Source organism: Cupressus sempervirens, chromosome 9 (assembly GCF_028749045.1).
Source record: "Cupressus sempervirens isolate cs-2001-9-10 chromosome 9, ASM2874904v1, whole genome shotgun sequence".
NCBI lineage: Eukaryota > Viridiplantae > Streptophyta > Pinopsida > Cupressales > Cupressaceae > Cupressus > Cupressus sempervirens.
In genome coordinates, this window is record NC_143126.1 from 445,934,356 (window position 1) to 446,006,444 (window position 72,089).

The 72,089-nt window shown below is 34.8% G+C and overlaps 1 protein-coding gene across 1 annotated transcript; it reads right to left on the minus strand.

The window, feature by feature from the left end:
* Positions 1-12,625: 12,625 nt before the first annotated feature.
* Positions 12,626-49,159, minus strand: ATMAK3 (Acyl-CoA N-acyltransferases (NAT) superfamily protein). The gene is made up of 4 exons (XM_089800557.1): positions 48,829-49,159; positions 37,357-37,477; positions 31,365-31,420; positions 12,626-12,915 (listed from the first exon to the last, which is right to left on the minus strand). The coding sequence occupies exons 1-4, from the start codon at positions 49,042-49,044 to the stop codon at positions 12,649-12,651; spliced, it is 660 nt and encodes a 219-aa protein (XP_089656683.1). The 5' UTR covers positions 49,045-49,159; the 3' UTR covers positions 12,626-12,648.
* Positions 49,160-72,089: the final 22,930 nt, after the last annotated feature.

The following is a 72,089-nucleotide window of genomic DNA, read 5'->3' on the forward strand; positions in this document are numbered from 1 at the left end:
AAATACCAAATCTACAATTACTAGAATACAATATGTAGTTATCTCGAACATCTAGTGTCACATTATCAAAAGAGCAATGTCACTTTTTAGATGCCTTCAAACCTCCACGCCCTATGGTGAGATCTAAACTCTAAATCAGAAGCCATCATATCCACTTATAGACCAAAACACAAACTAACTATAATTGCATCACTAGGTAACATTATTTATGCATCACCAAGAAATAGCACAACCAATACCAATACCTAAATTTAATACAAACCACACTTGTACATATTCAACCTTAATGTTTGAAGCAAAAACCTTCTGAAAATATAACTGAACAATTATTATATTTAATTGTATAACTTTATTACTGAACCGTTGACTTTTAGACCTAAGAATATAATACAAAATCATTCTCATGTGATTTTTAAGTAACATTTTCATGTTGAGGACACAATATTACTTCTTCCAAACCAACACGCTTCATCTAAACATATATGAACCACCATATATACCAAAATATGTCTTCACCACGTATCTTTCGACCACAATGTTTGATATTAATGACAACCAAACATATATTTCCAACAATATATCTATTTGTCATTGATGAAAAACAACCACCAAATATGTTTCATTAAGATAGTAATCATTGTCAACTCTCCCTATCTAAAATAGCCAGTACATTCCTTATTAACCTTCATACATTTCATTCTTTTGTATAAAAACACATTGTCAGATAAAAAATATCATTATCTTTCTCCCCCTTCCTATCAAGGACAAAGGCCAAAAGCATACTTACCATTGCCCCCTTTGAGAACAATCATGTCTACCATCAATCTGGCAACTCTCTCTAGATAGATTCACCATTTTGATCCACTTTCCTAATCATGATAGAGTATTCTGCAACATATCTACAACTTTATTCAATCCTCTAGAGACTCAACATATTAAAGATATTTTTAATTGATAGATTATCTTTATTTAATGAGATAAGAGAAGCAACATGTTCCCCACAAGAAGCTTCTTGCACATTAATACATTTTTTGTTCCTCCTCTTCACTTTCACTTTGAACAATTACCGTAGTGGAGCAGCTCTCTAAACTCATTCTTATGAATTTATTTTCTCTTTTACAAGAGGATAAGGCCTTTGTAGACCTATTTCTCACTCTTTTACCCTTACTTTTGTCTTTCCCTTTAGTAGCAACAACAAACAGTTCTACCACAACCCCAATAATTGAAGCACTAGCATCCTTCAAAATATTGTTTAATTTTTCAATAATGCTAATACATTCTTCTTCATTAGTCTCAAAGAAAAAATTAGTTTTCCAAATAACTCTAGGCTCTAAATATTCTATGCAACAAAAATCCTTATCAATGTAGAAGACAACATCATCCATGTACAAGATATCCTTCAACTCATGAAATAAATGTCTACAATCAACAAAACTATTGCTCAAGCTATCGAAATGCATCTTAATTTTGTGATCTATATATCATTTATCCCATTAACATTTGAACAAAACTTATTATATAAAATCTTTAGCAAAACAAATAACTATACAATATTCATAAAACCAAATCGTCATCTTTTCAAACCACAAAGCACGAATCTTACCTCTAAAGAAAATTTCAAGACTTAATTCCATGTTAAGGAGATACTTAGCATCTAACCTAGAGGGGGAAAGAAGATTTGTATGAAAATTGCATCTCCGACCATGTAGTCTAAGTCATTCAATAAAAGAGGGAAGAATATATGAAATGGATTTCAAATCACCTTTAGAAGTAACTATTTTTTAATCAAATTGTCTTGTTTCTTCCTTTTGAGTCTTTTTCCAACCATTAAGCGGTCATCCTTTTGATCCATATATTTGAAAAAACCTTACACTATGTCATATCATGTTACAGTTATAGAAAATAGGACCAACCTTTTTCATTCTTGTAATTTTGTATTCCTAACTTTGATGTTTATTCTACATTCAAACATTATGTGTCCATATCCATTGCAACCATAGCAATACCCATTTCAAATTTCTTAGCATTTCTATTCATATTCATTCTACTTCTTCACTGAACTAACTTATGTCTAAACTTATTGCAATGATAACATCTTCCATTAAAAACATAACTATTTTTTATTTCTACATTTACTATCTTTGTGCCCTAATTATTGAAAGGAAAAAAAACTCAATTAAAAGATGAATACTTGAAATGAACAAGAAGTATCGAATTCATCAAACCCTTTTTTTTCTCCACTTTCTCTAAATCTACCAAATCCATTTTATATTCCACCTGCTTCCTATCTACCAAATCCTTTTTGTCCTATGATGGTTTTTTCGATTCATTCTTTTTTCCTTCATTGTTCTTCACTTTATCTTGTTTAAGTTTTACTTCAAGCTTCTCAACATCATCTCCCCAATTTCCATTATATTGAGTTATAAAACAAAGATTCTCACATTTGTCTTCAATATAATAGATGTTCTCAATAGTTCTAAAACCTTATGCAACCCTTTTGCCAATATGTTTCTTTTTTATAAAATGATCATCACTTTTGAACATAACTTCATGACTTTTCTTACAATTTTGACTAAGACTTCACAAATTGTGTTTCAAAGCTTCATCATAACAAAAATCATCAATTATATGTTTATCATCAATTGAAATGGTTCCAATGTCTTTGATTTGTGCATTTCCTTCTCTTGCAAATCTAATTGCTCCTCCATCACACTTTTAAAACTTAATAAATATGTTCATGTCACCTATCATATGACTTGAACATCTACAATCTAAAATCCATGCACTTGCCAAATGTTTAATGAGTAATACAATCTCCTCTTTCATTGTCTCTTTGTCTTATGAAAATCCCATAAATGAAGATTCATCAATAGTTTCAACATTATCTTCAACTTCAAATGAGTGTTCCTCCATGGAACATTAACTCATTTTACTATTTCCTTTGAAGTTTGTTCTTCTTGAAATCATCTTTCTTTAGATCACTTTTATCATCATCTTCTAATTCAATATAATATTTTCTATAATTGCAATCATTTGCAAAATGTCATATTCCGCAACAATTAAAGTGCTTAAGAGTTAACTCACTTTTGAACTTATCGTTGTCTCACTTGAATCTTCTTGACATAAATTCTTAAACTTCCTCTATCATTTTGCATGTCTCTAGTTCAACTTCTTCAACATCTTTAAATGTATTCCTCTCGTTTTTCTTTTAACTTCTACAATCTCAAATGCACAAAGTGAACCAATAAGTTGATCAATCGATTAATAACTTAGATCATTGTTTTCCATTATTGAACATGTAATTGGCATGAACTCCTTTGGTAGGGTTATAAGATATTAATTGTAACATTTATGTCTTCTAGATGGTTGCCAATAACTTTGATTCCATCTGCAACATCTATGACCTTGTATATGTATCTTTCAACACTCTTATTACCTTTCTTTCTTAAGAATTCACACTTTTATTTTAGGTCCATTAGTCTTGCATGTTTTATCTTCAATTTTCTTCATAGACCAAAACAAACTTCTCTTATATCTCTTTAACTCCTTTTGTACCTTTTACCTTCCCAAATTTTGTATCACATAAACTATTAAAAGTATTGATCTTTCTTTCATTGACTTACTTTTGTTTTTCTTGATCAATAGTCAAAGGTCTTCTAGGAGGTGGATTGAACCCAACCTGAATAACCTCTCACATACCTTTCTACAAAGTTTCCAACTATGCTTCTATCTTGTCTTTCCAATAAGAAAAATTGTACCATCAAATACTAGAACTTGAAAATGTAAGTTATGCGTCATCCTAGATCTGACTCAAGTGGTTAAGCTTCTTCCAAAGGAATCACCTCTAGCACCCATTTTTTAACACACACTAGATACTAAGAGGCGGGTGAGGCAACATAAACCAAATTATTGCTTAAGTAATAAACTATATTTCATATTAAACTCAAATAAGACATCAACACCAAGATTTGTGTACATGGAAAGCTTAAAGTGGGAAAAACCACAGCGAGCACTTTCTCACAGAGATATATTATTGAATATATGATCTAATTACAAATATAATAGGAACTAAATTCTCTATAATTACAACTATAGGCTCACTACAAAATATAGATAGGAGCTCACTACTCTAGAACTTGCGAATGAGGACACATTGCTAAAGTAATAAGAACAAGAAAGAACTTTTGCACCCAAGACTCATTGTCCTAGGAAAAAATACATTCAACTCTCCACATTAGAAAGAAATAAATTTTCTCAATAATGTCGTCGTCCTACACAACTTTATCAACATCATAAACATATTGTCTTTCCCTTTACTTCTTTGTCACAATCACAAAATTACAACCTCATAAACTACACGTTGCTCTTCTAAAACTCTTCTTATAGATCTTCACTTTCCTACTCACTATACTTGTATTTTTTCCAAAGCACACACTATACCTATATACAGAAATAGGACATTGGAATTACAATAAGGTTCATTAAAAGAAAATTACAAGTCAACCATGTCAACAACAAATTACAATAAAGGTCATGCCCAAGAGAATTCAGACCAAAACATAGGTCATGCATAAAATGAACTCATCTGAATAAGAGATAAAACATTAAATGTAATACCCAAACCAAAAACATGGAGCATGATCCACTCTAGGAGAAAAAAGGATCATGATCATATTGCACATTGTCCAATACCACATCTGTAATTACCAAAACAACATCCATAGTTATCTCAAATGTGTAGCACCACACTATCTAAAGAACCACATCACTTACCAATTGTAGCTTTCCTCTATGCGCTACAATGAGATCCAAACTCCACATTAGAAGTCATAACAACACATTTTTGGGCCAAAACTCAAACTAATCATAACCACATCACTTGGTAAACTTGTTTTTAGATCATTAGGAACTATTTTCAGGTCACCAAAAAACACCTCAACCAAGATCAATACCTAAATATAATACAAATTACATATCTACATCCTCAACCTTAATTTCCAAAGTAGAAACCTTTGGAAAAACACAATTGAACAACTATCATCTTCAATTATATAACTCTTCCTAAACCATTAACTTATGAAACTAAGAATATAACATAAACATCATTCTCACATGATCTCTAAAATAAATGCCTATCTTCTACTGTTATCTAACATTGTCATGTTTAGCACATAACCCTCTTTTGGACCAACATCCCTTATCTAAGCATACATAGACCACCAAATGTACTAGAATATATCTTCACTATATATCTCTATACCACATTGTTTGACATCAATGACAACTAGAAAACTATACATATATTTTTAAAAATTGATTCTAAAGCCTATCCCTAACCATCAAAGAAATGTCCCTAACCAAAAGCTTGAAGATGTCTATATCATCTAGAATAGGAGCAAAAATTAAATGACCCATGTAGGAAAAAGCAGTCGATCTTTTAAAAATAAATGGAGTTTCTTATGAACTTATAGAAAGAATCCCCCCAAAACCAAACAGGAAGATTTCAAAGGAAAACCCAAACTCAAGCATTGATAGGTTTGAACAATAGGTTGAAAAAAGTGGTCTAAGATTTTACCAATGGAAAATCCTCTCCACATCCACAAATTTTCATTATACACCAAATCATTGTCCTTTAAAGAGTCGTAGCACAAGTGAAGATCTCAATCTTTCCTTCAACAAGAGAATTCCATGAATCCGTGAATGAATTATGTATATCAAGAAGACAAGGCGGAAATTATTAAACCTACAAACCAAGCCCCTGCAATCAAAAATTGTCATTCTCAAGCATGTAATGCACACAAACAATCAAAAGGGAAAGCTATAACAAAGGAGAAGATTTAATTTTATTGCAAATGATGAGCATGAGATCCATTAACACAGCAAGCATAGAAACCATATTAACATGGCAACCAAGAGAAACATAATCATCTATTTCAAAATAAGGAGTACCAAATGTTGTCATAGACCCATGAGAGCGACTAGGTGTCAACTTATAAGTAGTCACTAAATACCCACTATCAACAAGGAAGGTCTTATAACTAGACATATTCATATTTCAACTAAGAGAGACTAGAACACATTCGTAGTAACTAAGGGAAACCAAAGCTAGAATGCAAGAAACTATTCCGTCATACCCAAAACAACCAAGCCATAAGAATTTCAATGTACATTACACAACAAGACCAACACAAATTGATAAGGTCAACTTAGAAATACCTAAAACAAACCTTGCAACAACAATCACATGAGAACATGTGCAAAAAGTGAACATCATTTTCAATTTGTATAGTAGTCAAATACCTAGCCAAATTAGTGGTAAAAGACATGCACAAAGCTACATAAGACATTTTCAAATTGTGTAGTGGATGAATATCAATGCTAGTAATGGGTGATAACCACTGGTATTCCTTGCTTTGAGAATTGATTTCTTATGACTATTTGAGAAATTTTCTTCAATAATTTGATAGTTACAAATGGAACTTTTTTTTTCCAAACTACTTGTCCTTCAACTAGTGAAGTAGTCAAAAAGGAATAAAATTAGAGCTTCAAGTTCCCCAAGAGGTTTAGAGGTTTAGTTAGCTTGATAAGTGAGCATATTAGTTGTGAATAGAGAGGTCTTGTAGAGTTTTTGTGTTTGCATTAGAAAATTGGAGCCAAGCATTTGAATTTGATACTATTATGCTCCAAAAATCATTTAATGATAATATACTCCTTATATTAGCTCCAATAAGTGATGAGATACTAAAGGAATGCCACTACTAGGGTTTTTCACTACTCTTGGGTTTCCTTCAAAAAAGACAATGTCATACATTATTTTGAGTGTGCTTTGTTATTTATTATATCCTTGTTATTTGAATTGCATAATTAAAAAAATTGAGTTTCTCTAAAAAAATATTTAGTAAATCAAAAGGGTTTAGACACAATTATTTATGGATTGTGATAAGATTAGGTTTTACTAATCTTTTGCTAAGAAACTTGATCTCCCTATGTATGATCAAGAAATCATGCAATATATAGGAAAATATAAATGCATAGTTATCCATTATCCTAATAGTGGTGCATGTTGACAAGCTAGCATTAAGCCTCTAGCATAGGAAAGCCCTAAAGATTGTGTTATGAACTACAATTTTCCTATAATTATCAATTTTTATTTGAATGATTTACTCATTTCTTTATTCCATTTTGTTGTTACATAAGAAAACCTTGATAATTCATACTTTGAAGAGGTTTCAGATTTATTAACAAAAAATATTTTTAAAAAATATTTTAAAAAAAAAAAAGGTAGATGTTGATGATTCCAAATAAAAAATGAGTAACATATTGGTGTTGCATTATTATAGAGAAAATGATAGCATCAAACAAGTATCGAGTTTATCATTAAAATAGTTCCTAACTCTCTAGTTTAACTTGGATGAGTTTGTGAAATTTCTTATGATCGAAGTTGTAAGAGCAAAAACTTTTAAATATCTCAACTTACATATTTTAATTTTCAATGTTTTCTCAATATAAATATCGTTTCTAGCAAGAAATAACACAAATTTTGGGATGTCACTAAAGTATTCATTCATAGAATACCTACAATAAAGTGCACTCATAACTAAATTGTTTAGTTAAAACATATTTGATTGCATTAAGAAATGAATTGCTCTATACAATGTTGAGACTCGAAATCATTACATTTTTTTAAACTAACTCTATTAATAATTCTGCTAAAAATATTTTATGACTATTGTGTCAACTATTATCACATATCAATGAATCACCCTACACAAAATGAACTAGATGAGGTACTATAACACCATTTGACAAGCAAGATGAATTATGAAAGAATTTGAGTGCAAGTTGTACTAATTGTGCACACAATCCCCCATTAGATTATAATTTTGGATGTTTTTGTCAAAAAATGAATGTAGACACCAAAATTTGTTCAAACTTAAGAACACAATTACCCTTACCCTTATCCTAGCCAATTAAAAAAATATTTTTTAGTAATTTACTAATATTTATCTTTAGCTTGTCCTTTATTAAATAAATTGATATTTATTTAATCAAATTAACTTTTATCCTATCCTCTACTAATTAAGTTTAAATCTATTTATTCACCTTTTTACCTTACCCTAGATTAAATAAATTTACATTTATTTATTCTTTTCCTATCTCATTTCTCAAGAGTTTAATTAACCATAAATAAATTAAACTAACCTAGCCTAAATCCCTCCACCTTTTCCTAAATCGTATCATATTACCAATTTACTCTAATTCAAAATTGTCTCGCACGTGTGAACACAAATTTAAATTTCAAAAATTAAAATAATCCTTGAGCCACTCTCGTATGTGTAGTTGTCTTCAAGACTTTAAAGTCTTACACATCTGCCTCTCCTTTCCTCCATGAGACTTGCTCAAACATTTGTGAGATCTCTTGAGCTTCTCACCTCTTACACTTGTCCCCCGCTTGAAATTTATGAGCCATCACTTTCAAGATTGCTCATGCAAGTATGTGAAACTCATCCCTTTTGAATCATCCCCTTACCTATTTAGTGTCCACCTCATTGCCATGTCATTGATCCAAATGAATCTTAGCCCTTGATTTCTAATTAAATCTCAACCCTTCATTTCCTTCGAACATCTATAAATTGAAAGTCTTCTCCTCACTCCTCACTCTTCACATCATCTCTTTATGCATTGTAAAGTTGCAAGTGTTGTGAGCAACTACATAACTTCATGACAACCTTATGAACACTTTCTCAATTAGAGGTTTGCATTTCTCATTTGGCAGTTTGCATGTTTTTGACTACATTAAGTTTGTTTCTTATTACTAACACATTTGCACATATGTTAACTATATGTTTTGAGGTGTGCATGACTATTAGAATAGGCTTAGTTGCTTGTTGCTTATTCTTATTTTATTTGCATTTTCCTGCATTACAATGAAATGTTGAAAATAGTGGTTCTTTTTACTTGCATTAGAGAAAATGATCTAACTCTTACATCATGTTTTGCAAACAATGTCCACTTGTTGGCATACTTGCACTATCTTAAATATGATTTATGCATTTCACATTAAATTTTATCTTTTGTATATCATTTTTATAAAATGGGTAGTATAGTTAATTAACCTAACAATGACATGTTATATGTAGATAATTAAGGCTACTTATTGTCAAGTAACACTTTTAATATCGTTATTTTTTGCATAAACCAAGTCCTATTTCAAGTATCATCGCAATGATTGGAGCATGCACAACTTCTAGCCCCTCACCTATGATAGGGCTAAAATCTTAAGATCTCAAACAATGTTTAGGCTATAAGGTTTCCAAGAAACTAATGAATAGCAACACAAGAAAAGAAATAATAAGAGAGCAAATCAAGTTATACTATTTCTTTTAAATCAAAGTAGGGAATAAGCTTTTAAATTTTATTATTGATTGACACTTCTAATAAAAAAGATCAACCATCAAAGCAAAGGCACGTGTAAATTAAGCTTATGACTGATCAAACCAAGCAAGATTAGAGTTAATGTGAGTATGGGAAAATAACCTTAGAACAAAGCACTTTTTGGAATACATGCATGTCCCCAAAAGAGAAACATCATGTTCACCTTCACATACTCTAAGATGTTCCATCTATTTCTTGGAAGCTCAACAATGGATCCCATAATGCACGATATTACTAAATGAAAACTAAACAATGTATCCCATAATGCAAGATATTGCTAAGTGAAAGGGTGCCCATGAAAGATAACTCCTATATCAAACAAAAAACTGTTTTATTAAGTACATATCCAAAAGAAATCATGTAACTAGGAGATTTCTTTAGAGTTGAGTTCACCTAGTGCTTGCAATTAGGGGTAACATTCTTTGTGAAGTTCAAGTCGATGATTCCAATATACACTACTTTTACAGTTCTTATGAATACAAAACAAACACAAACAGCTCGTTGAACACCCATTGGAAAATCATGCAAAAAATTGAATTCAAATTATAGCCTTTCATGACTTTTGACTTGCTGGTTAAACCATTCCAAGTTAACAATAACAAGTATTTTGTGATAGCTTGTGGAAACTAAATCATTTAACCAAAACTTGCCCTTCTAATTAATTTTGACTTCATAAATTAAAACTTCTCGTATGTTTTATGTGACTTATATCCCATGCATCATGGCATCACTCTTCATTTAAATGGGTTGGTTTATAGTGCATTTTACAAATGCAATCATCACTTAACAACTTTCCTAGCACACAGAGAGATTGTGAAATAGCTTTAAGTCGAGGTAATTACTAATAATGTTTGCTTTGAACTAGTAACTTCAAGCACAACTCAAAATCTACGAGCATGATTCTTCAATGTAGTTGGATGCGCGATGTGATGAAAGTAATAGATAGAGCACCCAGCTAGTCATGTGGACATGTGGCTTGGAAGATCATTGCTTAGAGGTGTATCATTTTATTTATTTGAAACAAGAACATGTGATGCTACAAGACACAGAACTTACTTTCTTCGCAACTTTTATACTACTCCTAGAGTCTAAGATGGACAAAATAATAAAATCTAATAAAAGCATTCCCTTGATGACCCATTACATTCACAATCACTTAAATGCTAAGGCATACAAGTAACATTAGCCCCTATTTCTATCACACTGGTCCTCCAATAGCAGGCCATAAACTCCTGATTTGATTTGGGACATTTTGAAGTTGCAGCATGCATCATTTAACTGAGACAGCAGCAAATTAATTCGTCATATTGAAGTACTTCAGACACTTAAGCCTTTAGTGACCCTTTGGACTCTACCATTATGATCTCTAGCATTAACGAACATGTCAATTGCAAAAGGTGGGAGCTAGATTTGAGACATGGCCACAACAGAAAGCTTTGAGATACATAGTTAGGCTTGTTTCTTTTAGGTTTAGTCCTGATCCACTAGAGCTCCAATCAGTGATGTGATTGGCACAATATTACTTCACCAAGTCATTAGGCACTCAAGGCAACATCAAATGATTTTGGCTTATCAATCAATCATCTTTGAAAATACTATGAGCATTGTTTTAAAACACAGTGCAAAGCCACGTTGGAAGCTACACCTTGAGTACAACATGAAATTCTTGCACATAGGGGTACAATAAGTTCCTCAAAGGCATGTACATGATTCTTGGAGATTTCAGCAGTTTCTATCGTTAATAAAAGTGTACATCGTTGGTCTGGAAGTTAAAGGAATAGTTTTGGATAGCTCATCTTCAGCCACAAGGTGCAATTGCCACTCAAAGTTTTTCATTTGGAGGACATACAGACCCACTACTGAGCAAGTAATTGTAATTAATCAAATTGTTCTACAATGGCTTTAGAAAGAGGAAATAACTTCATCCGAATTAGAATTTAAATGAATGGAAATCGTATAGCATCAAGATTTGGACTCTCAAAGATGGTGAATCAAGCAGCAAATGGCATTCTCCCAGAAATAAGACGAACTAGTCGCTTGATTTGTCAAACCAATGTAATTAGATTTGATAACATGATTCGGAAGCCTGAACAGATGCAGTTCAAACATCTGGTGTCAGTTGGGATGGTTGAATAGAAAGGAAAAGTATTAGCAGGTTAGGGAATATTCAACTGGGGATATTACCCTGAACAGCATTATCAGATTAAGTTCAATCAGAAAAGAAAAGTTTTGATGTCAGAACAGGGCCTTAATGCAAAGCCCATGCAAACATCAAAAAGACAATGAAACATAATTTTTCAATGTAATAAACTACTAATGAAAACTATTTACCTAAACATGTGTCAATAAGGAAAACATCAAAATAAAAAAATGGTGTAGCAGGTTTTTCACATTACTGAAATTATAAAAGCTTTTTAGTTTCTAGTTCTTGACAATGTATTTCAGTCAAATTTACCAGATCTTCACTCTTCTAAAAGAAAACACATTCTAAATCTTGATTTCAAGGTTGAGCTCAAGGAAAAATTGAATTTCAGAAAAAAAAAAATGGAGGCAACAAGTAAAGCCCAGAAGAAAATTGGGTTTTTTTGCCTGTTAGAAGCTTACATCACATTATGTTATGATCACCAAATTGATGCTTCACTTATTGACTCACCTGCTAAACATCAGATCACCCCTCCCCCACTCCCCCCGCCCTCCCTCTGACTGAAAATTGTGTTCTTTGTTTCTCCTGCAAACAGGCAGTGATTCTTCCATTGTGCGGAGTAGCATTTTCCACGTCACCATGTTCACAAATTGTCCCATTTTCTGGTCATGTCATCCTATGTTTTTTGGCCACCACACGGTAAGGTCATGTATTGATATCTTCATAATAGACATTTCATAGTCTGTTAATAAGAGCAACCTTGTATAAAGAAAGTCACACCATTATCTTAAGTCTAAAACAGGAAATATCAATCTGGGACTACAGAAGCCTGTCCTGAATGACTTTCTTCCCTAAGAACACAATGATATCTTTGTCAGGGATCTACTTTGATTTTAAACTGATTGAACCTGCACATCTGAAATTTACTTGGATATTCTTTGCAAAGGTCGTTCATTATAAGGATGACCAATTATTTTCTAAAAAGGGTGACTAATTGCAGATATTTAGCACTGACAATCACAAAGGAAAATAGCCTGCCAAAAAGTATCTTGAAAAAGATGATCATCATTCTATATGAAATCGTCACAATGTTCTGAACAATCTTTATGTTGATTGCAGTTATGACTACCCTCATGAGAAAATTGATGGGACAGATCCATATTAAAATTTTCTTCATTTAGCATAAGCATGGGATCAGGACGAGGGAATAATAATTTAAGCCGAAAAGCATCAACCCCATTCAAGTAATACCTAAAAAGTCTCTTTACACGGATAAATCCAAGATTCCCGTACAATGCTAGCGCTCCCTTATTTGTAACCTCTGCCTCAAGTGTAACCTGCCAAATCATACTGTTAATACACTTGTCATGAAATTGCATACAGATTTAGAAACTTACAGGAAATCATCAGTAACAAAATTGTATCAAAAAGTTCTTAAAATTTTAAAGTAAAATGATGCACATTTACTATTAACTAGTGATTATCAAAGTGAAAATTGCAGACACAAGGACACTTCAGTATAGGGACACAAACAACATACCCATCTCATAGCTGCATCTCTATCGAGTGCACTTATATATAACTAAGATACCAATGTGTTCAGGAAAACCTAGGATGCAGGTGCGGATGCTTTTGGATGCTCGAATGCAGATGTTTCATGTTTGGGTGCAGCAAAAATTTCTGTGGAAAAATATGTCCTTGGCCATTTATGGTCATTACCATACCCTATCAGGCTAGGCTTGGTGTCCACTCTATTAGATTTGGTATTTCAAAATTAAATTAGAATTGAAGTTATTAAGCTGGAGTATTGGCTAGCAAATAATTAAGTAGTTGGCAATTATTTCCCAAAAACAGTTTAGCATGATATTTGTCAGATACAGGAAAATTGATAGGATTCTATAAATGCTAAAGAACAATCCATTATAGAGACAGATCATCCCAAAGAATGATTATATCAGATATTAATTTATTATTGTCAGGAAGTTTTGTAGTGGTCACCAGCAGAAGGAAGCATTGTGCATCTATGGTAGGTGGTAGTTTCACTGAAACCTCTAAACACAACATACAAAAGAATCTACAGCATAGTGTTTGGAATCAGCTCTCAGGCGACATATTCTCCTTTAGAAATTTGATTCCCAGCCTGATGTCCCAAGAATGTAATGCAAATTATCAAGCAAGGCAACCCAAACCACCTTTTCAGTATTCATTGGTTTCAGGCACCTCGATTTTCTTGACATCTTTCTGCAAAAAGTGCTTTAAACATCTGTTGTAACCTGCTGTATTCGAGTGTGATATTTACTTCATATTTTATAAGAAGATTGATATATATGGGGGAGATCTATTTGATATCTCTGTTCATTTCCAAGTGAAAGACCCTGCATCTAGTACATAAGGTCTAAGCAGGTCAAAGAAGGTTGGGCAAATATTCCATCCCGAGCTAGCTTCTCCCTCAAAGATGGTGTATTGCATGAGAGCTACCAGTTCTTCATTTCTGACTATTCTTGGAACAATGGAGTGCTTGGCAGTTTGGTTCTTGTGGAGAGTTGAGTCTGTCACAATCCACAGGAAGCATGTTGTATTTGTGGGTAGTTGAGTGAACCTCAATCCACAAACTTGGAGATATGTAACTATGGATACTTGAGTATTTCCAGAACCACAGAAAGAGTGTTATTGCTGTGGATAGGTGAGTATGTCTCAATTCACAAATGGGGCATCACAGTGTGGATAGTGAATATGTCTCAAGTCACATGTGGAATGGTGTTCTTGTGGATAATTGAGTATGCCTTCATTTTATGGGCCCTTCTAGCCAAGGAATGTCAATGTGCAAAGGCAATGATGGGAAGGGGATGTTTAATGCACAAATAGCTTCATATGTAAAAGAACAAAAATATTCTAATAAATGGGTTAAAAGCTCAAAACAAAACTTCTTATTGACCTCCATCCGGAAAGAAAAGAAATGCAATTACCCACCGAACTAAATGTATCCTCCAATCATTCATACTTGCAAGTACCTGTACCAGGAGAGGAAGAGGAAGTAGAAACCACCCACAAAAGAGGCCCATTGGACACCGCATTTAAAATAGAGGCAAGAGAGCTTGCTAATCAAAGCTATTGCACGTTGCCTATATGCCAATGGTCTCTCTTTCAACTTGTTGAGATTACCATATTGGAAGGAAATGGTGGCAGTCATCCATAAAGCATCAGCTGATTACACAAGCCCTAGGTATGAAAAAGAGCGTACCACTCTCTTGCAAAAAGAGGACTTCTGTAGAGAGAGCTATTCAACCAATTAGAAATTGTTGGAAAACTTCAGGTGTTTCTATTGTTTCTGATGGATGGAAGGATACAAAAAACCAGCCATTGATTAATGTGACTACAGGGCCCCTAAAGGAGCAATATTTTTGAAGGCAATTGATTGTGAAGGGGAACTGAAAGATTCACAATTCATTTCCAGAATTCTAATTGAGGCCATAGAGATGGTGTAGTGAGAATGTGGTCCAAGTGATTATAGACAATGCCAAAAATTGTAGGGATGGAGGTTCTTTGGTTGAAGACCAGTATGACCATCTTTTTTTGACACCATGCACTATACACTCCCTCAACTTGGTCATGCAACAAATTGGCACTCAAATAGATTGGGTGAAGCAAATAAACCAAGAGGGAGAGGAGATACAGATGTTTTCTGACAAAACCATCATATGTCACAATCGATTTTCAGATGATTCTCGAAATTGGAGCTATTGAAGGTAAATTGTAATTACTACATTTGATTTATTTATTTAAATTTTTAATAAATTTTATGTTGTGTTCAATTATCAAGTTTTATATAACTTCGCTTAATATTTATTGACATATTGTTCTTAACTTGCTTAGGTTGTTGATACCCGATTTGTGTCTCATACTTGTTATGAGGTGACTTGGCAAGGTGCAAGGGGCATTGAGCCAAATAGTTATCTCCAACCAATGGGGTGTGTGGAAGGCTTCACATTTAGAGAGGGCCCAAAAGGTACAATTGGTCTTGGATGACAGGTGATGGACTCGTGTGCAATTTGTATTTGATTTCACAGTGTCTATCATGACTATTGCTCTGCTTTGTTGATACAGATAAACCTTGTTTAGGAGATGTGTATGATGGCATAGACACGATGGTTGAGAAAATAAAAATTGACCCCGCAGAATGAAACCTTGTGCAATCAAGTGGAAAGTGTCATTTAGCATCGCTGGGAGAAGATGACCGCCCCATTGAACCTCCTTTCATATGCCCTATCTCCAAGGTACTATAGCAAGGACATACTTGTTATGTTGGATAGAGTAGCACCATAGGCAAAGGAAGAAGTTGCTACTGGGTGCTACAAAGCTTTTGCAAGACTATTTACGGATGAAGAAATGCACAATAAAATAAAGAACATAATTTAGCTTATTTGTCTCAGGAGGTAAACTTGGTCCAATTGCAATAAAGGACCAAACTAACATGGGAGCTATCACATGGTGGTACCTCTATGGTCAACCATTTACGCATTCTACAACCTCTTGCACTTAAGCTCCTCTCACAAGTTTTTTTTCCGTTTCTTGTTTAACACTTGTAGTCTACGACTCTACACTTCTTTAATTTGTTTTTCATTTTTATGTTTTACTTTAATTTTGTGAACATTGTCCAACTTGCAAGTTCTTTTTCTGCTGAATGCACTTAGAGTACATCCTTCTTTATCCACTCAGTGAAGCATAACCAGTTGAGCTCAAAATAAGCTGAAGACTTGGTTTACATTCATACCAACTTGGGTCTATTGTCATGTAAGGAGGATCACTACATGGAAGGGGCAGCCATGCTTTGGGATGTAGAATGGTATATAGCATGAGATGTACTTTTCCTAAGCAGTAGCAATCTCAAGTGAAAGACCCTGCATCTAGCACATAAGGTCTAAGCAGATCAAAGAAGATTGGAGGAATATTCTATCCGAGCTAGCTTCTCCCTCAAAGATGGTGTATTGCATAAGAGGTACTAGTTCTTCATTTCTAGCTATTCTTTGAACAATGGGGTGCTTCACAGTTTGGTTCTTGTGGATAGTTGAGTTTGTCATAATCCACAAGATGTGTGTTGTATTTGTGGGTAGTTGCATAAACCTCAATCCACAAAATTGGAGATTCGTAACTATGGATACTTGAGTATGTCTAGATCCATAGAAGAGTATTATTACTCTAGATAGTTGAGTATGCCTCAATTCACAGCTAGGGCATCACAGTGTCGATAGTGAATATCTCTCAAGTCACATGTGGAATGATGTTCTTGTGGATAATTGAGGATGCCTTCATTTTATGGGCCCTTTTGGCCAAGGAATGGCAAAGTGCAAAGGCAATGATGGGAAGGGTTATGTTTAATGCAGAAATAGCTTCATATGTAAAAGAACAAGGAGCTGCTAATAAATTGGTTAAAAGATCAAAACAAACTTCATCCAGAAAGACAAAAAATGCATAACCCACCAAACCAATTATCATCCAAACATCCATTCTTGCAAGTACCTATACCGGGAGAGGAAGAGGAAGAAGTAGAAACCACCCGCAAAAGAGGTCCCTAGTACACTGCATTTAAAATGGGGGCAAGACAACTTGCTAATCAAAGCCATTGCACGTTGCCTTTGTGTCGATGGTCTTTTTTTCAACTTGGTGAGATTACCATAGTGGAAGGAAATGGTGGCAACCATCCATAAAGCATCAACTAATTACACAAGCAAAAAGAAAACTTTTGTAGAGAGAGCTATTCAAACAATTAGACTCTTGGAAAACTTCAGATGTTTCTATTGTTTCTTATGGATGGAAAGATACAAAACATCGGCCATTGATTAATGAGATTACAGGGTCCCCAAAGAGGCAATTTTTTAAGGCAGTTAATTATGAAGGGGAAGTGAAAGATTCACATATCATTTCCAGAATTCTCATTAGGGCCACAAAGATGGTGGGTAGTGAGAATGCGGTCCAAGTGATTACAGGCAGTGCCAAAAATTGTAGGGATGCATGTGCTTTGGTTGAAGGCCAGTACGAACATTTTTATTGACACCATGCATCGTACACTCCCTCAACTTTGCCATGCAACAAATCGGCACTCAAATAGATTGGGTGAAGCATACCAAGAGGGGAAGGAGAAACAAACGTTTGTGAAGAACCATCATATGTGACATTCGACATTCAAATCATTCTCCAAAGTGGAGTTGTTGAAGTTAAATTGTAATTACTAAATTTAATTTGTTTATTTAAATTTTTAATAATTTTTATGTCATGTTCATATATCAAATTGTATATAACTTTGCTTAGTATATAACCGCAGATTCGAATCCTACGAGCCTTGCCTACTCAATGCTAGGATATCCAACCAGTTAAGGCCAACTTAACGGGATTGATAGATACAATCCAAATCCCTTGCACTTCTGGCTCTGCAAAACCAAGGCGGGTGTACCTAATCCTAAACAAAACACTTAAAACCAAGATCTTTATAGCAAATCAATTAGAATGTGAATGCTATGAAAGTTTTCCTAACTGCAAGAATTATTGAAAACTTTAAACTTTCGATTTATGAACTGAGAACAAAGGTAAATGATTGTATAAATGTGATAATGTTTTAAATAAAGAATAATTATAGATTAATGCAACAAATGAATATATTAATTCTTCAAAGGCAAGATATGAAATAATTGTCAGCGTATAGATTATGAATTATTGAAAATATAAAGAATGTATTTTAACTCCTGTGGTTCGAAGACAAACCAGACATAGATTCGAAAACAATAAAATATTTCTCAATATCTATTATGTTCAATTTTAAAATGTTATAATTGACCTTGTCCTCTTATCTATCATATAAATTATTTATAAAATTAAAAATAATAATTATAAAGAACGAAACTATATAATAATTTAACTCTAAGTCTTCATGCAAATAAAATAAATGTTTCTTACTGATCATGCCAGAAATGAAATTGCAGTGGAGACACTCCTTGCAGATGATCTATCCAATACAGTCTGACTCCAGAATCACATAAGAATTTATTCAATAATCCATAATCCACGGGCTTGGTTCAAAAGTTCATTTCTTCACCAAATAAAAAATATAATATATCATAAGTGCATCATAGTATATGAAGACTAGAAAAAAGTATCTCTCCCTTTTGTAAGATTTTACATCTTATATTTATAAAGGATGGAGAGACATTCCTCAACCATTACACCTCTTCAATATACCTAATCCTAGTTTAATGACTATAACCACAAGGATTATTTAATCTTTCCAATTGTTTTAGAGCATATAATAACTCAATTAGATTACACAAATGATTAATTGAAGAGTTAAGCAACTCGACATTATTCCAAAAACTGTTATGAATTCTTCACACATGGGTGACACCCTCTTTTATAATATGGCAAATGTACAGGCCCTCAAACTCCCGAGAGTACTGACAACCATGAATGAGTCACCCTTGGATTTATTCAAATCCTTCTTCCATTATAGACACCTACAACAATCACAACGACAAGACAAATATTAGTAATCACAAAATGAATAAACTGATTTGCATTTATTCCCTTTAAGATCTTCTTCTACGGCATTTGTTCTTGCTAAGCGGCAAACAACTCCCCACTTGTCTTCATTGTTCCTCAGACTGCAAAATATCCTCAACGGTATAATTCTCTTCGTCTACCGTAGTCTGTGGTCCTGCGATGAAGAATTTTGGTTTTGCCGCATACAATTTCTCAATGGGATCGTAGTTTATATTTCCTTTATTTATTTTATCAGGTCTTCAAAATTACTCATTGCTAGAGATCTCCAAGTCATCGTTACTGAAGAATGAATTGTTTGTGAAAAGTTTATCAATGCAATTATCTCAATGGTTTCATTATAATTCTCACAAATATTGCTCCAGACGTCACCCTTGTATTGACATGTACAGAGAATCGATTTATTCTTGACAAAATCTGTGAAGTGCTTTCTTTCATATTGCCACTCCATCTCAATGTCTTCTCCTCTATACTGCTAACTCGTGAACACAGATGTGCCGACCAAACCACCCACGATGACTATATATTGACCACAAACATTGCTCAAATCGTTGGTCATTTTGTACATATTTGTTATCTTTGTAGTTTGTCTGTTGCTTGAATTTGCAGGAGTAAAAGCCAATGTTCCAGACACTGAGACATATTTCCTAAGAATTTCCACATTTGCTTATTTCGGCATACGTTCTAAGTATGCATGAACTTCATCATATTTACTGAGTTCTTTGGGTGTGGATAATGTCTTTTGCCTCAAAATTTATTTCCTGGAAATGAGGACTGCTGCTATATTGTGAGCTAAAGACCTTGAGATGGCCAATGGTTGGGAATAACACTAGAACAATGAGCATACATTACAATCTTCAGAATTTTTATGTGGCCATTTAAACAATATTGTGACTGTCTCAGATTTAGGACACTTCAGCAGGTCGCTTTGCTGATTAGAGAAGCATTATAAATTCATTTACAACCCTTCATTATACCACGACTTCAAAGTGATTAAAAAATAGAAGACAAATACTGATTGTACCCTGTCACAGTAATCTCATTCAATCCTAGTCTTCGCTGGGATCCTGTTGTAATGCATGTGAGAGCCTCCACTTGTAGGGCCTTGTTTGAAAGATATCGTTCTTTCTCGAACTTAGTTTGCAAGAAGACCTTCACTGACTTCTCATTAAAAATATACCAGTCAAGTACAGCTAAGAATATATTTTCAGATTCTTCATATGGGAATACTTCATCAACTTTTCAACATCATTCCACAAATGGAGACCTAAATTTTTAGGCTCCATCACCTATCATGACTATGCTCCGCTTTGTTGATACAGATAAACCTTGTTTAGGGGATGTGTATGATGGCATAGACACAATGGTTGAGAAAATTAAACTTGCCATACAAACACATGAGGATGACCCTACAGAATTGTTGGGTGGATATCTTGCAACTGACAGTTTTTTGAAAATCCAGTCGCAAAATAGGATGACCAGCCACAGTGTATGAGACAAAATCTCTCCTACCTTAAGGAGACCCCTTCTCACTGCTCCTTGGACCAACTCAAGGTAAGCAAGAAGTTATGAGATTTTGTAAGGGTATTACCAATATTCTTTCCTCTTAACTTTCAGGAAGGAAACCACTTACCCACAGAGCGAGTAAAGGGCACAATGAAATCTCTAACTACACTTCTATCAAATGTTGGAAACAGTGATACCGATAAACCAACAATAGCTCAAAGGCTAGTGGAAAGTGTAACGGTTTGGCTCTATGTCTGGTTTTAATCTATTCTATAAAAATAACTGTTTCTATTGAAGCTCAAAGACTTCCAGAAATAAAGAATTCTAACTATTTTTTGTGAATTAAGAAGGTAATACAAGCTACAATCAAAGCTCCTAGTTTATGTATTACCACAACCGCTTCTAGTCAAAGCTTTGAATCCGATTGTTTCTTAACTCTTTATGCTCAATTATTTAAACCAAACCAAAATAGCATGAATCAAAGAAGAAAAATGAAAATTAAAGTCAAAGCTTTCAATTTGCACTAATCACAATTGCACTCAATCAAAGTTCACCTCCAATTGTTTCTTTGTATTCACTTTTCATCCAAAATAGTACTACACAATCAAAGTTACTCTTGCACAATTTCTTTAGAGCTTTCTTGCATACAATAAAAGATGATTTTTACAATAAGAGACACTCCTTTTATAGGAAAAGAAGTCAGAAAGAGGAGGAACAAGTGAGCAACTCAACCAACTTTGACCCGATCAAACTAGGTGAGAGAAATTATTGAATTACATGTCATAAGAATATGCAATCGAATTATATGTTATAAAATCTCATGTAATTCATTCTCTCCAACTACAAACATGAAAACTAAAGAAAGAAGAAGACGGAAGAAAGATGAAACAATCCCAAGGATTGTTCTGAAGGGCCTTGTACTTGGAGATGCAATCGCGCACTGTAGGAAGATCTGAGATTTCCATTGTCTTTGATATAGCTTCAATTCTTACTACATCGGCATATGTTGATTTCACAACCTTGAATTTGGTGAAAGAGAATCCCATAGGCGCTTTGCTACTGATTTGTAAGCAGCAAACTTGTTCATCATGTGTGATCCAAATTCTTTAGAATCAAGACAAATATTAACTCTGGTTGTATACTCTGAAGTTATTTCCTCCTTTGCGACCAAGTTGTCATGTTTAGTAATGCCATTACATCCCATTTGCTCTAGATTACACATGATCTCTGTTTCAATCAATTAACAATCTTCTAAGACTTCTTGCAACGTTGTTAGAAGTTTTTCCAGTGTCTCTTCTTTATGACCCACGAGTCCTTGACAACTGTAGAACATTTCTGAAGATGGAACAACTTCACATGCAATCATGTCATCTAGATCAGCATTAGCCATTTGATTCCAATCACCCAGGATTTCCTTCAAGGTATTAGCTTCTTGATTCAAAGAAGCAATCAAGTCATGCAACATTTCTTCAATGCATTGAATATGTTCAAGAACTTTGACCACATCTTTGATGGTCTAAACTCTTTCAGAGACAACCTCTCCAAACCAAGTCTTTGATGCTTCAACTGTCTATTTTTCCCAAGGTGTCTGTGATGCGGTGATTGTATGTTGTGAAGATTGTTGGCGAATGATCTCATTTCGACGAGCACCTTCTTGCTTAAGCTGATTCTTCTTCTACCACAACTCATGATTGCATTTTGACACAATGCAAGTGCATCTTGAGCATCTTATAGACAACCAAGCGGTGATTGTTTACCAAGTTCAATTTTGGTGAACTTGTAATCTGAGCGGTTAAGTTCTTCAGCAAGTTTCTCGACCAGAAGTTCTACAATTTCTACAAACTTAGTCTTTTCAGAATCCACCACAATTCTCGAAACAATCTTGTTTCACAAATTCAAACTTGTTTTTCTTTATAGGAAGGTTATCCCGAGGTACGACAACCTTTCTTCTTTTCATAGTAATTTTACCCAACCATGCAAGCAAACTAAAATCCTCATCTATAGAAATGGGAACAGTGGCTACCATAAACATGATCCTAATTGTATTTCTGTTGTGACCGTGCATGCTTCAGTTTGCACGGCTGAATTTATATGTGCTTAATGAGATGATATTCTCATGAACAAATTGAAGCCAGCCATTGAGGTATCCAGTTGGGAAACCTGACCTTCTGTAGGAGTTGGGAAATCATCAAACACATTTTCCCAAATTCTCATATTGCTCAGCTGTGAGAATAGGAGGGGTCGTCAAAGAGATAGAGAGTGCTGACATGTTCACTTTTGAAGCAAGAATGGTAGATGTAACAACTGTGGAAAATGAATCCACATTATTGTCTATATCATCCAAAAAGGGTGTTTCCTGAATGGATGGACCTTGAGTACTTGTCAGCCGTGGAGGAGATATGATAATAATCTCTCCTTCCTCTTTATCTTCTTCATGAGACTCTTTTTCAAAATCCTCATCAGATTTTTGCTCAGATTCTTGAGCCTACACAAATGCTTGAGAAGATTCTTGAACTGATTTTGATCCCTTTCCACCTTTAGGCTTAAACTTGAGAGATTTAGCCAAAACTGAGGAAGATGCACCATCTTTGCTTGTAATCTCTGCTCGGTTTGTCCTTCCAACTGGTCCAAAATGATCACAATCTACTCGAAGCTTAGGATGTACTATCCTGAGGCGATTGATTTTCAGCCACTTGTTAGTATTTGCCAAGATGGATTGAAATCTATCAAAGATAGAGGCACTTTCTTTCTGTTGCCAATGCAAGGGAAAAGGACATTGATTGTCAAAAACAACCTGATGATATTCAAGATCAAAAATGTTGCCATCATCTTCAATCTGAAAATTGGGTGGAATCTCAATCATGCTAACATCATTGATTTGTTGCAATAAGAGTCTGCTCCATCTTCATGATATCCAGCACTATGCGCAAGTCAATCCATATGTCCTCTATGCAATGAATATGAGCGAATGCTCTTTTGATTTTTGAATGCATTCCTCAGTAGTCAAAATCAAACCTAGCTTTGAATTTCTTCAATGTGATAAGTTGAAGTTTTGCCTCCATATTTTTCGCCTTGTAGACTAAATTGATCATATACTGACCAAATACCAAGAGCTTGGCTATAGTGATATAGAATCCTAGCTTGTGCTAAGTATTCTAATATGTCTGCACCTTCATAAGTTGTCTGCCTAACTCGATTAGAATGATTTATCGGTAGCATATCTTGGCAAGGTATATGGTTCTCCTTTGAAATAACCAACTTTGAAATAAGTGGAAGTTGGAAACTGCAAAAAGATACAAACATATTGATTTACCCTATTCCAAGCTTCATTGGATACTCTCCTGATAACCAACTGTTTATCAAACTGACACCTAAAATGTCCAAAAAAATGCATCTTGGACTCTCCTATAGTGATATTTGCTCTGTGTCAATGTGATTTTGATCATAAAAGTTCCAAATTGGAACTTGAAGCCAGTCCCCTTTGGTTGAAAGTCTTGAGAAGGATCCCATAGATGCAACAATGTAAACCAGGTATGAGTTCATGTAAAATGGTGGTGACATTCCCACATTAAGCAACTACTCGCATAATGTTGTACTGATAAGCTCTCCCCAGAAAATGGGTTCGTCATTATCAAAGATTTGAAAGATGAACTTGTACATCCATGGCTCAAAGTCACTTGACTCTTTGAGGTCACATACTCTACTGAGGAGAGTAATCAAATCCTTACATTCCGGCTCGAAGTCAAATCAATGAATTGTCTCGGCCATCTTTAAAAGTTATTTCTTCTGACATCCACCCAATATGTATTCATATACCTTTGATAATCTGACTTCTTCTCACACTCTGCACTCTGAGGAACTAGGAAGATTTGTTCAATAACCTTTGGATCCAGGCTGATGATGACTTTACCATCTATGTCCTTGATTGTTTTGGTCTTAAGACTAAAATGCCGAGCACATCCTAAGACAAATTCTTGTTTCAAGTCAGCCATAAAGAAAGTAGACATCAAATGAATGTTACTTCTCTTGATGCGTCTCATCTCTTTGCTGGAAGAAACTTCAACCCTTTGTAAGAAATCAGCCATGTCAACGTGTCCAATCTCTGTGTCTGAAACTTGATCCAAAGGAGATGAGACATGAGATGCAGTTGCATGAGCTAACTCCTTGTCAAACTGATACTTCATCTTTCCTATGGACTTCGTAGATGCAAGCATGTCTTGTGCTACAACATGAAAATTCCAAAGGGTGCATATATCATCGGAAGATATGGACTCCATTAGGATATTGACAAAGATGGATCTTTGAAGAACAGTGTGTTCAAAGTACTAATTAATTACTCAGGGAACATATGCAATGAATTGAATGAGATATGGTAAGTACATGCAAAGGACTAAAATTGGACCTAGGAAGATGGAATGCATGTGGGTACGGATGAGCTTTATGTAAATGCTTCAGGAATGTAAGCTAGGTGCATGAGGATACATGCAAATGATGACTTTGGTATTTAAAGAATTACCTTTTACCAAAATCGAGTTCTCTAGATGTAATTACATGTAATTATGTTTGATAAAAACGTGTAGTTAGGTTCGGAGGATGGAATTACATGTAAGTGGGTATGAAGGTAATTGCATGTAAATGCAGATGAAGGATGAGATTACATGTAAATGTGGATGGAGGATGAAAATACATGTAATTGCTTCAGGGATGTATTTGCATGTATTGGAAAATGGACACAATGTGCTTTGGCATGTGTTGGTGGAAGATGAAATGATATGATGCACTTGCATGAAAAGGTGGAAAGTGGAATGGTGAAGAACGCTCTTGTATTCTTGGTAAAGAACCTTAGCCTTTTCGAAAAAAGAAAACAAAACAACAAACAAAACTATGCACAAAACAAAAAAATACCTTTGGTTTTACACTGAAACATGACAAATACCAAGTTGCTCTTCTATATGCAATTTCAAATTTGGAATTTGGGGAAATTCCAAGCATGTGAAAATAGAAGCTTCCATCTTATTTAAAGGAAATTTGCAAAATACATGGCATATCTTTAAACAAGTGTACATAGATAAGCTAAAATATGAAACAAAATAGTAAAGAATTGAAAACTTCAACTTTCTTGGAGATCAAATAGCCAAAGGTGGAAGATTGATAGGTTTGAAAGAATGTTTCTCCTCCAATTTCAAATTTCCAACAACTCGTTTGACCTTTTCAATACTTGCAAATGATGGTTTTGAATAAGCAATGCATGAAGCATTTTTGTATGGGGATGCCAAAAACGTAGTCATCAAACCTCAAATATGCAAAACATTTTTAAAGCATTCATGTATTTGGATGTTTTTGATCAAAAATGTGGTCTCCAAAGGCCATGACATGAATCTTTATTTTGCAAGGAAATGCAAAAACGTAACCTCCAATAACAATAGCATGCATCCAAACTCAAAAACGCTCCTTCATTAATCCAAAACGTGAGCTGGAAATGGACGTTTTTGGCCAAAATGGGGCCTTTCAATGCATAGAAGTGAATCAATTTAGCAAGAAAAATCAACACCAAAGGGATGAATACACAAGGAAACTCCAAAATGCCCCCAACTTGATTGATTTTATGGATTGAAATATAGAAATCTGAACATTCTTCTCAAAATCGTGCCCTTGAAGGTCAAGAATATGGGTGTTTTTTTCTCTTGGAGGCAAAATCGTGGTCTCAAAAGACAAATGCATGAGTTACCATGCCAAATCGCATTCTATGAGAGAGTTTGCATATTTTAAAATACATGTATTTGGAGTCGAGAGGCAAATCACATTCTCTAGGAGGTTTTACATGTTTAAAATCAATGAATTTTGGGAGTTAGAGACAAATTGCACTCTTGGAAACCAAACGCATGAACTTTCTGCATGTAAATGAAAAGAAGTTCAAATCGCACTCTTGGAGACCCTTTGCATGTTTTAAAATGCATTTCAAAACAATGTAAATTGCACTCTCCAGGCTTCAATGCATATCTTAAAAACTTGCAATATGGAAAAGAATGCAAATCGCACTCTCCGTCATCCATTACATATTTTAAAAATATGCATCATGTAAATATGCATTTGACATTTTTGGCCTTGGAAGACAAAATCTTGGACTCCAAATGCAGTTATTGTTGGACTAACTGCCAACATTCTCCTTTGGGATTCGTGACATGGCTTAACCACCCCCTGTGGTCTATAAGTCTAGTGGTTGTATTGGACATTAACAAGTCGATCTTTTGGTGCAATGGCAACTCTAGCTTGTAACAAGTGGTATCAAAGCTTGGTCACAGGTTCGAATCTCCTCGGGTAACGCTGAGGGGGGGCCGCCAACGTACCCCTTCAGGATTCGTGACATGGCTTGACCACCTCCAGTGTTCTATAAGTCTAGTGGTTGTATCGGGCATTAACAGGTCAATCTTTTGGTGCAACGGCAACTCTAGCTTGTAACAGTTACATGTGACACTTAACATGTAAAAGACCATGTTCATGCAAATAGCACTCTTGGGGGTTTATTATAAGTTTTAAAAACTTGTTTCAAGTGTTTAAAAATGCCTTTCTAGTGTGAATTGCACTCTTGGAGGCACTTTGCATATTTACATGTAAATGGGTTGAAAGTTGAATTTGCACAACTTAAGTGATTAATAAAGCACATGTTTAGTTGATTTTTGAGAAAATATCACTTAATTGGGTTGAAAATAACATTTACACTATATAATAAATATATCATGTGCAAATATTAATCAAAAAGCAATATTTAACTTAGATGTTTAAAATAAAACATAAAGTAACTCAAAAATAAATTAGACTATAGTTAAAGTCACTTAAGCAAAATATTAAAAAGCAACTCAACTTAGAAATATAACATAAAGTGCTCTATAGTTACCTAAGTGATAAAGTAACTTAAAAACATAACATGAAGTGAATTTATGTTATATTTTTCGGAAAGTGAATGTCAACATTAAAACATAATACGATATTTTAAATAAGCAATTGCCTCTGGAGAGTCTGCCTTTTGGGCACTTAAATGGTCATATATTTTGACTGCCAAGTCTGATTAAGCCCTAAGATATACCGAATCGAAGAGAAAACTAAAAGCAAGGGCTTGAGCAAAACCAAAAGACCAAAAGCAAACAAACACAATAAAAAACGTGAAAAATGGCGTTGAAGGCTTCAAAATCAAGCATAGGCTTAAGAAATTGAAAAACGAAAAAGACTTGATGAAATTCTTCAGTAAAAGAGTTCATTGCATGAATTGGGGTCGATTGATTGATCAATGTTAGCCAATTAAATAATGTACTAATCTTAGAGAAATGTGAAACTGAATTGAAAAAATTGTGTACTATTACCTACATTTTGTTGTGACAAAATGTCAGACAACAAGAATGAAACCTTGTGCAATTAGGTGGAAAGCGTCATCTATAAACGTAGGGATAAGACGACCACCCCATTGAGCCTCCTTGCATATGCCCTATTTCTAAGGTACTATAGCGAGGAAATACTTCTTGTGCTAGGAGTAGCACCATATGCGGATGAAGAAGTTGCTACTGAGTGCTACAAAGATTTTGGAAGACTCTCCACTGATGAAGGAATGCACAAAAAAGTTAAGTCTCAAGAGGTAAACTTGGTCCAATTGCAATAAAGGACCAAAGTGACATGGAAGCTATCACATATTGGTACCTCTATGGTCAACCATTTAATCATCTACGACCTCTTCCAATTAAGGTCCTCTCACAAGCTTTTTTTGTTTCTTGTTTACCATTTGTACTCTACAACTCTTTAATTGTTTTTTCATTTTTATGCTTTACTTTAATTTTGTGAACATTGTCCAGTTTGCAAGCTCTTTTGCTGCTGAACGGAATTAGAGTACATGCTCCTTTATCCACTTAGTGAAGCCTAATCAGTTGGACTCAAAAAAAGCTGAAGACGTGGTTTACACTCATACCAACTTGTGTCTATTGTCACGTAAGGAGGATCACTACATAGAAGGGGCAGCCATCCTTTGGGATGTAGAACATGAGTGTGCAAACTTCGATGCAACAATTCAAGAGCTTACTACTATCATGGATGATGATGGTGATAACATCATGACACATGGTGTATCTAGCCCAAGTGGAACCATTTTGGGTTCAAATGATCTTGAACTTGCAGCACTTGGAGGAGTTGGAGATAAAAAAAATTTGCAAATCCATAAGATTATGATTTGGATTGATGAACATTGAATCATGAACTACATTTGGATTTTGTAATTGTAATAGTTTTCTAATTCACATTGAAATTGTGATCATAGACATATTCGATATGGCTTATTAGTTATATGATTTGAATATTTGTGAACTACTAGAGGCAGATATCTTGATCAATGGTCAAATATCATACTATCAAATGATTTAATTTTGTACATTACTTGCATATTATGCATATATATATATATATATATATATATATATATATATATATATATATATATATATATATATATATATATATATATATATATATATACATATATATATCAGTGTTATAGGACTTTGCGAGTCCTGAGCTGAGTCAGGACTCCAGAGTTTTTTGGCCTTTGGATTCTCACTCAGTCGAGTCCATGGACTCTCCTAACTCAAAGAGCCCTGTGGCCAGGACTCTTCCATGGCCAGCTAAGCCATAGAGAAAAAAATAAACATTTTTGAATTTTGTTGAATATTTTTTGGCTTTTATGATCGTATTGCAATATCAAGTTCCAAAAATCTGTAATGGTGATTCCCAATATGTCAATCAATATGGAATAGTAAAAATTGTCTTGCATGTAGCAGATAAAACATAACAATTTGTTTACAAAGCAGATTAAAAATAGGATGTCACTTTATTTTTTGCCAAAAAAGCAATTTATATTAATATCACAGACTATAATCACAAAGTCCTAGAACCAGATATTAAAAATTTAAAACAGCACTATCGAATTTGAGAGCATTGCAACAAATAAAATGCTTTCCTTTTAAAGAATTGGACATCTCCAGAACAATAAAAGAACAGTTTTAAGGTTTATTAAAGATTGGAAAAACAAATGTCTACTGAACCGACCATTTGACAAAGTTAAAAGATGATGACATTTGAGCAATTATGTAATTGATATCATTCCAAAAATTAGTAATGATCTTTCTAATCTACTATGAACAAAAAAATTTAAGGGAAGCAGTTACAACATAACTTGCATGGTAGAAGAATATAATGTGGAATTTTTTGTAAAGACTTACTAATGATATGCCGCTTCGAGGGAGCAACCTCATAATCCACTTCAAGGGAGATACCACCAACAGTCTTCAACATGAACACAATGTTCAACATGATGATGATAAATAATCTATACCTTCTATAATTGTAATCTAACTTATTTCCTTTAGAAATTCGCATTGATACTTATGAGATCAATGTAAACTTGTGCATGTGTGCAAAGTAGCTTCTATTTATCTCAATTATCATATCTTTGATGTTAATTGATTAAATGATGCATGAAAAAAGTTTTAAATCTTTAAAATGTTTGAATATCTTGGGTTTTTAATTTGCCGAGTTCGGACAACAAGTCCGAGTCCGAGCCCAAAACCAGCTTGCCAAGTTTGAGCGAGTCCAATGCTTGTAAAACTGATATTTTTATAATGCATCCAAAACCCACAAAAAGAATTTTCATGCATCTGTGGACCCGATTCTCACATCCGCACCCGAATCGGCAACTTAGGATATAAATATAAATAAGTTAAATCATAGATAAGCAAATAATTACATAGTTGAGAATCATTTCCCATCTGCTGTTGAGTTGCAGTTGGGTATCACAATGTTGAAAGACTTTTATAAAGCTTCTTTATTGTAAAGAAATATCATCCCAAAGAATAGTGTCAGATGTTATTTTATTATTATCTGCAATCATGGCATAATCTGGAGTTCTTGGTGCTCACCATATGCTTTTAAAATCATCTCTTCTGTCTGAAATGCTCTATTAATAACAGCGCACATTCTGATTTTTTTACTTTTTGTCAAATATCTCAATGTTTGCAGTTTCCAAATAATTTAATATTGTTTTTCAAGTCTACACATATTTTTATAATTTAATAATTTCTGGTTTCAGTTGTGGCTTTTCAGTAATGTGACCAAAGACCTTAGGTTCTGGAAATCATATTATCTTGGTGGAGAATGAAATGACATTCTTAGAATGAGTAAATGAAAGTACAAAGGGAAGCACACGAACAGCAAGAGAACATGGAGACATGCAACAAAAAACTGATCTGTTACACTCTCCGTTAGCAGGATTTGATAAATGTAAAATGATGAGAATGCATTCTGGCTGGATATGGGCATCTACATGGAAAGCAGAAACTTCACAGCAAAAATTTAAAAAAGGAAATCCTATAACAGAAATATTAATGTGAATGCGATCACTATATCTAAATGTGATATAGTCATGCGCTTGATCACACACTCATCCACTGTTCCAAATTACCCTGTCCCAGTCCCCACTGCCATATACCATCTTTCGACTCTGACTAGAATTCTTGCTTATGATCACAAATTTCAGGTCAACAATGGAACACAAACTATGGTTGAATACTTGAAACATAATTGAAACCTTGATCAATTGTAGCAAGTTTAACAACTAACTTCTGTTTTAAACATACTATAATGCTAAACTAATTTCCAAAATCTGAATAATATAATTAACTAAAGAGAGCATAAACCATACCTCTTCGCATCCAGATTCCCTCATCACCTGGATGGATCTAGTTACAAGCGCTGTTGCTACAGAGTTCAGACAATAACAATCATCATTTAAGTTAAGAACATCTGCATAATTTGTAAACTTGACACGCAACATAAAATCATATTTTGAACTCCCCAAACAAGCATATGCATACATTGATTAAATTTCTGAATTTTATATTTAGACTTTAGTGTAAACCAACCAATATAGATTATAAGCTCATACGAGAAGACATATACATGCATGGTAACCTCTATCACATATATAAAGGAATAAGAATACCTCACCACATCATTGTTTCCTAATAGTGTTACTGTTGAACAAGCATTCTGAAAGCTAGTGAGCATTATAATCTCAAAAAAAGAGCTATCTAAAGTGGGTATTGGTGATGGCAATGTGAGCACGCTATCAATGGGACTTAGGTGGTTCTGGGAGATGTTCTGTAGGAAACTTGGCATTCGAGGAGAGGATGCCCTTGTGTATTTCATAGCAAAAGCACTGTCACCGAGTGTTTTAAAAGAGTCAATGACTTTAGTAAAGGGTATTCTTGGAGGACACTGTATCCCAGAGCCAAAGCAAGTTCTTGGAAAGATAAGTATTCAGAGATTTGACTGGCCTTAAAGGCAGAGCACTGATCTTTAGGTCTTTCTGGCAAATGTGGAAATTTGTCATCAGCAACATAAGGAGAGCATTATAACTACAAGTACAGTGTTGTTACTTTAGGACACACGTGCATTAATTCAATCGGCATAGCAGTTGCATGGAGCCCAAGCAATGGTAACTACTGTCACAAACATGGAGAGGGGATTGTTCTCGGAGCAACTAACCACATGACAGTTCGAATCAGAGCTAAATTGGTATCAAAGTGGGATACTCAGCGCAATTTGATATCATCTATAGGTTAGAGGCTAGAGTTGGTCAATCCAGTGAACCTACCAAAGTCTGGTATTTGTCATGGTTATCCCTACCTTTCCCAGTAGATAACAGAACAGGCAAGGTAACTTTCTTTGACTTGGGGTGAGGAGGAGAGTATCATTCTCTAGGAAGTTGGGATAAAGATAGTTCTGTGAATAGCTGCAAAGTAGAAAATGTTAAAGATTAAGAAAATTTGAATATTGTGTCTCTTGCTTTGAGCAGGAAGTGAAGAAGCTGCAAGATTGTCTGCAATGAAGTGTGATCATCCAGACAATGTTAGTTGATGATTTAGTCTCTTTAAAGAAGGTCATGACTGTCAAGGGTGGCACATACAATTAGATGATCAAGGAACCAGAAAATTTGACAAGGTTCTCAAGAACATCATCTGGGACATGGAGGAGTACCTAATAAGTACATTGGGCCTCACATAGGAGACCAGGGAACAACTACAATAGCTGGGAAGCTTTGATGGAGAACTTTAGTTGAACACAAATTGACCAGCAAGAGTGTGGTGGAATAGACAACTATAAAGATCCCGAGACACATTAAAGGTGAATGGAGAATTCAAAGGATCTAACAGACATGTTGAAGGCTTAATTCTGACCTCAGAAATTTGCATTGCAGACTTGCAAGCAGCTTATAGAGTGGAAAAAAAGGAGGGGGCAGGAGAGCACATCAAAACATTCTCAATCTCAATGCTAGAAATTAATGCACACGTTATAAAAAGAGAGGTGATTGCATTTCATATAGTGGCAATGGGCTCAAAAAGAGCTCAGCCTACAGAATATGCAAAACCTATCTATAATGATAGCAACCACAAGTCACTTGTTAGACTTGCAACTCACAAACACTGATTGGGGACTACACCAAGAGGTAATCACATTTCATAAAGAGGCAATGGGCTCAAACGAGCTTAGCCTACAAAATTTGCAGAACCTATCCATAATGATAGCAACAACAAATCATTTGTTAGACATCAAGGAGAAAGTAACTCAGAAAGACTGGTTGGGGACTACACCAAGAGAAAGCGGCCACAAAGAACTAAGAGGCCTAAATTGGAAAAGTATCTCCAACAAGAACTATGAAAGGAAAAATAAATCTAAAAGTTCTGATTAAAAGTCCAGTAAGGAGTGCCTACTTTTTAATGGGCAGGCCACAGGATCGTCATTTCTGCAACTGTACAGAGAGACTGTAATTGGCAAAAGTACATAGTTGCAGTCGCCTAAATAAATAAATGTTACGTTTTGTAATTGAGTGTAATGTCCCCTTCTCCGCGCTAGCTTTAATGGCACCTAGTTGGTCTATCTTTCCATCCAGATAGGCTAATGGCATGTGTTTTAGGATGCCAGCCAGTCACAGGAGTTTAGGTTTCAGTTGAGAGATTTTAAATGGGAAATTCTAAGGTTGAAGTCACTTTATTTTATTGAGTTGAAATATAAAGTACTTTATTGTTTAAAGTCACTTTATGACAAAATGACTTAAGTGACTAAAAGACGAAGACGAAATAGTCTTTTATCCCACACTACTAAGATGTTTGTCTCTCCACTCTTCGAGGTTATAAAAGAAAGCATTTGCATTGGTATTGACACCACGAATATATGTTATTCTACAAATCCTAAAGGTTGCTTAGACTAGACTCAAACCTAGTGCATCACAGTTTACTATCAGATTGGAGTTCGATTTGGTATTTGGAGGTTAGGCAAGAAGTTGGAATTACTGAATAACCGGAAGAGAAACTGGTCAGTGGATGGTGTTAGCTTCTACAGAACACCACTTTGAAGTTGGTTGGCATTCAAGGAGGCAGACATTCCCAGGTCGAGGGTTTTGGTGAAGTTTTTGTGTAAGTACAATCTTCACCATCTTAGATTTACACATTGGCAGTGTGCTTTCCATTCAGAGGAGTTCATGGGATAGTTTAGACAGGTACCAACCCAGACTGAGTCATTCCCACATTGTTATCCTGCACGTGAATACCATTCTTTCAGGATTGAATGACAGGCATAGTAGCATGAACAACAGCAGCACTGGTGGTAACCACAGCATAGAATATGTATTACAGTTGGCAACTGTGAGAACACAGCAGATTGTTGAGAAGTGATCACAGGAGGTTCTCTGAGTGCACGGCTCTTGCATTTAGTAACTGCATTGATATTATCTTCCCCCACAGCATGAGTCGGATCCCCGCAACAGCACGGGTTGGCAGAATAGAGTCCAGTAGCAGGCGGCAGACTGGTTAAGCATCTGGAAGTGGTGACAGGCTGGATGTTTGCTGCATGTTCAAACCTCTTAACAGTATTCACCACTGCTATGGGTCTGTCCATCTTTTACTCATTCTGCACTATTTATATTGCATATCAGATAACACAGTAAAGACTGTAACCACGTTCTCAGATTATAGCTTAAAGGTCATTGATTCACTGTCATGAATATAAGGTATTATCATTAAGTTCTGAATCAGTTTCTAATTCTGATTTGCTTGAAGTACTGGTATCATTGATTGGCATATCCATTTCTTAGTATTAGTTTCAATGAAATAGTAAAGTGTTGATAACAGTAATAATTTTGCTCAAGAACTGGTTACATAACAACTGTTTGACAAAATTCTCATCAGTCCAAGTTCGATATTTTTTATCCAATCCAGCAGAGATCATTACATTGAGTTGACTAGTTCCCAACTACTTGTGTATTACCAATTGGCAGTTACTGGCGATTGGCAGTCTTAGCCAACATGGTACATTATTTGTATGTAGCTGTTTGTAGCTGGGATATCTCTCTGGAATTATGTACTATTACTTGATAATGAAAGATACATCTTCCACATATGCACAGTGAGTTATATTATTACATTCCTATGTGCTGTTAATGTACATTTCCATTTCTTTCTGTATCCAGCAGAGTTAAATCAGAGACGGTGAATGAACCTGATCAATAATGATGAATCAAGTGAAAAAGCATTTGGGATGGATGCAAAATGAGGAAGTTTTAAGGAGAAACCAGAGAAGCTGGAAAGGAAGTGTGCTTCGTGGAGATTGTCACGAAGGAAATATTAGCAGTGGCTATGGTGGATACAGGTGCCACTCAACTACTTCTCAATCAAATAAGCAAAGGAATTGGGTTGTTCAGACAAAGATACAAGCTCATCCACTGCAGAAAATCCATCAATAAAGAGCATTACAGGAACAGTCAATGGTGCCAAATAAGAGACAATTGTTTTGGATCTTGTTGTCAAAAAGGAAATAGTAGTGGCTATTGTAGATGCAAGTGCTACTCACAACTATGTGGCAACCAAGAAAGCAAGCAAGATAGGTCTTTGAGGAGGACACAAACTCATTCACAGCAATAAATCCATCTATGAAGAGAATTGCAGAGACAGTTAAAGATATGTCATTGTGAGTTGGAGGATGGGAAAGCCACATCAAGCTCACAACAATTGAGATGGGGGGTTTCAAGATAACTGAGCTAGGCTTGAACCAGATCAACAAAGGAGGCTATCATGCCCCAAATTGATAGCTTGATTGCATTGGGTTCAAAGCAGACATTTTGGGAACACTCAGAGTCAGTGAAGGAAGGTTTACGAATTCAGGAAGATGGAGAGTCTACCTTTCTGTCTTCAAGAAAAAAGCAAAGGGAATCATCATGTGGACAGCAACAATTGTGCCAAGAATGACACACAAAGGAGCATATGAGGGAATTAGAGTACCTTACCAGATTTGCATGTTCCAAAAATGTGTTCCACAGACATTGTAACAACCATTAAAGCATTCTGACAGCAAGGTGAAGAGTTACTGAGTCCTAGTGAAGGCAAAGTGGACAAGTTTTTGTTGGGACATGGATGAGTTCTAAAAAGTATTGTACAGGGATCATCATTCCGGGGTTATCTTTGTGTACTTGATGTTGGGAAAGATATCACTGGGTTTTGTAGAGGAGTCAAGGACTTCAATAAAGAGTGCCGTAGGAGAACACTAGGGCCGAGACCACATGGATGTTGTTGACAAGTTGAGAATTCAGGGAGTGGGTGTTCTAGCGAAATTAAAGGTAAATCAAAATTCTTTGGGTCTTTCACTGAGCCAAGACATTTGTTGTGGGGAGGGTTTACAGGAGCATTCTCTCTGGGTGCACAAGGGTTTAATCTTGAATTGACAGGCATCGTGAAGGTCAATATAGAAATTGGTTGAGCTCATGAGTGGAAATCAGTGTGGTGAATAGTCGGCATTGGTACATGACTAAACTGTTTTCGTGAGCTTGGGTAGAAAATTGTTCTCTAGAAAAACAATGACAAGGCTTTTATTCGCAGGGCAACACTGTGCACAATATAACATGTAAATCACTGACGGGCCTTCTCTATCTTAATATTGTTCAACAATTGCCAAATTGCAATCAAAATAAATATTACCCCCATACTCATCTGTTGTATGCAGCTAATGCTAATACCTCTTATGTGTTAATTTTCCTATCATTGGGTAAACTGTTTCCACATATGAGCATGCATGATATAGGTCATGAGCCAATCTGGCCATAAGAGTCTAAGGGTTTCACAATGGCACGCAAGCACTAGTGCCAAACCAAAATGTCTGGCTATTAGTAAGACTTACAAATTTTGCATCTTCCAAATATGTCAAGAAGAAACACATTTAACTTTAAGTAAATGTAATGCACATTTGCCCTATTTTACTTTGCCTTTTGTGGGAAGAAAAGATATTGAAAAGAAAAATATTTGATAAAATTCCATTATATCATCAAATTTAAGTACTTTTACGGTTTACCAATCAAGTCTTTTTTAATTAGAAGGCGAATATACAATTCAACTATTTACTATAAGAAACTACCTCTTCCTAACATATTTGATTAAGGTCTTCAACCTATTTTTTTTTTCTTTTTTCAAAAGGCCTCATCATAGAATGAATGAACCAGGACACAATTGTAATGTGCAGAAGCAGAAGCGTGAATAACTGCATGGAGAGTGAAAACCGACTACCATTAAACAATTCACTAAATAAATAGCTTACAAATTGTTTTCCTTCAAAAAATCATTAAAAAATATGCCAAACAAAGAGCTTACCAATCTTTTTTCCTCTGTAAGGCTTGATGACAACCAGCATTGCTATATAACCTCGAAACGTATTCCTATGCTGACCCATTTTACACACAATAGTTCCCACACATTTTTCTTTGTGAAAAGCCTAAACACATCAGAAGATAAAAGTGATTTACTGATTTTTTCTCAATGAAAACATTGTGTTTTTAAAACCTCATTTTTTTAGCAACTAAAAACATTGAAAACAATGCAATGTTAGAGAACCTGCTATATATTCAAACCATGAGATAACTATTTGTCACAATTAAATGTGTTTAATACATGATATAGCTATGTGTATCAATGAAACATTTATGGGAACAAATTACTAAATGCTTAAACATGCTAGAAAAATTCATTTAGATAACATTTAGAAATGGTCCACTTTATATTACTTATAAAGTAAAGAAGAACCTAGTTCAAGAAAAAATGTAACAAGTATTAGAAAAGATAAATTTATAGCTGTCCAAGTAATTCAAACGGCAGCTCAGTCCCATAATAAAATGCTAAATAGCTCAGCCACTGTTGCAGTGAATATGCCAAGGGCAGCCACTAGCCACTAAACAATTTGACTTGATGTGAAATATGTCTCCTACTTATTAACTGATTAGCTAAAGGGACTCCATAACAAATGGTTCCTAAGGCACAACAATTACTGAAGGTTTTGCAAATCGGGTAGCAAGCTAAGTGGGCTTAACCTTGGAGAAAATTCCATGGTTAAGAATGCTCGACTTGGAGTTGTACTGGGATAGATGATCTCCTGGTAAGGCCCAATGGTTCACACTTGTGAGCATCACCTAGATGCAATGAGTGCTGAGTGTTCCATCCATTCTCATGAGAAATGGACTCTTGTGAACCACTACTCATGAAATATGGGTTAATGAATTTGACTCAAAAACTATACAGTTAAATCCTAATCAATATCACTATTTGACTTGTTGTGGAAAATATCTCCTCAATATTTTTTCTGCTAGATCATCAGTGTATCCATTCTCACAATAGCCACTACCTTCACTCCACACAAATCATTAGATGATCCAAAAGGTTGTGAGCTCCTTCAAGTTTTCATTATGCTACAAAATAATTCCTGAACTTATAAACCCTAGAAACCTTGATTCATCTCAACAATAAATAAGAATACAGTATGGCTGTCTAAGTATGATTTGAGCAGCTGAATTTCAAAATCCAAGAAACAGTCAAACCAAAGAGGAAGCTCAATGGCATCACTGTATGAATCAGAATAAAAACACCTTGCATTTTAACATTTGGCAAAGCACTTTTAGAATAAGTATTGTGCAAAGGGATCCAACTTAATTTTCATTGCCAACTCCCACAGAGATGTAAAGATACTTTCATTCGAAAACTATGATAATTTTAATGGACATAAGTTTATATAGTCCATGAGATTAAATAAATAGCTTCTGCATACACATTAAATTCAGATTTTGCATCAAACTTTAAAATCCATCATCAACATCCTTTTGTATACAATGTTGGATCACGAAAAGTGACCGAAAATATTGAGTGCATGTCTAAACTCGACATTAACTACATGAACCAAACACCCAAAATACATTATCTTTGAAAATGCAACCAAATTTGGGTCAGACAAGGCAAGAAAATACTAAATGCTTCCCATATCCATGAAAAATGAGCTTGTGGCTTTTCGGCAACCACTGTACAACGCACACGGGGACTCAGATATGCAGCAAAAAAACACATTAACATGGAACTCAAAGCTGCCATCGGGACAAACAAAGTCCAAAATAACTATTATGTTTAAAGGAAGTACCAAAGTCACAACCATATATCATTAACTATTGTTTGACATATTTAAATATTTTTCCTATTCGAGCAAATAAGGCACATCCTTATATCAAATTAATTGCAAGTCTATAACATCATATAAATTTCAGATATTTTGTGAGAATAGATGAAATGTCAAAACAACGTGCAGGTTGAAGTGATAAACAAAATACCAATGCCAGAGTGTAGTGAAATCAAATCAAAATATGATCATTGTGAATCTTTGTCAAGCAACATGTGATTCCCAATATAAATATGAACTGCAATTTCACAATTAATTATAATTATATTGCAGCAGCAGAAACTTTCAATTATTGACAACGTAAAGAAGAAATATAGGTGTAACAGCAGCAAGAGCTGTTAACAGTTGACAACAATGTCCAAAGACAAAAACGATTTATAATCAGCTCCAATACTGACATAAATGATGTAATTTCATTTACAGATAAGGAGATCTAACTTCCTCCAGCTGTGTGTTGACCAATCAATGAATTTCAACAAAGGTGTTGTAAATGGCAGCCTGAATAATGTCAATTCAGACTGTATAAATGGAGATATAAGCAAATAACTGTTGTAGGGCTGGTGTTAGGGCTGAATAGTGGCTCCCGACTGGCGCAGCAGACATTGGAACAATTAAAGATGCTTGAAAACTACACCACAAATTGAGAAATCTATAACTTTCCAAAAGACAGCAAGCCTAGGAGTGGTTTAACTTAGAACAGCAAACATTTACGATAAAAGCTAGGTGCAGTACAAAGGGTGGGTGAAAGCATTAACAACATGCTGATGCAACCATCTAAAGGGTAAAGAACAATGTCAACAATGGCTGAAAATCTCAATGAGCAGCCAATCGAAGGGCTGGAATATTCACCAACAGAAAATATAAATCATTCTAACCCTCCAAAATCTGAATTGCTCAATAAATTATTATAGCTGCAGAGTAACAACATTGTAGCAAGTTAGCAACAGCACTCAAACATGAAAACTTTGCCAAAAATATTGATTTGATTATGTTGTACAATCTAACAGCACTTATGAATCAAACAACCACAATCAATAAGCCCAAATGTAATCCTTGGATAGAATTGACTCAAAAGATATGCAAGGTTTTGTCCCCAAATCCCATTATGGAAACCCAATAAGGTTTTCCTCCTCCAAGTCTCCAACACAGCAGACTTTTGCCCATAAATGGAAGGAATAGTCAATATAACAAAATCCCATGCTTTCATGAGAGCCATGATCTCAATTTTGTAAGCATAATGTGAAGTTAAAAACACAATGTGACCAATAAAATAGAAAAATGAGCTATATTTCAACAGAGTTTTAATCCATCCAGAATCATATGATAGTCTCAGAACCATTTTCAGATTTTTAGTTAAACAAAGTTACTGACTATTGCAAATGTTCCACCAGAAAAATTATAAATTTGCTTTGTTTCCATACAATCACTGGTATATACCAGCTAATGCAAATACCCGGATTCTATGAACAGTGCCAGCTCCTGGAGCTAGCTGCTTGAATGCACCGCCTGGGAACAGTTCCCTTTCAAGCATTCTCCACTTCTTTCACTGCTCCTGAAATCCATATGAGTCCTCCATGATTCTTATCTGTGTTCCTCAATGGTATGCGGCTTGTATGAGAGCAGAGATGATTGTCTCTGTCTCAGATTATGCACACAGGCAGAATTCGTTTTCACCCAGCATAGAAACTAAATAAACGACCATTTCACCTATAAATATACACCTGGCAAGGTAGGCCATGTTGGTGCAGGGACATAAAGATTGCAAAAATAAAATTGATTTAAACTTGCTACATCAGCAAAGGCTGACACTCCATGTTGTATTTAGTTATTAATTTATTTATTTATGATATTGGCAAAAGCCAATGACGGTGCTTAGGAGCACATCATGGGCCCCAGGCCCCACTCTAATTCGGGCTCATTACAGTTAGGTCCAACTTAAAATATTATTAATTCTCTTAGCTCTGAAAAGGAATATGATAATCCATTTTTTCCTCCAGGAAGCTATGCCTTGTAAACTGATCCATGTAATTATAATCATCTTGAAAGCACATATGAGCTCCATCCTTACTGAGAATTGCATAACAGTATTCAGACTTGTAACAGCCATGTTTCATCACATATTACTAAATCTCTCAGACTCTTGGTTGTTAGAAGTATGTCAGTTCTCTATAATGTGACTGCAATCAGAACTGATATAAAAATGTATCTCTCAAAAACCAAAAATCTGAAGGGCAACGATTTTTGGTCAAATCCAGAATTCGATATTAAGGAATAGTTATAAATATCGGAATAGCCAAGATAGATGTATGACATCATAACCTAGAAACCCCCTTTTTTTATTGAATAGCATGGAAAAGTGCTGCCCTTCAAGAAAAGGAGTTGCCATGGGCACGTTTGAAGAATTCCCACCTGGGTTAAGGGGTCATTTGGAAGATCATCAGCAAAGATTGTTCAAGGCCTACACAAAATTCGATTGACCAAGCTTTTTCTAGCCATGGAATTGCATCGATCACATTGTTCTAGGAATCAACTTCCATATCTGAAATTTCAGGAGAAAAGTTTAATAATGATGAATTGGTTGGAACATAAAGTAGGTAAATGAAAGCAGCTAATGGATTGGTTGTTGTATGATGATTTTTTAGGAATTAGCTGTGCAGTTTTAAGTCAACCTACATCAAACCATATTTTATGAGTAGCAGTTCATAAGAATTCATCTCTAATGAGCCTGAACCTTAAATGAGTGAAGCATCAGGTATAATTCTGGGGGGTCACTAAAACCAATACTACTTTAGCTCAAGCACCCTTAAAAATGGAATTTGTTCCACAGTCAAGCCTATTTAAGATTGATAATAAGATATATTTGGCAATGACAATACTTCAATCTTCACCTTGAAGGTTCACATCCCTTCATAAATTCATAACCCTTCCACATCTCAGTAGTCTGCATTTCAATGCCAAAAATGTAATACACATGGATCTACATGTTACTTGTTTGTTTGTTTATTCGTTTAAAGTTAATTATTTTATTATTTTTCACCATAGATCAATGCAAGGAGTGCTGTATAATATCTAAGTCGATTACTCCCTACTAGCAAACTAATATAATTATAGAAAGCTTATGCCATACTAAGTGACAATTATTGAAGCAAATGTAGACGCATAATTTTTCGAACAACAGAACTAGATATCTTCTCTATCAAATCCTCAAGAGATTATCAACCTTGGGAGTTATGAGATGTTTCAAGCAGAGTGCCTTGATTCCTCTGATTGTCTAGCCTAAGCACTATGGCCAAAAAAACAAAAAATGAGTCAGTATAAGATCCTGTATTGACTCTTTGGTGGTGGTGGATGAGGATGTTACTAACTCTTCTAGCCTAAATCTGGTTACAGATTGTCTGAAGTGGAGGTTTCTAATCTTGATCTCCATCTTTTTTCTTCGTGGACTTTTACCTTGTTCCACTTGATTGAAGAGCCATTCCCTCACAAGAATGTTTGTAGTTGTATTACAATCATATGATTTGGAGTTCAGCCACCACTTAGATTAACTAATTTAATCATCCCATTGTTTTTGGAATCTGAAGAGTGTCTTGAAAAATATTAATTTACTCATCCAAGTTGATCATTTGCTGCAGGCTGGGCCCTTGTATTTTATTTGCTAGTCCCTTTGACCCCTTTTATGGTGATTTGATGGACATCAATAAATTTATCTTACCTAATGGGATTTTTTAGGACTAAAAAATAAGTTTTCCTTCTGTGATAACTATCTAGTTTGTAAATGCTCCTGGAGAAAAATAATGTAAAATTTTGTTTGCAGAAAAATTTTGGATCACTCTCCATGATCCATTATTTTTTTCCTCATCTTGATGATGGTTCACAAAGTGTGATTTAAAACAGTCATGAAAAATAAACAGTTTCTTTCCAGAAGCATCACACATTATGATGGAATGGAAAACTTATATTTATAATTAATTCTCTAGTTATTCAATTTGGGTAATAAGAACTATATTTAAACTATATTGTCAAAGCCGATATTGTGAAAGTAAATTTGAATTCTCCTGGATTGTCATGTCCCCTTCTTGAAATAGGATTAAATAACAACACCAATGATTTAAAAATGTCAATTAAGTACAACAAATGGTGAAAAGGCATGAACAGAAAAATTGTGTCTCCCTCAAATATGAGTTATAAAATGCAGAGAAGAGAACTTAATTTGAGAGGGAAATGGAAGAAAGAAGAAGAGGGAGCATAGGAATTCAGGAGGGATCAAGGGAAGAATGAAGAAAAGGGAAGAAAATAAAGAAGTGGCTCTTTTAAAAGATGAAGGGTTGTGACTTTTTCAAAAGGTGGTGATTGTGAAAAGGTGTGACTATTGAAAAGGGCAGACATGGTGCAGAGGTGTAACCTTTCCTCACAAAAGATATAACGGGGAAGGAATCAAATGGAATGGAGGAAAGGGCGTAGAGGAGATCTAGAGCAGATTTAGAGCATTAGGAGAGATCTGATATAAGAACTGAGAGGGAAGGAAGGATATAAGGAATGTGGATCTAGAAGAAGAGGATATACAGATCTTATATGGGACACGTGCAGATTTGAAAAGCAGTAAAAACAGATTTGAGAAGTGCAAGATAGGTGAAAATTAAATACAAAGTGAAAGAGGAAGCAGTTATTGTCAAACAGATGTATCTTTCAATAACCAAAGGCTGTGACACTTTTAGAGCATTAACAAATTAAAGGGTGTGAAAAGAGATATAAAAGAGAGGAACTTCATTTAAGAGGGCATCAAGGAAGAGCAAATTGGGAAATAATATGTTATTCTCAATGACATTATTGGAAAGTGGTGAATCAATTCTTGTGAAAGGTATAAAGGAGAAATCATTCAAAGCACTCAAGGATCACTTCTCTATCATCACTCACCTATTTATCAAATCAGCACATACTCAATCATATCACTTATTGCCCTATGAACTCCACATTCACTAATCTATCAAACCATCAAATCAAGAAAATAGCGTCCATCACACATTAATTGGGAATCAGGGAAACAGACCAGAAATCAACTCTTTACTCGTACAATATTCTTTCCTTTGCTGTGAACCAAGGGACTCCACAATCGGCTATCTTTAGTCCTTAACCAATCATTAAGCAACAGCTACAATACTAATAAAGAGGCATGCAATTAGTCTTGAGGAGGCAATGGATTGTTTGGAGAAAATACCTCTCTGAGAAAGGGGTAAGGATTGTGACTCATTGTCCTCCCCCAACAACTATATAAGGTAGAAATTCAATTAGTATAAGGCATCAAAGGAGGAGAAGAAGCATCAAGGAGAAAAAATAATAAATTCAGGCATATGGAAATACTCATAAAATCTGTAATCCTCCACATGAGTATCAGCTGACATATATATCACATAAAGAAACAGTGTATGACTGCTCTTTATTGAGTTATGTATATACGATTCAAGAATATGATATTAGGATGAGATTGTTTATACATAGATATACATATAGACACATATACATATATCTGCATACCTTTGATTCAATAAGCATTTCATTGCTATCTCAGGGATATTTTAAAAATTAAAATAGAATTTTTGTGTGAGATACAATGTGTGCTTTGAAGCTTTCTGACTCGTGTAACCAGCCATGAAAAGGGAAATGAGGATCATAGGTGAAGAAACGGTGATGAGGTCACCTTCTAAGTATGCCACCCCATGATATGTGACTAGGGAGTCTCATGAGGCCAAAGCAAGACAAAGGAGACTGCCTTTGGGCTTAGGAAGAAGGGACTATCTGAGATGTTCCTCGCGACCTCTATCATGGTAAATGGATGCATTAGGATACTCAATCACTAGAAGCAAGATAGAAGTGATGAGATTGACGAGAACAGGGATAGGACATCCCACTAGGTATTGCACCTCATATGGATGGCACAGGACACATGAGGTCAAAATGGATGTTATATCTACTCTTGGGAGTAGGGTATGCGATCTCTAGGGCACCTTATCAAGTCACCCTACCTTATCACTTCTAAGTTCTATGGTTGAGTCATCTCAATAATGATAAAATTGATTCAAGCAAACTATTGACTTTATTTATATTTCCAATATATGTATATTACTAATTTACGAAGTCCAATTATGAATTATGATTATAAATGAAGCCTAACTTGTTTGCAGGGTCTCAATCAAGGTGAAAGGTATCTCTAACCCTACTTGCTTTAATAAGAACAAATTGTAACCTAGGGAAAAATATGGGTACGCATAATTTGGCAACATTACATGGATTCTTTGAGCATTCTGAGATCCTTTTTATCATAAAATTTTTCATGATTTCATTGGGGAAACCATTAGACACGTTTGCTTTATATGGGGAAATAGTAAAGCAACATCACATAATTCTTTTGTGATTGCTTCCATCAGTTTTTCAATTTATGCCTCTATTGTGGCTTTTGAGATCCGTTTGGGGAAAAAAGGTGTTGATCTTGGCCTCTTAAGTTGTAATGTCCCCTTTTTGGAATAGATTAATAGTAAAATTAAAATATAAGAGCATAAAAATAAAAGTTAATAAAAAATATAAACAAATAAAATTAGAATATAACATACTTTAGAATTTAGATAAGTAAATGAAGGGTTAAAAGGCATGAAATGAAAAGTTGTGACTCCCTCAAACATCAAATATAGGGAGAAGAGAAATTCATTTGAGAGGAGGAGAGAGGAAGAAGAGAAAAGAGAACATGTTATTAAGGTAAAATTAATGAAAGAGAGAAAGGAACAAAAAGAAAATACAGAAAGGGTCCCCTCAAAAGGCAAAGGTTATGAAGGGCTGTGTCTCTTCTAAAGGGCGGTAATTATGAAAGGTTGTGGCTCTATTAAAGGGCATAAATTACGAGGGATTGTGACTCTTCTAAAGGGTTGTAATTAATGAGGATTGTGGCTCATTCAAAGAGTTACAATTATGAAGGTTTATGACTCTTTCAAAGTGTTGAAATGATGAAGGGATGTGACTATATCAAAGGGCAGTAATGATAGAAGGTTGTGACAATTGCAAAGGGCGGCCATGATAAAGAGGTGTAACTCCCAACCAGTGAAGAGATAAAGGGAAGATCAACTCCTTTGAAAGCCACGAGGAATATCTGTCTATTGATTAGAAGAAATGTAAGCAGATCTAAAAAGATGATAAAGACCTATACAATGAATAAGAGCAGACATAACGGAGATAAACCAAAATCAGAAGCAGTGATCAAGGCAAGAAGCAGCGATTATCATAACATAAGAGAAAGCGAACTCCATTAAATAAATAATGGCAGAAATCAAATATAGCTCATGATACACAGTGGATGTTGAAATTCATTGTAAGAACGGTAATTATACCTGGTAAAGGCAGTGCTTGGTTAAAGATGTCATTCAATCCTCAAAGGGTGCAATTGTTATATTAACTAGGAGATATCATTTACCACCAGAGTCCATCCATCAAATAGATGTGACTCTTCTGCCACAAGGGAAGGGAACAAGTACAAAAGATTAAGCATTCAGAGTATCAACTGCAGAATGAATCATCTCCAAAACAGAAGCAACCATATCTACAGCAGAGGCAATCAAATCTTCAGCCAAAATGTTAGGTGATGCCAGAAAGGGACATTGGATCAGTTGATAAGGTCTGGTGAAAAATTCATATAACAGTTACTGAAAATTATATCCATTATTTGGGGTCTTCTATGAAGAAAAGATTTATGGAAAAATTTTGAACTTCATTCTCCCTAATACAACCATATCATATAAAATTTATACCTACCATTACTGAGTTGGTATTTCTTTATTTCATGATTTTATTCTTACAGCCTTATATGCGATGGTTTTTGTAGCCTAGAAAGCTTATATTGTGCTTCTTGCTTGCTTTAAAAATAAATTTCCAAAATCCACAGACTGCTACTGCTTTAATGTCCTTTATATAGATTGTAGTAATTTTGCAAGTTGAAACAATATATACATGGAAATATTCTAATATTGTCGTCTTATTTCGCAAACTGAAATATGGAATCTTCTAATATCATCAACTTGTTGCTACCATAGACTGAAGAGGTTGTGAAGACTAGGGTTTTGCGCCCTAATGTTTTATAGTCTATAAGATATTATTTTGGTAGTTGTCTTTGCCTAGCTAGGATTTCAGATCAGTGATCTAATCTAGAATCTTGTACACCTGATAGAATCTTGTCTTTGCCTCTAACTACACAATGTATACTTCTCCTCAAGTCTATGGTTTTGGCTATGCAGGGGCCAAAATGCACCTGCATAAACAATTTGTTTGTATTTTTAATAAATTAAAATTCATAAAACTATTGTATGTAATTTTTAAATTAATTAATAAATGCAAATTAATCGGCTAATAAGGTGCATTTTGGCCCCTGCATAGATGGTACATCCATAAGGTTGTGCTTTGTTGTCATTTCCACAAATTATTCCAAGCATTAATGTTGCAGCTTAAGGCTTCCTTGTTTCTTGTAAGGGAGGACATCTGTCAACAACCTCTCATGAGAATGACAGAGTAAAGTTACCAAGGTCATGAAGAAATGGGAAGGCTGACAAGGAATTTAAGTTTGGTATGGCTTACCATCTAGAACTCACCGTCAATCCATATCAATTTTAAAATGGCATTCTTATCAAAAAAACATAAATAATACAAAGAAAATTGAAACAGACTTCTAGTACATTTGCAGTCAAGAAAAAATAAAAGTTCTAATTGATTCGGTTCCAGACACCAAAGAGAAAATTTGATCTTTGTTCTAACTGCTCGCACCTCAGTTACATCACCAATTTCTACATTACATCTAGACAGTTTGTTTCTACTTGTGTTGTGCAACAAAGACATTGAGTTTCACTCAAAATTGACAATGTTCACAAATAAGCAGAACCCAAATCAAAAGTCCCTACGGATATCATACAGAATACTCCAATCTGAATGTAGCTGTAATCACATTACCCGTGTGCATGTTACTTCTAGATATATTGTTTTGACTGCTCTAGTCTAACGATCCAGGAGGTTGTGGCCCCAAATAGTAGAAAATAGTAATAAGAACAGAATCCAGTTTCAAATTCCACCGGCACAATAAAGTAGACCACAATTAGTGAGATTAAGGTCTAATGATTTTAGAGAATAATTGAACGCGACCTACGTTCACAAAAATACCTCACAGACTACCAAGCAAAAATAATTTAGTTGTGTCTACTAAAACCTTTGAATTCCACATTTAAAAAGGCCGGGAGAGCTCAAACTAACAGTTCCCATGGAAAAGAATCGATCTTTAACTGAGTTTGCGAATAGTACATATTCCTCTAGTAGCATATAGAAGACTTCTCTGATTAGAAAGTCCTTTCAGATCTTGGAGTCTACTAAATATCAATAAGTGAACCCAATAGAAAGACTGAAAAGTGTGTGAACGCGTAAGCGCGTGAGCGAATATATACATAGAAACAGCGTTCTCTTAAGATTTATTGAAGATCGCTTCGTTGTTTTTCGAAATGGGTATCAGAGATCTGACAGTTAAGAGATTTGAGTCAGTGAAGAAGGTGACCGTCATTGTTTCTAGATTTCATTGGCATGAGAATAGCAATAAATCCATAGAAACATACCAGGAAACAAAGATGAGGCCAGAGATGGACAAAATATCTGTAAGTGAATATGGAGTAGGGCTCGCTCAGCTCTTGATCGACTATGTCCATTATAAGTGGCAGCTGTTCTTCCCCTTCGTAGGACACATATTTGATATCTGAGGGAGATATGTCCACTATTGTCGAGGGAGTTGCTTCAGGGACTTCTGAAGAAGAGGAAATCCCTTCTTGGGCCATAGCCCATTGAAATGATTCAAATAATTTCTAAATTTATTCAACTGGATTGTATATAACCTTAATCTGTACAACCATCGGTATATGTAGGTAAGCTGTGTATATAGAACGTGAAAAACACCCACTAAAGCTTAATTTAGGGTTATATCGAATACTTTATATTTTTGTTGTTGTTCATTAGGCAGATCAAAAGATTTTACCCAGTAAAAATATTGCAAATATTTAAAAAGTCCTATGGGAAAGGTCAATTTTTGTTTTATTTTATTAAAAGCTCCACATTTTGGTTTTTCTTGAAATTTATTTATTCGTACTAATTTTTTTTAATCTAGCTATGAATTAATTTTTAGGATATATATATATATATATATATAAGATGTAAGGGAGAAGGGTATGAGTAGTCAATTTGGATATTATATTTTGATTATTATTTAGATATTTTTATGTAAATTAAAATGTTACAATTATTGTTTATTTATTTGGGGTTTATCTATATAATATCATATATATCAAGTACTTGTAATGAAACCTAAGAGGATTTGTTATACATACAGAGATCAACAATTGGTTATTTCAAGGTGATGTCTCATATATATTTATTTGGCTAATTGATCATTCACTTTAGCCACCACACAATTTTCACAACTAAATAGTGGATATTCCTCTAACAAGTTTTTTGACCAATACTAATGCATATATATACCACTAATCATAATTTTTGACTACTAATAAAGTTGCACAAATCCTTCAATTAAATCATTTTTTAATTATAGGCATAATACTAATGCATATATATACCACTAATCATAATTTTTGACTACTAATAAAATTGCACAAATCCTTCAATTAAATCATTTTTTAATTATAGGCATAATACTAATGCATATATATACCACTAATCATAATTTTTTACTACTAATAAAGTTGCACAAATCCTTCAATTAAATCATTTTTTAATTATAGGCATAAAAGTAGGCAACTATTAGTGCATGTGATTTTTTTTAGTGGACTTCTAAATAGCATATAAGTTTTAAAAAATTGTGTATAATGTTCCTTCTCATTGAAGATCAAGGATCTTACTTTGTATTTTATTTTTAATAGATAAATTCAACAATCTTATTCTTCTAATGGAGAAATTTATATACACATATCATTTAGGATTTAGTTACGTATATATTTTGAGAAAATCTTGTTAATTTCTCATAATCTTGCGATAGATTAATTGCAAAATAAATTCATAGAGTTAAAACTCTATATAATTTATAATAATCAATAATTTGGATTAATTAACATAAAGTAATCATGGAAGCAAAAATAACCAAAGTTTACCACACATAGACAATAACACAAATATACCCAGGGAACCAGTATGGGGAAACACCTTTAAATGTTAGATCTTTTATTCAGCCCAACAACAAATTTTCTCTTCAAGAATATAATCGAGTTTGCTAGAGTAATTTTAAATTTATAGAGTCAAGTTGCTTTACTTTACTTGGCTAGCAAAAAAAGAAACTTTCCTTGATTTCTTTAATTTAAAATGACATAAAATCACTCTAGATTGTATGCAACCTCTCAAACCCAAAACTATCCTGTTAAAGAATATAAAAAACAAAAGTTATTGTTGAACATCCAAAATCAAATTGCTTTAAAGTAACTTCGCCTTCCAAGTTAGAAAAAATTAAAAATCACTCAGCTTATCCCTGAAGAATACAATTTTTTTCTTCACCAAAGCCTCTGTCATGATGTCTATTATTTGTTCATCTATAAGAATGTACCAGAGCTTCACTATCTCCTTCTCCACATAATCTTTGATGAAGTGGCACTTGATCTTAGTGTTCTTGGACTTGTTATGAAATACTAAATTCTCATAAAGTTTGATGCGACTCTGATTATCATAGTAAATGAGTATAGGATCTAACTTCTTATCAAAGGGCCCAACTAGAAATTTTCAAAGTCAAATACCCATACATGTAGCCATGTTGGATGCCATATACTTTGTCACTACAAAACTCTATACAAGTTACTTTTATTTTCTACTATACCAAGAGACAACTCTTGATCCCAACCTAAAATTGCACCTCGAAGCGTTCTTCCTATCAATTGTACTTCATAGCCAATATGCATCAGTAAACCCCTTAGGCTTCACCCCATCCTATTTAACATACTTCAATTCATAATCAAATGTGTCTCAAAGATATCACAAAATATGCTTTGCAACTGTCCAATGCATACATTTAGGCTCCATCATAAATTGACTGAGAGAGTTTAGTGCAAAACAAACGTCTAGCCTAGTGTTAACCAAATACATAAAAGAGCCTATTAACTATTTGTATAAAATAGGGTTCATTGCCTCTGACCTGGAAGGATCAATCTTCTTCTGATTGGTCACAAGTAGTGTTGACATGGGCTTACAACTCTCCATCCTGAATCACTTCAAGATATAATGTAAATTAAGTATTTCCCTTTATTAAGGAAGATCTCTCCCTTTTTATGCCATAACTCTATTCCCACAAAGTAGTGCATCAACCCCAAATCCTTCATCTCAAACACTCTTGCAAGATCAAGATCTTCCTTGTAGTGTGTTATGATCTCATGTTCCTCTATGAGAAATAAGTCATCAACATACAACAATAGTCTAAGAATTTCATCATTCACCTAAACAAACAAAAAGCATCTCAATCTTACCACATACTTATCTTCTGGTCATGGTACTACCCCCACACGTTTTATGATGGAAGAGTATTCTTCCACCATAGTGTCCTTCCATGCTTGGTGCTTGGATGCCTCTTGAAAGTTGGAGACTCTACTTCAATTAATTAACTCATAAGTGTCACATAATAACAATAGCATTTGGGAGCCTTTCTCTATTCGATTGAATCTTTTGGATCACCAATATATTCTTGGGTCTCTCTCCAAGTCTGCTTATTTGCCCTATTTTTCTTCTTCTTTTTAATAGAGATATGAGGTTGGGGATTTCTTTGTTCCTCCTAATCATCATGATCAACTTTCTTTCTTTTCTCTCCAGCTTGTGTGACCTAAGTTTGAGGAATTTGTGCTACCTCATTTGTGGTTGATCGCTCCTCTCGATTCATCAAGTTGGTGGACTTTTGAAGTTCCCTCTCCTCCTCAAACTTCACTTTTTTTTTGCAAACAACTATTTTCTCGAGGGAAGGAATGTAAACCCAATAAGCCTTAGAAGTTTCATTGTTCCCAACAAAGACACCCTTCTCTATTGTTGGTTCTAACTTTTTTCTTTTCTCCACAAGAATGTGACAATACAAAAGGCATTCAAAGATGTGAATGTGCCCCAAATTTAGTTTCTTACCACTAAAAGCCTCTTCTAAAGTCATTTTTACCAACACTTTGTGCAGGGTCCTATTCTACCAATACACAAATGTATTGCAAGCTTATAACTATAGTAACCAAAGCAAGTTTTGATCATGAAGCATGACCTTGGTTGCTTTAACTATAGCCTTGTTCTTTTGCTCAACAACCCCTTTTTGTTGAGGGTTGTAGGAAACTATCAACCATTCTTAATAAATTTTTAGGACAAAAATATTTGAAGGCATTTGAGGTATACTTGCCCCTATTATCAAACCTAAGTATCTTGATCTATCTCCCTATCTGGTTCTCTACAAGAGCCTTAAACTCTTTGAACCCACTAAAGGTCTCATCTTTATTCTTCGTAAAATATATCCATGTCTTTTTAGAGAAATGTCAATGAAACTAACATAATACTCATACCCATGTAAGGATAGTGTTGACATAGGCCCACACACATCTAAGTGTATAAGATCCAAAATCCCTTGAGATCTATTATCGCTACTTGGAAGATTCATCTTGACATATTTCTCAAGAGCACAACCCTTACACACCTCAGGTAGTTGCACCACTATTTCCTTAAGCACATTAAGTACTGCATTGTGAAGATGAGCCATCATAATTATTGTTGTCCTCTACAAGTCCTTACCAATACATGTATTGAGACAAATTGTAATTGAAACAAGTTGTCATGTCTGACTCCAATCACTTTTGAAACTTTAGTATCCTTGGGAAAGATATAGACTTTTCCCTATTCAAAGGTTTCTACGTAACTCGTGTCTTCCAAGTTAGAAATTGATATTAATATATTTTTCATGCTAGAGACATACAACACATCCTCCACCAACAAGGGTTTTCTAGAATCCCTTTGAAACTTGATAGTGTCAACACTACTTACATGGCACTTGGCACTGTCATGAAGCTCAATATGGAAATCTAGCTTCTTCTCCTCCTACTTGGTGAAAAAATCTTTGACTCTCACCATGTGACAAGACACCGCATTATCAATACACCAAACCCTATTAGTATCTAACCTTGAGAGGTAGGTGACGAGTGAAAATTCATTCACAAATCAAGATGCATACTCATCCACCTTGATTGTAGCAACAACTTGCTTCTTCTAATTGTCTTTCTTTTTCTTATTATTATTCAAACATTGACTAGCACAATAACCCATTTGATGGCAACAAAAACATTTTGTATTACTAAGATCTTTCTTCTACCCATTCTTGTAAGAAGAACCTTTTGTTTTCCCTTTATTAGACTTATTCTTACCCTTGCTTACAAAAGAAATAGTGTCTCCATCTTGACCATTCTTTTTTGGTCTCCTCAATGAGCACCTTCATTTATTTCCTCTTGAAAAAAATCATCCCAAATTCTTTCATAGTCAAGTAGTCGATCTTTGTCTATAGTTCACTTGATAAAAACTTCCCAGTGCTTCAAAAAAATATTTAAGGTTATATGCACCAACGAATCTTCAATAAAAACCATCTCATATATTACTTGTGTCATCTTGGATTAAAAAGAGGTCACACTCTCACCTTTGGATATCTTGGTATTATGCAATTTATCCTTGAGCATCTTCTTATGACTATGGTAGTCGCTTTGATAAAGTCTCGCGAGTGTATCCCACATCTCCTTGGAAGAGGCTTTCCCTGATAGATGAGGAATTAAATGATCTCTTACCCTGTCAAGAATGATTCTTTGAGTTTTTTCCTCCTTGACTTCATGTGGATCCAAAGCAATAGGGTCATTCGTAGGTGGTGTCACTACTATGCTAGCATAGATCCACAAATTGTTCTCTTTAAGAACAAATATAATTTGAACCTTCCAATGCAAGAAGTTAGAAGAACTGTCAAGCCTATCCTCATTTCAAACACTAGTTTCCATAGCCACAAAAGAGCCTAGAGACAAAAAAAAAAAAAAAACTTGCTTCACAAATCTTTGTTATGTATTCAAAGTTTAGAGTTGTAAAACCATGTTAACTTCCCATAACTCAACTACAAATTGATTGCACAATATATTCACAAAAAGTAACTCCATCTAATTTATAATGATCAATACTCTAGGTTAATTAACAAAAAATAATAGTGGAAGCAAAAACAACATAAGTTAATCACACATAGATAATAACATAGATATACCTAGGAAACCCTAGTTTGGGGAAAAACATGCAAATGTTGGATCTTTTATTCAGCCTAATAACAAACTTTCTCTTCAAGATTACAATTGTGTCTAGTACAACAATTTTACATATATAAAGCCCAATTTCTTTACTTAGCTTACAAGAAAAGAAACTTTCCTTTCCTTTTTGGCTTTTAAAAATTATAAAATCACTCTTGATTTTATGCAACCTCACAAACTCAAGTTTCTAAAGTTGTTTCTAAACATTCAACTCAAGTTTCTAAAGTTGTTGCTAAATATATTATTAAAGAATAAATAAAATAAAATTGTTGCTTAACATCCAACTCAAGTTTCTTTAAAGGAAATCCACCTTTGAACTAGAAAAAAACAAAAATCTACAACACTCTAGACAAGTCAAAATATTAGGCATCTTTTTGCAAAAAAATATTAAAGGATGTCATTTTACAAATGTCTATTCCACTAAAAAATAAACACCTAAAAAATGAAGCCTTTCACATATTTTACCTTTTTTTTTTTCCTAAAATAGATATATTACTATAAATATCATAATATATGTCTAAAAGTGATAAGAAGATACTCATGATATTTTGCAATAGATTTTGAATTGAAATGCTACCACTAAAAATATTATTGTAAATGATTAAGAAAGTGAAACTGATTACTATTTTTAAATTAAGCATAGAAAAAGTATTAAAAAAAACTTTGTAGAATAATTGTCAAAATATGATTCATCAAAAACTAGGTATATAGTTATCCATTAAAACCTAAGAATTTCTTTGACAATGGATGGGTAGAAGCACGCAATAACCATTTTCGTCAATGGGCGAATTCAAGATTGTCTAGGGCTTCATCCCATCTCCAAGAAAAGAGACTGCCTTTGCACCAAAAAAATAAAAGGAACAACTCTCATCAAGTTAGAAGTGGTGGAAAAATGCATCCCTTCACTTGGGAGCAAAGGAAAATTGGGGTTTATAGGTATATAGAGAGGCAACATTTAAAAATCTTGATTGATAATCGTGTGGCCATAAATTGTGGAAGGGATCAACATTATATATGGGTTATTCCTAATGATTACAACACTCCTAAAAAAAATTAAATACAAAAAATATTCCATAGGGAAGTAGAGAAATGAAACTATAAAAATATTCAAAATTCATAATTGAGGCTTGTCATGGTCCAGGGTTTCACAAAAAAGAAGTTGGGCCCAGTCCTTTGCAAGAAAAAGATATTTGCCCAACAAAACCTATTTCCAAATATAGAATACAAATTCATGTCAAATTCCAATGTTGAAATATTTTTGTGGCTACAACAAATATTATGATGTTGATAATCAATAGACTTGAAAAAAAAAAATAGTATTCAAGTCAAATGGTGTGGTTGAGAGAATTTAGGACAAGCCCTAAACACACAATGGAAGAATATCACTCACCGCTAGGTAAGTATCTCTCCCTTGGAAAATATTTTCGTCATGATTGATTATTCTGGTTAAAAAAATAAGGATGAAGTTTAGTGGTGCAAGGGGACACTCAAATGCATCTTCATCAGGGAGCAATTGAGTTACAAGTTTCTCCAACTAGTCTATGTTATAAGTCCTAAGATGTAAGACCAAGGGACATAAGATGTAGTTATAAATCTTGTCATCTAACTTGGGTCAAGGGACATTTTGTGTCAAAAGTAAGAAGACTAGGTATTAGAAGGTCTTATTAATTGTTTTAAAAACCTTCTAAGTCTTTTAGAATGCTTAAAATAATGACAACTTGTTTGGAAACTTCTTGCTAAATGTTGTCAAAAGTTGTCATAGTTGCTAGTGAGCAACTTTTTGCAAATTAGTTCTTTTTTCTGCCAAAACGTTCCAAACCACCTTTTTTTTGGAAGAACTAATAGGACATATAGAAATATGGATGAAAACATGTTTGAAGATAGATTGAAGTTGATATTGTATGGAGGAAGCATTGAAATAAGAAGAAAATTGTGATTTTGGTGTATTTTTCTATTTATGGGTGTTGTACGGATTTGTACGGACTGACATCATAGAATAGGTCACATGGTGAGATAGAGCTTTGATTCAGCTTTCATTTTCATCTAGTTTGAAGCCATGAAGTGGAGGGATAAGCAAACTAGAGGGTTTTTAGTGTTGATTGGTCTAAATCAGGCCTGTACCTAGGGTTTCATCTTATTTTGCTCATAACTTACAAAGCAACCATGGGAAAAATCTGATTCTTGGTGATTTGTAAGATATGGGAGTGTACTTTAATATTATTGTGGTTGTAGGTCATGCTAATGTTGGCAGCTAGAGTTATAAGCAAAACCCTAGGACATGCATCTCTATGTGACTATCCAATTTTATGCAAATGAATGCATAAGTCAATTTGGGGAAGGAATATGATGGTGAAATGAAACATGTAAATTTTTTTCATGATCCTTGGCATGTTCCAAGTGTTGGTAGTGATTGGAGGGAGGTCTAAAGGGCATTTTCTATGTAAAAGAGCCCTAATTAGGCCTATTTCCTACTAGGTAACTTGGGTGAAAAGTAGTGTTAGGGGATTGATCAAGTTATCATCCTTTGTAATCCTTTAAAACTAGTTAAAAGGACCCTGTTGAGTTTGTAAAAGGGATTGGTAATGCCCTTGGGAGTAAATTAAACCAAATTGCTAATCCAACTCCTTGTAGCCCTCCTTAAGGAAAATGAGTTTCCTTGTATGTCAAAGACTTGGGATCAGGTTGTGAAGTTATAACATGGTTATTTGTTTGTCACTAGCATGGGGGAGATTGGTTTTCACCGTGATTAGTAATCTTAATCTAGAACCCTTACCAACCCTAGTTTGGTTACTAGTAGCCTAGGAGAAGGCTAGTTTGTGGGTGTGGATTACCTTGCGGAGTCTCAAACCTATCTTGGGAGTAAGACATTGGGAACTTTTATTCTTCAAGGCCTATCAAGGGTGATCAAAGAGAAGATAGCTTGGGGATATGCACCAAGTGGTTTTAGAGCAACATTATATCTTTGGAAGAAGACAAGTTGCTAATATGGCAAACAATGAAGATGATGAACTACCTGGCAGGATGACAAATGCAAAATTGTTGAAGATAGTTAAAGAGCATGATGATGAGAGGAAGCTAATTAGGAAGGAGATGGAAAATCTTAATTAACAAGTCAAGAAAGGAATTAGTGGAAATTATGGAGTTGAAGAAGAGGTTAGTGATAGGGAAGAACCTCTACAGGATGTGGAAGAAGAAGAGATTCCTACTGACCAAAGGCTACTTGTGATGAATTTGAAATCAATGGAGAGAAGGACTATGTATGGTAAGCTTGACCTACCTATTTTCAGTGGAAAGATGGACTCTAAAGAAGTCATGGATTTGTTGGATGCTCTCAACAGCTTCTTTGACTATGAAGAGATATTTGAACACCTAAAGGTGAAAATAGCAAAATCCAAGTTGAAAGGATCTACCTTAACTTGGTGAAATTTCATTCAATTAGGGAGAGTGAAATTGGAAAAAAATCCAATAAGTACATGGAAAAGGATGGAAGCCTTGGTGAAGGAGGTTATGTACCTAAAGATTATGAAGTGCAATTTCATACTAAAAGGCAAATTTTGAGACAAAAAGAAATGGATGTCTCTAGTTATATAGAATAATTTCACAAACTTGCCATGAAATCAAACATGGTGGAGCCTAAAAGTGTTAAACTTGCAAGGTATATGCAAGGGCTGAGACTCAATATTCAGGATGAGTTGAGTCTATGCTCTCCTACTATAGTCCAAAAGTGCTATTAATTAGCATTGGAAGTTGAAGGAAAACTCAAGAGAAAACAAGACCTAGGTGGAAGAGTTAGAGGCCAAAAGGACTTCAACAATAAAGGAAGAGGAACAAGCAATGGGAGAGGACAAAATAATAAACAATTTGGTGACAACAACCAAGAGTGCAATCAATCATAAGGTAGTTCTAGAGGATTTGGAGGAAGGAGTTCATGAACTCCAAGATGTTATAGATGTAATCAAGTTGGGCATATTGCCTTGAGAAACCAAGCAATCAAATAGAGAAAAGAACTAATCTGATTAGGGAGGATGACAGTCAAGGAGACCAGACTCAAAAATCATATGCACCAACTAAAGAAGGGGAAAGTTTGATGGTGAGAAGGACTTTATTGAGGACACCAACCACACAAGAACCACCTTAGAGGAAGTATTTGTTCATAACAACTTGCAAGGTTGGAGGCAAGGTATGTAAATTGGTGATTGACAATGGATCTATTGTGATATTGCTATCAGGATTTAACTGTGTGATTTTTGAGTCAAACTCATTGACCCATGTTTCATTAGTAGTGATTCAACATGAATCCATCTCTCATGAGAATAAATGAAACACTTAGCACTCATTGGATCTAGGTGATACTCACAGGGGTGAACCACTGGGACTTCTCGAGAGGTCACCCATCTCAGTACTACTCCAACCTAAGCGCACTTAACTATGGAGTTTTCTCCATGGTTAAACCCAAAGCTTGTAACCCCATTTTCAAAACCTTCATCAAGTGTCGTGCCTTATGAACCATTCATTAGAAAGGCTCTTAAGCTCATCAATTGTTAAGTAGGAGATGATTTCCATAGCAAGTCAAATTGTGATATTGCTATCAAGATTTAACTATTTGATTTTTGAGTCAAACTCATTGACTCATGTTTCATGAGTAGTGTTTTAAGTGTGCTCAGGCTAGAGTAGTACTGGGATGGGTGACCTCCCGAGAAGTCCCAATGCTTTACCCCTATGAGCATCACCTAGATGCAATGAGTGCTAAGTGTTTCATTCATTCTCATGAGAGATGGATTCATGTTGAATCACCACTCATGAAACATGGGTCAATGATTTTGACTCAAAAATCACACAGTTAAATCCTAATAGCAATATCACAATTTGACTTGCTATAGAAATTATCTCCTACATAATAGTGGATCTATTGAAAACATGGTGTCTATTGAAGCAATAGAGAAGTTGAAATTAAAGAGGGTGTCTTTCCCTTTCCCTTAAAAGGTATCATGGCTCACAAAGAGTCAACATGCTATCATCGAAGAACAAGCTTGGGTCGAGCTACAACTTAGAAGGTACAGAGGTAAGGTGCTTTGTGATATTGTTCCAATGGATGCTTGCCACTTGTTACTAGGGAGACCATGGCAATATGATGTGGAGGCACACCATGATGGGAGATTCAACACCAACTACAAAGGAGAGAAGGTAACTTTCTTGCCCATGTCTGATAATACGAAGGAACAAAAGGAATCAAAAATTTTGTTTGTAGGAGAGAAAGAGTTTCTAAAAACTATCAAGAAGGATAGGTCCCTATGCTATGCCTTGGTAATAAAACCTCAAGATAAGAGAAAGAAAGAGGAAGCCCCTAAGATGGAAGAATCAAAGAGGAGAGTAGATCCTAAGGAGGTTGCAGATTTGCTTGAGATCTATGTTGATATCTTGGCCACAGATATACCAAGTACACTTCCACCAGTTAGAGAGGTAAACCATAATATTGATTTAATTCCTAGAGCAACCTTGCCAAACAAGGTTTCTTATAAGTTAACACCTTAGCAAAATAAGGAGATGGTGGGGCAAATTCAACAAGTCCTAAATAAGGGGTTAGTAGCCAAAATCTTGAGCCCTTGTGTAGTTCTAGCCCTTTTAGCTTCAAAGAAGGATGGGATGTGGAGGATATGTATGGACTCTAGGGCTATAAATAGGATTACTATAAGGTATAAATTCCTTGTGCCTATAATAGACTATTTGCTTGATCATTTGAATGGAGCAAGGTTTTTTTCCAGGGTTGATTTGGAAAGTGGGTACCACCAGATTAGGATAAGGGCAGGTGATGAATGGAAGACTGCCTTTAAAATCAATGAAGGCGTGTATGAATGGAGGGTGATGCCTTTTGGACTATCCAATGCCCTAAGTTCATTTATGAGACTCATGAATGAGGTCTTGAGATAATTCCTTGGAAATTTTGTCATGGTGTATCTTGATTATATACTAGTGTTTAGTAAGACAAAGGAAGATCACTTGGAGCATCTTGATTTGGTCCCAAAGAGGCTACAAGAGGAAATATTGTTCATCAACTTCGAGAAGAGTGTCTTTGTGCAAGAGGAGATTGTATATCTTGGGTTTATCATATCAGGAGGCATTATCAAGATGGACCCTAATAAGGTGGTAGCCATACTAAGTTGGCCTTCTCCAAGAAACATGTTTGAGATAAGAAGCTTTCATGGACTTACTTCTTATATAGAAAATTTATTAGAAATTTTAGCTATATTGTGCATCTATACTGGACACTATAAAAGATGGTCAAAGATGTAAATTTGTTTGGACCAAAGAGGCTAAAGATGCATTTCAAATGCTAAAGAAGAAAGTGGCAAAAAAAATAGTGCTTGTTGTCCTTGATTTTTAGAAGGTATTCACCTTGGAATGAGATGCTTCAAATGTTGTAGTTGGAGCAGTATTGAGTCATGAGGATAGACCTATTGCATTTTTCAGTGAAAAATTGAATGACTCCAAGAAAAGGTATTCATCTTATGATCTAGAACTATATTCCTTGGTTTAATTATTAAAGAAGTGGAGGTATTATCTGCTGCCTAGGGAATTTATTGTCTTTACTAACAATCAGGCCCTTAGTTTCCTAAATAGACAAGAGAAATTGAGCCATAAACATATTAAATGGGTAGAATCTATTCAAGCATTCACCTTCACTATAAAACATAAGAAGGGGGTGGCCAACAAGGTGGTAGATGCTTTGAGTAGGAGGAACTTGGCAGTGCAAGAAATCAGGCTGCAAGGTGTAGGAGTTGATTCCTTGAAAGGAATGTATGAAAATGATGAAGACTTCCAAAAGGTATATCAGGTATGTTTAGATTTTTCTAAAGATTATCATGTGAAATATGCAGATTTCCTCATCCAAGATGGGTTACCATTCAAAGAAAATCAATTGTGCATCCCAAGGTGTTCAATGAGGGAAAATATAATAAAGGAGAAACATGATGTAGCATGAGTGGCCATTTTGGCTTGAACAAAAGTTTGGAGTAGGTAAGGAGGTACTATTTTTGGCCTAAGGTTCAAATAGATGTAAGAAAGTATGTGGAGTCATGTACTATTGTTAGAAGACCAAGGGAGCTTCTACAAATGTTGGTCTATACGAACCCCTACCTATACCAACTAGACCATGGATTAGTTGCAGCATGGATTTTGTCATGGGATTGCCAAGAACACAAAAAGGATTTGACAACATATATGTGGTAGTTGATAGATTTAGTAAGATGTCTCATTTTATTCCATGAAAAATCACTAGTGATGTTATCTATATTGTTAATTTGTTCTTCAAGTAGATTGTGAGACTTCATGGTTTACCACAATCCATCATTTTAGATAGGGATGTGAAGTTTCTTGGGAATTTCTAGAGGACACTGTGGAGGAGATTGGGCACAAATTTGAGTTTCAATTCTGCCTACCATCCACAAATAATTGGGCAGACTGAAGTGGTCAATAGATCACTAGGAAACTCACTTAGATGTCTTACCAAACAATATGGTGCAAAGTGGGATCAAATTATACCTCAAGGTGAGTTTGCATTTAAAGATTTAGTGAATAAGAGTATGGAGAAGAGTCCCTTTCAAGTTGTTTATGGGTATAACCCAAAGGGTATCTCGGAGCTGAGAGACATTCCATCTGATGTTCCAATTAGTGCCCATGGTGAACAATTTGCTAAACATATGAAGGATGTCCACAATCAAGTGAAGATGGCATTGGAAAAGAGTGTAGTGAAGTATAAAGAAGCCAAAGAAAAATGTAGGAGAGATGTGAAATTGCAGGTTGAAGACTCGGTGTTGGTCTACTTGAAAAAGGAGAGATTTCCCAAGGGCAAGCACACCAAACTGCTTGTGAAAAGGGTTGGTCCATGTAAGGGGTTGAGAAAATTGGGAGCAAATACTTATGAAGTTGAACTTCTAGTATACCTTGGTATCTCACCAATCTTCAACATCTTTGATCTCACACCTTATATAGGTGGTATAGATGAAGGCAATGAAACACAATTGGAAGAGTTTGAACAAGATGCTACAACATTCCCTTCCCATGTACAAAAGGAACCTGAGATGATCTTGGACAAAAGACCAGGAAGAATACTTACAAGAAGTATTTAGTCAAGTGGGCAGCTATCATGAAGAGGAGGTTGTTTGGATGGACAAAACATATATGAAGAGGCATGAAACAAGTCTAAAAGAACTCATCTCAAAGGGACTTGAGATTAATCAACCCCAGGAGTATGGTGCAGGGGCATACTCAAATACATCTTCATCAGCGAACAATTGAGTTACAATTTTCTCCAATTGGTCTATGTATAAGTCCTAATATGTAAGACCAAGGGACACATCTTGTGATCTAACTTAGGTCAAGGGACATTTTGTGCTAAAACTAGGAAGACTGGGTGTTAGAAGGTCTTAGTAGTTGTTTTAAACACCTTCTAAATCTTTTAGAATGCTTAAAATAACGACAACTTGTTGTTTGGCAACTTCTTGCTAAATGTTGTCAAAAGTTGTCAAAGTTGCTAATGAGCAACTTTTTGCAAATTAGTTGTTTTTATGCCAAAACATTCCAAACCACCTTTTGGTTGGAATAACTATTATGACATGTAGAAATATGGATGAAAATATGTTTGAAGATAGATTGAAGTTGATATTGTATGGAGAAAGCATTGAAATAAGAAGAAAATTATGATTTTGGTGTATTTTTGCTATTTCTAGGTGTTGTACAGATTTGTATGGCCTGACATCATAGAATAGGTCACATGGTGAGATATATGTTTGAATCACATTTAATTTTCATATGGTTTGAAGCCTTGAAGTGGAGGGATAAGCAAATTAGAGGGGTTTTAGTGTTGATTGGTCTAAATCAGGCCTGTACCTAGGGTTTCATCTTGTTTTGCTCATATCTTACAAGTAACTATGGGAAAAATTTGATTCTTGGTGATTTTTAAGATACGAGTGTGCACTTTAATATTTTTGTGGTTTCAAGTCATACCAATACTAGCTGCTAGAGTTATAAACAAAACCCCAGGACAAGCATCTTTATGTGACTATCTAGTTTTATGCAAATGAATGCATAAGTCAATTTGGGGGAGGAATTTGATGGTGAAATCAAAGGCATAATGTTGTTTCATGATCCTTGGAATGTTCTAGGTGTTGGTAGTGATTGGAGGGATGTTTAAAGGGTACTTTCTTTGTAAAAGAGCCCTAATTAGGCCTATTTCCTACTAGGTAACTTGGGTGAAAAGTAGTGTTAGTGGATTGATTAAGTTCTCATCCTTTGTAATCCTTTGAGACTATTTGAAAGGATCCTGTTGAGTTAGTCAAAGGAATTAGTCATGCCCTTGGGAGTAAATTAAACCAAATTTCTAATCCAACTACTTGTAGCCCTCCTTAAGGAAAGTGAGTTTCCTTGTATGCCAAAGACTTGGGATTGGGTTGTGAAGTTATAACATGGTTATTTGTTTGTCACTAGCATGAGGGAGATTGGTTTCCACCCTAATAAGTAATCTTAATCTAGTACCCTTACCAACCCTAGTTTGGGTACTAGTAGCCTAGGAGAAGGCTAGTTTGTGGGTGTGGACTACCTCGTGGAGTCTCAAACCTATCCTAGGAGTAAGACATTGGGAAATTTTGTTCTTCAAGGCCTGTCAAGGGTGATTAAAGAGAAGATAGCTTAGGGCTTTGCACCATTTAGGCTTAAAATTCTATGTGTATATAGGTCATAGATTTCATGTGCTTAAATGTGTTCCTTATTTTAGCCCTAGCAAATACACAACGACAAATTTTATGAAATGGATTACCTTGGGTTTTTAGTTGTGGAATATATTAATTTGTATGCCATGTATGCCCTAGAAAACATAGTACCTATTCTAGGCCCATTTACAAAGTATGAAGACCCCCTCTGATTCCACAGGAGTTAAAATATTAGTGGATGTATGCTTAGATAGTACTCATCCTTATCATCTTTAATTCATCGAGGATCATGAAAATGCCAACATAGATCCTAAATTATTTCTAGGTAAAATAAATGTCTTTAGAGTTCTATCCATACCCTTATCTCAAGCCTTTATACTAAGGTGTTTGAAATTAGACAAAAAATTAAATAAGTTCCTATCCCAAGAATTTTTACTAGATTAAATAATGATATAGGAGGATTTGAAATAATTGATCTTACAAAAAATAGAATGCATCTCAACACATAATAATTATCAACATTTGCAAACTAGAATGCATCTCAACCAATAAAGCAGAAGAATACAAGACCTTTGTATACTTTTATGAAGGTATACATAATAATGGTGAAGTTGCAACTCAGAATGACAATCAGCAACAAAATCCAACATCTATCGAATCACAGACAGTGAATGTCGAGCAACAGACACATTCAGAAGCCGAGCTGTAAAATACAGAGAATGTTCATTCAGATTCTGAGAACAACCAAGATGAAGGAAATGAACAAATACCTGATGAAAATATGCATGAGGATTCAGATTCTGAAAGAGACAACATGCAAACAAGGAAAGAACCAGTATTGGCAAAGTATGTAAGAAGAAATCATCCTGTAGATCAAATTATTAGAAACAAAGAGGCAGGACCAATGACAAGAAATAGACTCAGAAGTGAAACATGTCTACTCAGTAAAATAGAACCAAAAATAGTAAGTGAAGCCATAAAAGATGATGACTGGTACAATGCTATGAAAGAAGAAATAGAACAAATTGAGAAGAACAAGACATGGACCTTAGACTCAAGACCAGATGACAAAAATGTAATTGGAACTAAGTGGGTGTTTAGAAACAAGTTAGATGAGAATGGTGAAATCACAAGGAACAAGGCAAGACTGGTCTTTAAGGGGTATGCATAAGAAGAAGGAATAGACTATGGAGAAACTTTTGCTCCAGTTGCCAGAATGGAAGGAGTAAGGACTTTACTGGCATATGTAGCCTTCAAAGGATTTAAAGTCTATCAAATGGATGTTAAGTCCGCATTTTTGAATGGTATACTTGAAGAGGAAGTCTACGTAGAGCAACTAGAAGGATTTGTTGATGAAAATAACAAAAATAAGGTATGCAAATTGCATAAGGCTCTATATGGATTAAAGCAAGCCCCTAGAGCATGGTATGAGAGACTTCACAAGTATCTAGTGCAAATAGGATTTGAAAGAACTGATGATAACAACAACATGTACATCAAATCAGAAGAAGGTAAGGATATCCTTGTATCTGAAATCTTTGTGGATGACATAGTTTTTGGAGGAAAGGAAGTGCTTTGCAAAAGTTTCGCTGACAAAATGAAACATGATTTTGAAATGTCTATGTTTGGAGAAATCAAGTTCTTTGTTGGATTGCAAGTACATCAACTAAGACATGGTATATTCATAACACAATCAAAGTACATCAAAGAGATACTCAGGACGTTTGGATTGGAAGACTCCAAACCAGTCAGCACCAATGGCAACAAGACATAAGCTATCCAAAAATGATGAATCAATTGAAGTCAATCAAACAATGTACAGATCCATGATTGGAAAACTACAATATGTTGTACATAGCAGACCAGACATAGCACTAGCAGTTGGAATAGTGGCTAGATTCTCTACTAATCCTAACGAAAATCATCTCATGGCAGTAAAAAGGATAATGAGGTATCTCAAAGGAACTGATGATTTTGGCCTATATTACAAAAATAATGAAAAGTTTGAGCTCAATGCATACACAGATTCAGATTGGGGAGGCAACATTGATGACAGGAAAAGCACAAGTGGAGGAGCACTATTCTTAGGAAGAAGGCTAGTTACTTGGACTAGCAAGAAACAAACATGCACATCTCAGTCCACTATAGAAGCAAAATATGTGGCAGCAACAATCACTTGCACAACATTGTATGGCTTAAACATCTATTGAAAGGAACGAAAGAAGAGGTAACCAAACCTGTAAAACTGTATTGTGATAATACAAGTGCTATAAACATATCCAAGAATCCAGTAATGCATGCAAAAACCAAGCATATTGCAATCAAGTATCACTATGTAGGAGAATTGGTGGAAGAAAAACAAGTGAAGATGGAGTACATTCACACAAAGGAACAAACGACAGATATCTTCACCAAACCATTGCCCAAGGATACTTATGAATATCTTAGAGGCAAGTTGGGGGTAATGCCCCTAACTCAAGCAATCTAAAGGAACAAAGAAGCTACCCTACATCAACAGGAGTAGATCATTAAAATATCAAAAGAATGATGCAGAGGATGACAATAGAAATTCCAAATTAGTCACAAGCATGGTGACAGAGGGAGAAAACATGAAGATGCAAAGTTTATATTTAGCATGTTGAAGATGCTATATCTTTGGCATTTATGTCAAAGAGAGAGATTTATGAGAAAGTGATCAATGAAAGGTAAAGATATGGAGATGTATGAGATCAGTAGTAAGGATGCAGCAGTCAAGAGGAAGATATGTAATGACAAAATTTTTTCTATTAGGTATCTAATTTTGGTGGTAACTAAGTTGATCAGCCCAATCAATTGATCAGTTTGGTTTGCCATCAATGCCAAAGAGGGAGATTGTTGGAAATGATTGAAAGGATCATGAATGAAGAATAATGGAACTAGTAAAGAATGTTTTCAATCATTGTTTTGTCATTGATGTCAAACTTGCTACTTGCAGGAATGACAATTACTTAAGTGATCCAAGTACTATTAATTGGTTGATTGACAAGGAGGAGGCAATCAATAAGATGTAACTAGAGCACCTAGAGAAAGGTTGAAGTTATGATGTTGTAATGAAGTATAAGGATCAGATAAGCCATTGATGAAATAATGAATTGATGAGATACTCTAAGACACAGAGAATGGACATGCTAAGACACATCAAAGATGTAAGGTTTAACTAAGTTATTTGAGAGAGCCGAGCAAGCTAGTTAGAGTCAAGAAAATTCATAGTTGAAGCGGAGCAAGTTCAACTCCAGTGTGTGCTCAGAAATCCTTCAGGTGTCGAGTAACACAGGAATGTTCAGGTGTCGAGTAACTTAGGAAAAGACTTTAGGTGCTGAGCATCAGAAAAAAAAGGGTAATGGATGTCGAGCAAATTTCTTTAGGTGTCAAGCATCAGTAAATGCAGTAGAAGCCGAGTAACACAGAAGGAGCTGAGCATCAGTAAACCAATGATGCCGAGTTGTTGCATTCTTTGTTAAGTCAAAAGATTTGCCAGATCAATAACAATAAGTTTGTTACATTGAATTTTGTGAATTAGTTGGATGATAAGGATGATGAGTAGATGTCACAGAATTCTATGTAAACCATGCAAACCAATGTAAGGCGAATGCTGGTGGACTTATCATGAAGTTTCTAGAAGAAGCAATTTAGAGGGAAAACAATATTGTTTTCTCAAATCAAATCAAGATTTGAGCAGGAAATGAAGAACATAACTTCTTTATAAGGAGTTACAGGATAGAGATCAAGGATGTGTGAAAGGGAGTTGGTCATAAGTGTGATCATGTGAAGAAGCCAAGAGAAGGCTAGTGTGAAGTGTTAAGAAGAGGACACAGTGAGGAGTAAGTATAGAGCATCAAGACTTCGAGTTTATCAAGTGGCCATAACATGCATTGGCATAACGAGTAGAAGAACTCAAGGAGTCAAATCTTGAAGGGTGAACAAGCTGTCAGCACTGGAAGGGAGAAAAGCCAAGCAAAGAAAGGAACTGAAGAGTGATATGAAATCTGCAAGGTTAGGGTTGCAATCTTTATCAGGTCAAAACCTTGCTAATACTTTCTTACCATTGTATTAGACATTGAAATCATACATTGCTAGGTTAGCTTAACAGCTAGGTGGATAAGCCTTAGGAAAAGGATAGAAGATCCCCAAGAGAAGGATAAGAGATCTAGGAGATCCTTAGAGAGGGATAAAAGATTCTTTTGAGAAGGTGACTATAAATCCCATGGACTTGGGTGAGCCTAACACCTCTATGTAAATCCTTTAATAGGGTGACATTCTAAGTTGAATGTTCTTAAGTCCTCTAACATGGCACCCTCCTAATAGGGTGTAGAAATCCTTTAACAGGGTCACATCTGACAGTTTGTAAAGCCTTTAACAGGGCAAACCATTAAAAGTGGTTGAAATCAATCGTGCAGTTATTTTGTGGGTGTCATCCCCACTCCAGTTTTACCTTCTTATTCCTGGAGGGTTTCTAGGTCATCAAAATCCTTTGTGTTATGTGGTGATGCATGATTACTTTTCATGATTGTTCAATGTTTAATTGCATGCATGATAAGAAAGTAAAAAGGATAGTACTTCTGATTCACCTCTGTTTTATTAGAAATTTTTATTGGACATTATTGGACATTGAATAACTGATTCAATCCCCCCCCCCCCAGTTATTCTAAAGAATTCTAACAGTTAATCACCTAAATGTTTAGTAGAACGTATTTTTCATCTTTGACTTCAAGTGCTTGATTTTTGGAAATCTCCAAGTTTTTTCTTCATTATTTTTGTTTTTGTGTTTAGTTTTTAATCTTCTTTTTACCCTAAGATTATGACCCTTCAAATTATGCTCATTTTGAGCTATCTTATGCCTCAAAAAAAATTGTCTAGTTCAAGTTATAAAGGTTTTAAGCATGTTGAAGGTGAGGTTTTTCACATCACTATCAAATAATTTGACTATAGGTTTTAATTTTTTAATGCAAGGGTGGATTTTTCCACTCGAATTGCATATTATTTTATTAAAAAACTATAGTTGCATATAAAAATAATTACATGAGACACTTTAAATGCAATTAAGTGGGGGTGTTGTTGCACATTGCATTTTATCAACATGCAAATCACTACTTAAAACCCACTACCAATGAATTATGAGTTTCAAATGAACAAACATGGACTTTTTAAATGTGACTCATGTTTTTACATTCCAAAAGCACATTATATGTGCTATGACATGAGTAATGACTTAAAAATATGAACGTGGGGAATTTCAATCCAATAACATATGTTTTTGACTTGCAAAAACCCATTAGTGAACTTTATGTTATGCATTTGGATTTTAAAAGCCAAAACATATGCTATTCCAAATTTTACAAATTGTCATTACTTCTCCACATGAGGTGTTTTTCTTTAAAAAGAACTAAGTGTCAATTTTTAGTGAAAAACACATGTTATGAGGCCAAAAAAGCCCATTATAACTTCTTTTTAGCTTGTGTTTAACACTTAAAAGTATATGTTGGTGATTTTGAACTAAAAAGCATTTTTTTTTGGCTTGGAAAAACCCAATTTTGCCCATTTTAACAATTTTTTGGCTTTAAAATCCATGGGTGGAAATTTTGGGAGCTAAAGCACATCTTCCCCCCCCCCCTTCAAAATACATTTTTCTTCCTTTCTCTCATGCATTTAAAGTTGGGTGTTATTTTGGAGAGAAAATGTATATGGTTTGACATTTTAAAAAATCACACTTTTACCATTGGATGTGTTTTTGAGCTGCAATAAGATGGGCAATGATTTTCGATGCAATAAAACATTCTTTCGGATGTGTTTTCCTCTCCAAACAACCCACTTGGGGCATGTTTTTGCCTAAAAATATCCCTTTTTTTTTTTTCCATTTTTCTTAATCAAATCTCAAAATTTAAGTTCCAAGGTGAATTCTTATCTTCAATATGTTTATCATTATTTACAAGTTTAATTTGATGCCCTAGGCACCATTTTTGGTTTCCATTATACATGCATTTAAGTTGGTCAATATAGTAGTTATTGTTCAAGGGGAAAATGGCATCAATGATAACAATGAAAGCTAAATGTAGCAGGTTTAACACTTTCTTCCTAAGTCATTCAATACAAGACAAAGAGGGGCTTCCAAGCATAACTCTCTATAAGCCCTAGGTTTGATAGCAAAACTCAAGTGTAACAAATGGATGCCAATACAAAACCTAAAGACTTACCAAGGAAGTACACTAGAAAAAACTCTTTCATGCAATGCTATGAGATTAATTAGGATAAAATAAGATCTAAATGATGTGTACAAGATAACTTATATAGATCTAGAATGTACACAAATAGTTGAATATAGATTTGAAAATAAGTAAACACTAAAGGAAAAAATAAGATACGAAGGACTCTTCTTAAAATGTGCTTGAAAGAGCATCTTTTTTCTTTGAAAATAGTAGATCTAGACTTCTTTCAAAACATCTAGCTGCAAATTCCTAAAGGAAGTGAAAAACTTAGAAAAACCCATAAACCGATTTTTTGGTCAAGGAGCAAAGAACAAGTTGACTTGGTTGTGACTATTCAAGAAAGATTTATGTGAGGTCACTATGTTCCTAGGATACTATAGAAAGGTCAAATTGACTTCTCCAAAAAGGTCTCGAGGAGTAATTTTCATTGCTAAAACCCCTAGTCTGATAAAGATTTGGTGTGTGTGGGTGGCTATAAAGGGGTTTGCCTTAGTCAACCCCTCACTTTGGTCATTTCCACTTCCATGAATATCCATTAGAAAAGATGTGTGTGCATGTATTGTATGTGTATCCCATATTATAGATCTAGAATGTAAAAGTACTAAAATGCCAAGAATCTACTCTATGAGTGAAACCCTAGAATGTAAATATGCAAGTGTGTAAGTGTAAATGGATGTATGAAGGTGAAAAGAGTCATATTTGAATATAGTATAGAAATCATACCAAGCCACCAAGGCTAAAGTACTCTAACCATCTTCAAGATCCCCTTGCATCTCCATGGTAATAGGTTGTGCTTGAATGCTTGATGTAGAATGATAACCTCAGTTTGCAATGAAGAATAAGAAGCCAACCCCTAGCTTTCACTTTGCAATTGTTATATGTTAGGTTGGGGTGGCCACACATGTTGTGCCTTGCTCTCATCATGTGCATGTTATGCTCTCATCATGTTTTGATGTCCTTTTATAGTGAATTTTATGAAATTACCACATGATAACTGATTGCAATGAGCATAATTTTACTGGAGAGTAAAATAGAATTGGGCCCAAAATCACAAGATCCTCCTGGAACAAATTGACCTAGGTCAACCTAGTCTAGGAGGTTACATTCTCGAGTCTCAATTTTCTAGTTTCAAGATTTGTAGTAGTTCCAAGTTTTATTGCATGTCAACGTTTTGATACTCTAAGACCAAATCTGAGATACGTGGCCTAGAAGGAGGAGGATGCTTAGAAATTATATCCCACCTTGGCTAATGTGTGAGAGAAAGGAAAATCAAGGACTTATTAGGTCCTACCTCAATTTTACCTAGGAGAAAGAGGAGAAAAGAGGGAAAATGTGTGCTCAAAGTGCAATCGTTAAATACAAACACACTAAAGAGGAGCTAAAAGGTCATTGAAATGTGTTTAATTAAGGATGATACACCCATTCTTGTGAAATTTAATGCTCTATCATTCAATATTTTGCAAGTAACAAATATTGATTCTAAAATGCATTCATTTCAAGGGGATTGAGTTAAGATTTGAAGTCTATGTAATCCTCTTTGTTGCAATCTTTTGTAAATCCAAAAATCTCTTGGTTTTTCTTTAGATTTTGCTGAAAGATT

Coding starts and splice junctions, on each gene's coding strand:
- ATMAK3 (XM_089800557.1), bottom strand. CDS start 49,044: ATGGCCCAAGAAGGGATTTCCTCTTCTTCAGAAGTCCCTGAAGCAACT. Junction 37,478..48,828: donor GGCCTCATCTTTGTTTCCTG/GTATGTTTCTAT, acceptor TGATGTGTTTAG/GCTTTTCACAAAGAAAAATG. Junction 31,421..37,356: donor TTACAGAGGAAAAAAGATTG/GTAAGCTCTTTG, acceptor TGAACTCTGTAG/CAACAGCGCTTGTAACTAGA.